This window comes from Solanum verrucosum, unplaced genomic scaffold (genome assembly GCF_900185275.1).
Source record: "Solanum verrucosum unplaced genomic scaffold, falcon-dt-bn FXZP01000207.1, whole genome shotgun sequence".
NCBI lineage: Eukaryota > Viridiplantae > Streptophyta > Magnoliopsida > Solanales > Solanaceae > Solanum > Solanum verrucosum.
The window spans coordinates 3,641,265-3,707,536 of record NW_026019996.1 but is presented as its reverse complement, the minus strand read 5'-3'; the positions used below and the strand labels follow the sequence as shown (position 1 = coordinate 3,707,536).

Genomic DNA, 66,272 nt, shown 5'->3' with positions numbered 1-66,272 from the left:
ATTTTGAAAGTATAGGTAATAATAATATATATGGTAGTGAAGTATGTCTAATTATGTAGTTTTCCTTTCAGATATGTTAAGTTGTTAATTATTGTGATCTATAACATTATTTTTAAATACATATGTTACTCCCTCTAGCCCAATTTATGTGATATTGATAGAATTTTGAGTCATCCAATTTTTTTAAATGCCTTATAATTCTAAGTTGTTAATTATTGTGATTTATATTACTTTTTACGTCATTTAATTTCCAGATAATATATGTTACTTTCTCTCTATATATGCGCACTTATATAATTTAGAGAGTCAATCATATACTTTTATGTCTTTTATATATTTTAAGCTGTTAGTTATTGTGATTTATAGTACCTTTTACGCAAGTTTCACATAATATATGCTACTTCCTCTTTTCCAATTTACGTGGTACTAATAGAATTTTGAGAGTCAATCAAATTTTCATATATCTTTTAAATATTTTAGTTGTTAATTATTGCGATTTATAATACTTTTACATAATTTTTAAATAATATAAATTACTCTCTTTGCCCTAATTTATGTGACACAAATAGAATTTCAAGATTTAATTAATTATAAAAAAAATATTTTAAGTTGTTAATTATTGTGATTTATAGTAACTTTTCACGTCGTTTTTAAATAATTCATGTTACTTCTTATGCTTTAATTTATGTCGCACTGATAAAATTTCAAGAGAAAGTATGTCTTTTAATTATTTTCATTTGTTAATTATCATAATTTATAATATCTTTTACGCGATTTTTAAATATACAAAAAAAACTTTTTTAAAAAAGACAAACAAATCAAATCGGATAAACAAAAAAAATACCAATATATATATATATATGAGAAATTTTTGGGTATAATCATCTGCTAACTGAAATTTTACGAATCCATTTTCATGCCTAAAATTCATAAATAAAGGAAAAATCATTCTCTAAGGTTTTTTTTATCATTCTCATATTTAATATTATATTAATACTTGGGTAAATAATATTTCCTTCATTTAAAATTTGTTTGTCTAATTTTAATCTCGTGCAAAATTTAAAAGAGAAAGAAAATTTATGAATCTTATAAAAGGATATGTAAAAATGTATCAAAATGTCTTAACGGAGTCTTGAACATGTGGAAAGTTAAATTATTACTTTTTACATGATAAAATCGTTACTTCTATGTAATAGCTTACAAAGGAGAGATAACTCATACTAGACAAATCTGATTCAACGAACTCGATCCATAAGGTAAATTCCTTGCTTTCGCGAGAGACTATCCAGATTAACAGTGGTCTTATTGCTGATTATGGCCATGCTCTTTTATTGTCTTTAAAATAAAAATTAAGAAACCAGCAAGTAGTGGACGGTCCACCCAAGTAGTCAGCATCGGAAATAAATAATAGAGGGCCATCATTAATTGTTTGTTTGTTAAATAATGCAGCCTTTATTTGGTGTATTATTCAACAATATAGACAAAAAAAAACAAACCATACATATGCATAATTCATTCCTTGCCGGGCCTTCAAATTTTCGTTGCTACTAACAAGGATCGTGGTGCAATGATAAGTGTTCATTCGTCTTTAATCAAATATTTTAGGTTTGAGTCTCCCTAACTGCGAAGTCGCATTTGTTAATAGCTTTTTAATCCAAATGTGGGACTTTCCAATCTTCCCTTCTATTTTCAGGAAAAAAAAATTGAGATTATGGGAAGTGTTGTTTATTTCATATTATTAATTATTAAAGATAAAATACCTTTGTACTTGCATTTTCCTATTCAAAAGCAATGAGTTCAAATTCATTAACTTAATACATGAATTATCATTTGTTTATAATGACCATGCATCTTTGATACCTTTCGTTAACTACACGATCAAAGACCTTTTTTATACTCTTCTTTTTTGTTTGGTCAAATGTTGCTCTAAAGCAATCATTTGAAGAAAATGCACTTGAGCTAGGTATTAAAAATCTAATCATTAGAAAAATGCCAAACATTACGCATAATCACGCTTCTCATCCGATCTCCAAGGAGGCAAATGACATCATTGATTTCCTTTTATTTTGCCAAGCTTTTAAGGGGTAAGTGTTTTTTCTTTTTAAAGAGTGTATATTTCAAAAAATTGAAGTGCTTGGCCCATTCCTTACTTGATCACAAATTATCTATTTTCGAACAAGGTCAAGCTATTAAATGAAGGTTGGTAGTCTCAAATCTCTGCTGTATTATCTCTTTTTTCATTTGTTACCTTTTTGGTCCAACAGAAATAAGCCGAGTTTTAATGTGTGTACCAGTTAAAAAACAATCAAAGCGAAGGAAAAAACAATACGTGCATGCACACTTTTCAAGATTCACTAAATATTAGGTTTACTTCATTGATTCTTCATGGTTCTCATTACTCTAGTTGTGTGTTTGGTTACTCATACTTGTATGTGTGAGATTAGATACTTTAATACACATCAGAATTTTGAACATGATAATCTTACATAGAGATCATTAGGGGTACATACCTGATGTGGAATACATCATCACAAAGAGAAGCGGAAGCGTTAGTCGTAAATTGGTTTCTACCTCCTTGCCCTAGCCTGCTACCACAATCTTCAGCGATGAAATTAATGTAGAGAATATGTGGTAACCCTAATGGGTGGAGGGAGGACCAATTTATAGAGGTTAAGACTTAATCTGGTACATCCATCAAATAACCAATGTACGGACGAGATCTATTATTCATTAAATATTATTTATGGTATTACTTGGGTCATAAGTAAACTTGGGCCATAAGTGAGAAATAATTCTTACATTCTCCCAATGACCATATAACATTAATATTTCATAAACATTAGTTGCGCATACAATAAATCTCTTCTATAATGTCCATCATACATACCACAATATAACAAACTACTAATGCGAGTTATGACGGTTGTACATAAATTTGAAGCTACATAATTCCTTCCATATCCTACTACATTAGCAACTTATCATACTAGTTCATAAGCTATAAAATATATAACATTACGGTCCACAATAATGTTTCATAGAGACTTATCTTGTAATATCTCAAAACAATAATGTATACACCATTATGAGAAACAAGAAATTCATTAATGTATATCAGAAACACATAATTGAGCTTAGAGTGTAAAGACATCATAAATGTATCAATCATAAGTACAACTAAGACCCATTCTTTGAACATGTTCTTTAAATGTCTTTGGTTGTAAGCCCTTTGTTAATGGATCTGCAATCATGAGATCAGTTCTAATATTTTCAAGTAACACTCTTTGTTTCTGAATTTCTTCCTTGATAGTAAAGTACTTTAATTCCATATGTTTGATACATTTGGAGTACTTATCGTTCTTGGAGAAGAATATTGTTGTAGTATTAACACAATAAATTTTCAGCGGCTTGGTAAGGGTGTTGACAACCCCAAGTCCTGAAATGAAGTTCCGCAACCATAATGCATGAATTGTGGCTGCATAACATGCCACAAACTTTCTTATAGCTTTTCAGTGATCAATTCCACGGTTACTTTGATATCTTCCTAGTATTCCGACCGCAAAACTCATATCCAGTCTTGTGCAAGTTTGAACATACATCAAACTTCCAACAATAGAAGATAAGGAATTGTTTCCATTTATTTTCATTCTACATCATTCTTTGGGCATTGCAGGAGATTAAATTTGTCCCCTTTTTGAATAGGAATTATTCCTGCTGAATAATTGTTCATGTTAAATCTCTCTAGAACTCTTTCGATATAGCTTTTTTTGAGACAGTCCCAATAATCCTTGTGATCTATCACGAAATATTTATATCCCTATCACATAGGATGCCTTACCCATATCTTTCACTTTAAAGTTCATAGAGAGGAAATCTTTCGTCTCACGCAATATGCCTAAATCATTAACATCAAGTGAAATGTCATCAACATACAGGACTAAAAAAAATATAAACTTACTCCCACTGATCTTTTGGTACATACACTGATCAACGATAATCTCCTTAAATCTAAAAGATGTTATGGTATCATTAAACTTTATATACCATTGTCATGAGGCTTGTTTGAGTCCATATATTGAATTCTTTAGCTTACACAATATTTGATCTTTTCCTTTAATTTCAAAACCCTCTGGTTGGTCCATATAAACATCCTCCTCGAGGTCTCCATTAAGAAAGACAGTGTTCACATCCATTTGATGTAACTCTAAATCATAATGAGCTACCAACGTCAAAATAATTCTTAATAAGTCTTTCTTTGAGACTGGTGAAAAGGTCTCTTTATAATCAATGTCTCTTTTTTTAGTGTATCCCTTGGCAACATGTCTGGCTTTATATCGTTCAATATTACCATTAGAATCATGTTTGGTCTTGAAGACCCATGTACACCTGACTCTTATATAACTTTATGGTAATTGAACGAGATTCCAAACTTTGTTGTATTCCATGGATTTTAACTCTTTATTCATGACATCAATCTATAAATGAAACCAGATCTTTATTAATTTCAATGCCAAATTTGACTCTTGCAAATAAACCACATAATCATCTTAAATTGATGATTTTTTTTCTCTTAAAGATTTTCTTAATGGCACTGTTTGTGTTTCATTTGCGTCAGATATTTGTGAGTTAGTTCCTTCTTAAAGTGTTTCACCCAAAATGTTGTTTAACATTATTAAAGTATTCTTCAACAAGAGGAACAACATTTGTTATTGGTGCGGAAATAGGTACATTCATGGGCAATGAAATATTTAACCTTACCTCATTAATTTCCACACTCTGTCGTTCAACGCTCCCACTAACTTCACCATTTTCAATGAATTTTATATTATCGATTTCAACAATTCTCGAACTATGATTTGGACAGTAAAATTTATACCCTTTAGATTTCTCTGGATAACCAATAAAGTAACCACTTTCCGTTTGAGAATCTAATTTCTTTTCATGTGGATTATAACTCTAGCTTCCGCTTGACAACCCCAAACATGCAGGTGTCTTAAATTAGGCTTCCTTCCAGTCCATAGTTCAAAAGGGGTCTTTGAAACTGTCTTACTAAGAATCCTGTTTAATAAATATATAACAGCTTTAAGAGCATACATCCACAATGATTTGGGTAATGAGGAATTACTCATAGGGTTGGGCATAATATGGTTAAACCCAAAAAACCGACCGAATCGATTTTTTTTAATTTCAATTTCGGTTTTTCAGTTTATTTGGTCGGTTTTGGTTTTAAATTCTAAAATTTCAATATTTCAGTTCGGTTTTCGATTTTCGATTTTAAATTTTATAATTTTGATTAACCGAAAAACCGAACTTATATATACTCTTTACAGTCTACAATATAAAAAGCCTTATAAAGATCTGATTATGTCTCAAGCCCAGTAGCTCACAACCCATATTTAATCTGGCCCAGTTTTCCCAAATCTGAAATCCCTAAATTTTTTAGTTATCATCGTTGTTGTAATGACCCGAGAGCACCCCCTAGTCGTTACCGGCGTATTCGACCTCTCAGAGGTCTTATACAAGTCCTTAGCATTCGTCATAGCATTTATCATAGAAAAATAGCGAAAAATTTAAAACTTTTTCATAATATAACACAAGACATAAAAGTCACCTCATTTAAACCTTTATTATAAAAATTGGAGTACTACGTCTCAAGGTAACCATCTTAAAAGATGACTACAACACAAGAGGGACACAACCCTTACAATACAAAAGAAACTACTATCTAGTACATAGAACTTAAGGAAACTCTTTAACATAAAGGTCCTTGAAATCTTTAAGGACACACCCGAACTTGGGAATAGTAAGCCAAGCTCATTACTTCTAGGAAAGACCCTTTAGTCACCATCACCTACACTTGGTGTAAAAAGATGAAGAAGAATGGTGTTAGTACAAGAATGCACTAAGTATGATAACCATGCAAAACATGCTCTTAAAAGGACATTTAGTTGGAAACCATGCATCATGCCTTTTTTAGAGAAACTTCATGAACATTTAGTACACAGGCACAATATAAACCACATGCATCATCATACACACGGAAATTATTCATAATAGCACATATAGCCACTTATAACATTTTAGGCACATTCAATGCATACAATACATTACCTTCATCTTTATCTTAACTCATTTCCTCAAGCAACCCTTAGGGAATACTTGGTGCAATGTATTGCCTTAAGGTTACCAAATGTGAACTTACATATAGCCTTCATCAATCCAACCACATATATTCATAGAGTCATAAGCACACCATAAGACATAGTCTTCACATAGGAACCATCACCTAAGACAACCCCCAAGTCACACTAGTGCAATGTGCAAGTAGCATCTCATAATACTACTCACACCAAGTGTTCCTAGGAAGCCACCATAGACTATACACATCATATTCAACAAGTCATAACATCTTCATTTATACATAAGACCAACATACTTCATAACATCATATAAGGACTCATTCCTTTACTACATCATTAGTCATAACCCATTTAGTTCATATCATAGGTAAACCACCCTCACAACCCCTTCACAAGCTCACTTGTGCAATGTACACATGGAGTCACATACCCTCACATATACTAAGCAAACCCATTAAGAAGTCATAAGTGTAATTCACATGCATAATCATACTTCATGTCTTGACATAAGTAAAGTCAACCTTAACACGCTTTCATATTAACATACATAGACCATAGTCTTCATTACATAAAGAGCTTAATCATAACTTCCCTTGGAGTCCATTTGTGCAATGCATAAGTAGGGTCCATAATCCTACCTACACTAAGTAACTCTTCAAGAAATCATGACTAGAGTTCATAATCTTATCTTAGTTCATTTCTTAACTTTCGGAAGACATTTCCATAATCGACATAGACCATGTGAGCTACATGAAATCCGGTGCTCTACTCCCACACCGAAAAGAGAGGGTACTACTTGCCAAAGTAGGACCTACATACATAATAGCTATCTAGTGGATCCACTAAGCTAATACCTACGGGGGCACGCAGATATGGAACAATGAGATTGCTACTAGAAAACCTTGACTTACTAAGCGTGGAGGTTTCCATCTCATGAGACAACATCTATGTTGGGAACCCGGACTTGCTAAACGTGAAGGTTCTCTTATGGGAAGCCGGACTTGCTAAACGTGAAGCCCCCACTCTCATTTTTCATGTTCACTCGGTGCTAAGCTCCAACTCCCTTTTTACACATCTTTAAGCCTTTATTTAACATTAGTTCATAAAATAGGCTTTAGGGACTTAATCCCTCATATCATATAGCTCAAAGGTTTCTAAGATGAGAATGACCTTTCATCATAGAACCTACATTATGTGAGAATGACCTTTCACATAATCATACCATATTCATAACATAGTCTAGTTTAGAGTACAATTGAGGAAACCTTTCAAGAGACTCACTTTCACTAGATTATCATAAACCTTATTCATTCATGTGTGTGTACATATGTGAGAAAGCCTTTCACATAAACACCTTTATACAACACATATTCATACCTTGCTAATCATACACTTTGCATGCATATATAATAAGATGTAAGGGTGCATCTAAGAGTTCACCTTTCAATAGACACCATAACACATCATATTCATAGCTATACATGTATAGTGTGTGTGTGCGCGCATATTGGTCCTCATAGTGACATATTAGCAACAACATTGATATTGAGTGTTCCTCCCTTGAAGGGATCACAACACATTCACAATGTCCCCAATTCATGAGCAATTCACATATAAATCCCTTAGGGATACTAGACCACACACCCACACTTCATCATAGGAGACAAGGACACATTCAACATTGAATAGGTACTCCTAACATGTATGTGATCAAACATTCATCTATGGGTCATTCCACAATAGTACCTAACATAATCAATCATGTAGACCACGTCTTATCCCTAACATTATCATTCACATTATACCCCTCACCATCAACACACTTTAACATCATGCTAGCATTGAGGATTTCATACATAACCTTCATAGCATAACTTCATAAACATATGCATCATAATCATTAATTCACTTCACATCTATTGCCTTCAAGGCCATGATCTCAACATGCATAGATAGACAAGAAGTGAACCCCTCCACCATAAGTGGATCAAACCACACAACATCAATTCTCATACTATAGACTAGAAGTTAGGTCAACTTACCAATTCTCCAAGCCATGATCACTATGGATCAATCCTCAACAATTGATAATCAATTGACATAGGTAGCAATAGGAATCAACAATGTAATTCAATATCATAAACACAATCTAAGTACAATTCTATAAACAAAGGGATCAATCCATAACTTTGCCCATAAGGCCATAATTCTCAACTCATCAATATACCAACAATTCAACATGAATAAGTATAGATAATCATAGGAAACATCAATACAATCTAATCTAAACATAATTTCACCAATAGAGATCATATTCACAAAGACCCACATCATAGGCCAATTTTTGAGAATTTGGGGATCATGGGTTCTTTAAGAATTCCTTTGAAAATTGTCTTAAAAATATTAATTCAACATTAATACATCAATAGAATGATTTAGAAAATCGTTTGACAAGGAACCCATGTTTAGATTGAAAATTGGGAATTTTGGTCTTTGAATCACTTTTGAAAATCTTTGATAGAACTCCTTGAATGAGAGGTTATTCAAGAATCAAGAGTTACCATACCTTAATTATTGAAGACCCATGAAATTGAAGAAGAAATCAGTTGAAAACCCATCTTCTAGCTTGAGCTTCATCAAGGTCTTCAATGGAGTTTTTGAGAGAATCTATTTTGAGAGGGAGTGGTCAATTTGAAGAATGGGGTCTAATTTTAGGTTTTGGGGTTTTAACCAACTTAAAATACCCTAAAATAGGTAGAATAACCGTTTATAATAATTCCCCAAAGTATCCAAACTACCTCTCACTTAGTTGGACCTTTTAAACAAGTCAAACTTGAGTTTTATTTTCGCAGATTTCGTCGGGAAACAAGTTCGCGGCGTGGAGATGTTCCCACAAGTTATTTGGAAATTAAATTCGAGACAGTAGAGTTCGCAACATGTCCGCAACGCGAACCAAACTTTTGGCCCTTGGTGGAGCTAGTCCGCGATGCGGACATACTCCCTCCAAGCACAACTTCAAGCTGCCTTGGCAGCTTGCTTGGCCAAGGTTGAGGTCTTCCTCGGGGACCATTAGGGTGGCCCCCGGGGCGTTGTATCCGAACTTTTGACCCTAAAAATATTTGTTAAGACACTAGGGTCACCTCCACTGATTTTAGACTGCAAACAACACATAAAAACATAAACAACATACTAGAACACACCAACACGTAAAAGACTAGTTTTCAAATGTCTTGGCCGTCCCTTGATGTTTGACTTCCAAACTCTTTAAAACTGACTAAAAAGGCTATTCTTCATTATTTTAACAAGTTATTAATGCATAAAACCCATGTGAGGCTCTACTTTATCCTACTTTATTTTGAGGGTCGTTACAGTTGTCTCACAAGTCTCGACTAATCAGTAACCACTGATGCCTCTCGTTGATCAACGTCGACTCGTCGTTGTCTCACTAGTCGACTCAAGTTTTAACTGACCATTGTCCACTACTGACTCTCATTGACGTCGTCATTGTCTTGCAAGTCGAAGGCTGCTGCTCAGTGTTCCTTGCTCACCAGTCAACAGTCGTCGGCTCCCAACTCTTATCAGTCATTTGAGCTTGCCGTATCTCGTTACTCATTAGTCGTCTAAGTCTGTCTCTTGTTGCTCATTAACAATGTGGCAAAACATTGTAACTTAAAGAAATTCATATTAATTTGGTATTTGAACAGGTAAAGTTATATGTCTTTTGTCATGGCCTTATGGGGCAAGTCACTACTCACTGGTCAGATTGTTGAAAAAATTGAACAAAAGTGATTGAAAATGTATCATTGGTTATTAAATTTGGTTAAATCCAAACCGAACCGAAATAAACCGAACTGAAATTATGATAATCGAACCGAATCGAATTTATTTCAATTTTATTTGGTTTCACATTTTTACCAAACCCAAAATTGAAAAACCAAACCGAAATTTACAAATTGAACCGAACCGACCGAACATCCACTCTTAATTACTTATCATACTCCTAACCATATCCATAAGGGTTCGATTACTCCTTTCTACAATACCATGTTGAGGAGTTCTTGTCATAGTATACTGAGCACATATGCCATGTTCTTCAAGAAATTTTGCAAATAGACCTGGACATTGTTTTGATTCATTATACTTTCAATAATATTCACCACCTCTATCTGACTTAATGATTTTCAGTTTCCTATCCCATTGTCTTTCAACCTCTTTAACGTATACTTTGAGAGCGTCCACTGCTTGAGATTTTTCCTTCAACAAATAGATAAATCCAAAATGTGAAAAATAATCGATAAAGGTGATAATATATTTTTCTCCACCAAAAGATAGAACATCAAATTGTCCGCAAATATTAGTGTGTATAATTTCAGGAAGCTGAGTGCTTCTTGTGACACATTTTTTGGTATGCTTGGTTTGCTTTCCTTAAATGCAATCCAAACATATATCAAGATCAATAAAATTCAGATTCGGAAGAATCTCATTCTTTACTAACCTTTTAAATCTTTTTTTAGATACATGGCCCAAACGTTTATGCCACAAATAAGTAGAACTTTTATTTAGTGAACTACGTTTAATTCCAACATTTTGATGAATAGTAAGAAGGGATTCAGAAAAATTATTATCGCGTTTCAATCTATATAAACCAGCAATAAGAACACCAGAACCATAAAAACAGTATTCTTATATAAATTGAAACAATCATGTCCAAGCTTAAAATCAAATCCAGAAACATCAAATCTTGAAAAAGAAATCAAATTCCTAGAAATTGAAAGAACATAAAGAGTCTGTAATAGATCAAGGTGATGTCCAGTATCCAATATCAAGCGATAAGTCCCTATGCCTTCAATTTTAGCCTTCATGCGTTTCTCATGAACAAGAAATCCTTATTTGGATTTGTAGTTTGGATCGTAGTGAATCCCTGCAACATAGTGGATACATGAGTGGTTGCACCATCCACTAAGTATTATTAGGAACTTCTACTAAATTTGATATGAAACATACAAAAGCACTAAATGTGCCTTTCTTTTCAAACCAAGCTTTATGTTTCTGGCAATCTTTCTGATAGTGTCCTTTCTTTCTACAGAAACGACACACATCAACCTTGAATTCCTTATGAGCATCCTATGGGACTTTAACATGTGCTTTCTTTTTCTTAAACTTGTTGGCCTTCACTTTAAGTCCTTTACTAGCTCATTGACCCATGGGGCTAATGGAATGACCTCTTTGTTTCTTAAGTCTTGACTTTTCTTGAGTAAGCATACTAGACAATTCACTAACATCCCACTTATCCTTATTAGTGTTATAGTTAATTTAGGCAATGAGTTCAGAATAAACTGAACCAAGAAGGCGTCATCCACTCATCTCCAAGATCCGAAGTTTTGATGCAATGTTAGTCATATCGATGATATGATTTTGCATACTACGCGACCCATCAAAATTTATGGTCGTGAGTTTATCCATTAGTGTATTTGACTTATCAGTAGAACGAAAATGTTCTTCCACAAACTTCAGGTATTCCCTGACACTTTCTATTTGTGGAATTGTACTCTTAATGTTATTAGAAACAGTCATTCGCATGAACATAAGACTTAATCTGTTAGAGCGCTCCCATGATTTATGAAAAGACTTCTCATCCTTACTGCCCTTATCAGTAATGACAGTAGGTTTGTCATTCAGCAGAGCCAAGTCAAGAACCATCACACCTAAGTGGAACTGGACTTGTTCATGTCATTCAGAGAAGTTCATTCCATTGAACACAGTAACAGACGAAGCATGCGAATGAATAGGAATAACTACAAAATAGATATACATGCTCACAAAATCAGAAAATAATGTGAATTCAGTAAAGCGATAAAAATATATCGTAATTCTCCTTTGGGTAGATACTATGACACATTATCATAATTTAAATGTCAATTTTATCTTTAATAAGTGATTGAATATTTTTGATCATACATATACGAAATCTTTGAATTTACAATATATATTTGACTAAATAATATTAATTTACCTCATAATTTTCACTATTCGTAGAATGATAGATTCACCTTTGAGTAAATTCTTAAGTTCTAGCAATAGTGAAAGTCAATTTATCTATTTATTTTTCAATATAGGCATTTAATTAACCTTCATAGCTAAATGACAATTTTATGAATTCATATTTTTCTTAACCATACTAGTTTGGTCACTTTGGTGACTAACAAGCTATATTAATACAAATGCACACATAATATAAATTTTTTGTGCATGTGAATAATTTTATATATTTTAGTTTGGCCACTTTGGTGACTAACAAACTATAGAAACATAATACATGCATCAAGTGATCATAAATATTATATATGTAGACATTAATTTCTCTAGTTTTGCCACTTTGGTGACTAACAAACTATATTGCACTAAGTACACACATATTATTTATTGCTTAGTATAACAACCACTTTAATTTATTGCACAATCTAAAATAAAACATAATTATTACATCATGGAAAGATTAAGATTTTCAAAATTTGTGCAATCTTAAAACAAAACATAATTATTTATTTATTTATGGGTGATGGGCAATGACTACTCTTTATTACTTTACCATGCTGATGCGGTTATATAATTTATTAAAATATCCGTTCAAACAATCCAGGCTCGGATGCCACATGTGAGATTAGATACTTTAATACACATCAAGATCTTGAACACTATAATCTTACATAGAGATCGTTAGGGGCACATACCTAATGCAAAAGACATCATCACAGAGAGAAGCGAAAGCGTTAATCGTAAATTGGTTTCTACCTCCTTGCCTTAGCTTTACGTTACCACAACCTCCAATGATGGAATTAATGTAGAGAATATGTGGTAACCCTAATGGGTGGAGGGAGAACCAATTTATAGAGGTTAAAACTTAATCTGGTATGTCCATCAAATAACCAATGTACGGACGAGATCTATTATTCATTAAATATTATTTATGGTATTACTTCGGCTACAAGTAAACTTGGGCCATAAGTAAGAAATAATTATTATAGTATGATAACAATTAATAATAATTAAATTAAGCGTAATCATTCACTTAAGATGTGTCGTGGATTTACAACACTTTTAGATGCATAAAACTTAGGATTGATGTATGTTGTTTAGCGTGTTTTAGTAGATTTGATGTGTTTTATAGTTGTTTTGCAGAAAAAACAGGATTTGGTGACTATGTGTTGAAAATCATATGTTGCAGACAAATTTTGGTCATCTATAAATCATACTACGAGCCGTGGTTTGATCCACGAGCCGTAGATGATAGTCATAGTTGAGATTTAGAAACTTAGAAAAAGACTCTAAGTTTTATGAGTGAACAATACAACCCATAAAAGTTTTTACGATCCGTAGAGCTAGGTTTGTGGTTGAGATTCAGAAAAGGATCACAAGGTTGATTTCCACGAAGGAGGAGTACGAGCCATATAAATTTTCATGGACCGTAGTTTTTGTCCGTGAAAAAAGTCTTGAGATTTTGAAGGAGCTGTCATCTACGAGAGGGGTTTACGACCCATAGAAAGGACTACTACCCATAGAAATTGCTGAGCACTATTTTCCTAATTTATTTTGGATAGATTTTTAATGTCTATAAATACTCCTCCTAGGTTTTCTTTTACAAATTATGTTTGAATTAAGTTCTCAAAACACAAGGAAACAAGTACTTTGAGTTTGTTCATAAATTTGGAGAGATTCTACACTTTGATTCTTGACTTTTGAGGTTTAAATTAATATTTTGAATTTTCATTATTCATCTTATAAGTGCATGGTTACACTTAATTTAATTGTCATTGATTGTTATCATACAAGTATGTGTAGCTAATTAACCCACATTTAGGATTGTGAGAATCATGAAGAATTAACGAAGTAAACCTATTATTTAGTAAACCTTGAAAAATGTACATGCATGTATTGTACTCGCCTTATTCTTACTTGTTGGACCAAAAGGGTAACGAATGGGAAAAGAGATTATACAACAGAGTTTGAGGTTAGGGGTGTGTATCGGTCAGTTCAGTTCGATTTCAAGTATTATTGATTCGGTTTATCGTTTTTCAGTTTTTAAATATGCTAAACTAATAACCAAATAAATAAGATATATTTGTTATCGGTTTTTGGTCTTTAACAGTTCGGTTTTTGGTTTAACCAATAAGAAAATGCTTTCAAAATAAATATATGACTTGTCTAATAATTTGACGCGAAATAAAAAAGAGAGAAATCAAATTACTCATTTAGTGCAAAAATTCTGCTTAGTGTAGTAAAAGTATAGCAAATACTCACAATTCACAACCCTAGTAGTTGCCTAACCATTAATGTCATCGTTGCAAACCCTATCCGTTGCCGTTCTTAGTTCTTTAGGTTTTGACATTGTGAACCTAAAGACTACAGTAATACAAAAACCTAAAGGGTAAATGTAGAGAACATAGTTAAGTAGTGTTAATTGTGTAGGGTCCTAATAGTTATACTTTAATATAGTGATTATATTAATATTTTTTGTTTGATATTTATGTATGACTAAAATTTAAAATAGTAAATTATTATATTCTTAATGGGTTATCGGTTAACCCAATAACCCAATATTAAAACACCAATATCGAATCGATAACCCAATAATTTTTTTTATAAAACCATTAAATAAATGTTAACCCAATAACAATAAACCAATAACCCTTTTTGCGGTTTGGTTTATCGGTCGGTTCGATTTTTGCACTCCCCTATTTGAGGCTACCAACCCTAATCTATTAGCTTGACCTTCTCCCAAAATAGCTAATTTCACTACAAAAAACTGCCAAAAAATGACAGCTAAAAGCGACGGACTACGTCGCTTTTTGGGTCAAAATCGATGAAAAAGTGACGTAGTTCAGTCCATCGCTTTTCGAAATACGACGAACCGTGTCTCCTTAAAGCAAAAGACTATGTCATTTTCCGTGAGTTTTTTAAATTTTCTTTTTGAGAAAATGATGGACTTCGTCGATTTTCTCAATTTTTATTTTTCTAAAAAAAGCATAAAAGCAATGGACAAAGCGACACAATCTATCGCTTTTCTTGATTTTTTTACTTTTTAAAAAAATGCAGAAAAGCGACGGATAAAGCGTCCTTGTCCATCCTTTTCAAGAATTTATATTTTTAAAAATGCAAAAAAATAACAGACTAAAGGACCATATTCATTGTTTTTCTGGATTTTTTATTAAAAAATAGATAAAAACAACGAACAGAACCACACTGTCCGTCGCTTTTTCTGTAATATTTTTAACTACAGAAACTAACAGTTTCTACTGCCCACCAACAAATATAATTCAATTTAGCTCATTCATATCAGACAATAAATATTATACACAAAATATATAATAACAAACTAAATTAGACATTCAATAACACTAAAAATTAGTGTGAAAATTAGTTTAAAAGTCTAAATTTTTCACATATTCAAGGGTTGCAAGCTATGGGGTGGACTCTAGGTATTCATCCTCATCAGTGTCATCGGAGTCCTCGGTAGAAAATGATGTAGCAGGCTGACAAGAGAGGTTGAACACTTGTTCTTTGATTTGGTCAATGGTGTCATTCATATTTTTTGTTCAACAATTCTTTTTTGCTCAGACTCTGTCAATACTTATGTAAGTTTTGTTATTTGATCCAACATAGAAGCTATCTGAACACTGTCAAGTGTCTCGACTTGACATGACGATCGAATACCTTCTTGTAACACCTCCAAAATTGGAAAGTTGAATTGGAAAGGAAAGGTTTGTTTTTGGCTACTGCTTCAGACATACGAAACCCATTTATGGTTCATAAGAGCATTTATGTGTCGTAGATGACACTTGTAGAAACTGAATTGAGATATGAAAAAGTCGAGTTTCTGAAGTTGGGTCTATGATTGACCAGGACGGGTCGTAGGATGATCTACGGGTAGTAGGAAGTACCCGATGATTTCATCCAGATTTGATGAAATTTTGGGCTTGAACAAGGGTTCTACGAATAGGTATCTACTAGCTGTAGAATGTTGAACGAACCGTAGGAAGGTCTTGCGGAATTAATCACAAATATTGAGTCCAAGTAAGTGATCTACGACTGACCAGTACGGTCTGTAGAAAGAAATATGGATCGTAGGTTGAAGTCATAGACCCTATCCGGTAGAATTTAATGAATGGTATTTTTGTCTTTTCCTATCTACCAAACCTCTAAAATACCTTGTTTTGGCCATATAACTACCATATAGCCGTTTTTACCCTTCAAAATAATACTCATCCCTCTCATTCACTCACAAAACCCCCCCAAAACTCCCAAGTCATCTTCTCCAAATTCTCTCAAGATCTCTTAAAGAAGGATCTTAGGGTTTCATCAAGCGTAAAGGCTTATTCTCTAAATTCGTAGGGCTTTGATTGCCAAGGTATGTGGGAATTCACAATGAATACCTTTCATCTATTGGGTCCCGAATTCACTTATGGATTTATCCATTGGGTTCAAAAAGAACTTCAATCTCCAATTCAATTAGGGTTTATTTCAATTCCCATGGGTCCTTTTGATTATGATTAAATTGATGTTATTCTATCTTATTATATACGATTTAATCTAATTACATGATTTTTAATTGATTTCATATGAACCCATGCTTTATGCTTTGATTTTCACCTGTGAACTATGATCATGAATTGATAAAAGATTTTATGCATGTTTTATGAAAGGATGAAGTTGTGATTTAAGGATGCTTTTAAGTTAAGTATCAATGGTTTGTGAAAGGTTTTCTCACAATTTGAAAGGAAATCATGATTCTAGATGCTTAGAAAGGTACGGGTCTAAATAAATGAAGTTATGAAATCATGATTTTCTAAAGGAGCTATTTTATACGACTTCATGATTTAAATTGGTGTTATGATTATTGTCTTTCCTAATATATGCTTTGATAATTGACTTTATTTATTCTGTTGGGATTAACTTAGCATCGAGAGGAATTTGAGGTGGAGGGTCTAATAAGTTAGTAACTTGTAGTAATATCTAATCCCAAACTATGTGCCTCCGTAGGATTATATTAAATGACCTAGATACTGGATGTACATAGCCTTTATCAATTCTCCAGATCCTTCAACATTTCTTATGGGCAATCCTACAACTTGTATCCAGGACCTACGACTCTTGGTACGAGTTGTGGTTACATTATCTTCCACAAAGTATCCCTTATACACCTCATAGGTATGACTCGTACAAATAAAATGTCATTTGTACCTTCTTTTGTGCCCCTTGATACTCAAAGTGCACACTCTTAGGGCTTTTCTATGGATGCCTCTTTACATCCCGTACTATAAAAGTACGGCTCGTGACTTATCATGTGAATGATGGGTCAAAAGTCAAAACCATCAAATCTTTTCTGTAACACTTCGAACTTAGAAAGACTAAATTGAGATTTCATACAAGTTACTATTCAATTGTGAATTTTTGGTCAACTTCAAACAACTATAACTTTTAGCACATAATGAGTTAGGTGGCCCATGAGGTATAAAGTTGAAGGTATTTGAGTCCTCTTTCCAACGCCACCATGTTTGCAAAATTCCGAGCTCGGATGAAAGAGATATGCCCATTTGTGTGCAACCTCTCTAGTTAAGGCATTTCATCCGTTTTAAGGAGGGATATTTTTGTCTTTTCCTTACCCCCACTAGGCCTAAACATTTTTCTCACCCTTTTAGGGGTCTAAGCTGATTGAGATCAGTTTTAGTCATTCCAAAAGAGATTAGGGTTTTTAGAGAGAAGTTCAAGAGGAGAAAAAAAAGAAAGTTTCAAGCGTTCATTCAAGGTTGGAAGATTTTTGCCAAGAACTTAGTTCTTTCGAGGTATGTAAGATTTCATAGTGTTGGATTTTTTTACCCTCATGCCAATCATGTGATTTTCATCCATAAATTCGTTCTTGAGGTTGGTTGATTTGAATTCTTGAGAAATTCTTGTGGTTTTAGCTTCATTCTTTAACAATGGAGTCTTGTTGAGTTCTTGAGGTGAGGGTCTTGCGGATGAGTGTCGTTATTGATGGATTTTTGTGTGGGTTTTTGTTGAAATGGTGTTAGGTTTATGAATCTAAAAGGAATTGGAAGAAATCATTCGATTCTAGATGAGTTATGACTTGAAATTGAGAAAGAAGTTCTCGATTTAGGGTGGGGTATCACGCTCCCAAGGCACCAGGAGGGCTGGCGCCCTGCACCTACAGTGCTCCCCAACTGACCCCCAACAATTGGAGGCCTGGTGCGGTGCCACCAAGGCTCCAGGAGAGTTAGGCCATTTTCCTCCTCCGTTCTTGTTCCGTACTTGTTCCTTTGAGCTGAGTTTCTGTTCTCTTCTTGATACTAACTATCTAAGCCCTAATTGATCACTGAGAGATCCCATATATATATATATATATATATATATATATATCCTAATTCTAACTCCTAAATCTTCATTTTAAAATTAAAGTAAAAATTAAGAGTAACGTTCGAGAAACTTTTTGAGTCATTTTGAGAAGTCTTTTACAATATTTTAAAACTTGATTGAAGACTTGAGTATACTTGAGTATGAGAATGAGGAGAGTTGAGTTTCATGTTTCACAATGAATATAAGGGAACTAAGTATTCCCAAGTGTAAACACTTTTACATTTAAAACGAGAGGAGAACCTTGATTTCTAAACGAGGTCATGAGGAGTTTTTGAGCATTATCTCTTTTAAGAGTATCTTTTGAGCAATAATATCAGGTTAAGGATGAGTTATGTTTTTAAACATATGAGCATGAGTATTGAGCACCGATATGGGGATGAGTTCAGACAACTCAAAATCCTCATAAACCATGTATGCCAACATGGGTAAAATGATCATACTTTTTAGATGATTCATTATTGCTTTTAAGCATAGCTTAGTGGATCCATATAGTTGAGGATGTTCTATACCCCTGCAAGGTATAGGATAGTTCTGCAGCGTGGGCGAGACGTTGTATCATCACGTAGCTCATAGTGATGGTTTTCGGTTAGAGAATCTCCCAAATAAGAGTAAAAGAATTATTATTGTATTTTATACATTTTGAGTTATTATCTACTGTTTTAAAAAAGATTTCTATATTGCATCTTATTATCTTTTCTTTCATATTGAGTTGAATTGAGTTGAATTGAGTTGAGTTAAGGTGAGTATGTTTTCCCTTTTTCCATTAGTTCAACTACTATATGTTATTGTTTTCCCCTTACATGCTCGTACATTTAATGTGCTGACGCCATTTGGCCTGTATCGTTTCATGATGCAGATACACGTGTTCAGGGTCATCAACAGGCGCTCCGTTGATACCACTTGCATTCTATCTAGCTTTGGTGAACCTCCCTGCTTCCGGAGTGTTCCGCTTTTAGATTTCAGTATTGTTAGGATGTATTGGGTCTTTTCCCGACTTCAATCATAATATTTAGAGGATTCATACACAGTAGTTTTGATGAGTCTTTTCCTATCTTCCTTTGTGATGTTTTGAGACTTGAAGTAAATCGTTTATGTTAAATTTTATATTTTCAGACCTCTATTGAGTTAGTCTATTATTGAGATCTTAGTTAATGCTTGTGTTTGATGTTGTCAGGTAAGTCTTCCGCTGAGTATTGAGCCAGGCCAAGGGTTCGCTTAGGGACCAACAATGGTTCTCGAGTGTCAGCCACGTCCAGGGTGTAGGCTCAAGGCATGACATTTTCCATGACTCTTTTTTCACGACCCATAATATGGATGTATAACTCGTACACTTTCGCGTGCAACATGAGCCTCAATGTTCTAGCCTCTGATCTACACTTAGTACGACTCATGACCAGCACCTGCATCCCGTACTCAGGCCTGCCCAAGTTATGTTTGGCTCATTTTTTACAATTTCTTTTCCTTTGCTTTCGAAACTTGGTTTCCAAGAAAATCACAAGATACATGGGATAGTGGCGAGCGAGATGAAAGAAAGGCAATGAAGGCGAGTGAGCTTTGCTATGTATCCCAGATACATGCGAATCCACTTGGATACAATATATCTAGAATAAATAGCACCTAAATTTGACTCCATGTATCCGAGATACATGTATGTAGAGGCACCATAATATGGTAAGATACAAAATATTGCAACCTAGAGTGTATCTAAGTAATTAGCTCCTAAAGTAGTGAGATTTATATATGTACCCCTTTATAATATACCTTTATTTATTTATCTTAGATCCTGTTTGAATTGACTTATTTTAAGTATTTTAAGCCAAATTAGCTTTTAAGCACTATCGAAATATTTGGATAAATTTAAAAAGTATTTTTAAGCACTTTGTTTCAAACGAAAATGATTAAAAAATAAGCTAAAAGTCAATCCAAACATGCTCTATCATTTTAAGGACCTATTTGACCATAGTTTTCCCAAGTAGTATTTGGGGGAAAATTTGGCAAATAGTGTTTGTCCATACAATTTGCCATTATTTGACAAATATCTCAAATCCCCAAATACTAGTTTTTTCTAGTATTTGGGCCAAATCTCATTATTTGGGATCTTTTAAAAATTGAAATTTTACACCAAACTTTTATCTTTTAAAAAACACCCTCTATATTAGTTATTTGCGTTGTATTACATAATTTTTTACAGGAACACCAAAGTAGTGATGAAATATTCAGTTAAAATGAAAGTGGTGATATGATTGTTGAATGAAAATGATGAACAATCGGCTCAGGGTAACAAAGTCGTGTGCTTTGTCTACTTCACGATGTATGAAATGATGCTTGTTGCACTCACTCCAAACTACCACATTGCTCTAGTGTCATGGACACTACTTGTTATTTGTTGCAACGAAGATCCAATTACTTGTAATACAAGCTTATGGTTAGTTTTGATAGTTTTTAAAACTTACGGGTATAAATCATATTTTTCTAAAAATGTAAAATATGTTTCCCAAATACTATGACCAAACACATGGTGAAATTTCACCCAAATAATATTTGCCAAGAATATTTGAAAATCTATGGCCAACGCTAGCTAAGCAAATTCATAGCATCAAGAAGTAGAATTTTCAATTATTATATTAAATCACCAATTTAGAGATAAAAAAATTTAAAAAGGAAACAAATGAACTAAGAAAAAAGAAAAATTCCTAATTAGTGTATCATTTTTTATCTTATGCACTATCACTTGTTTATGTCAAAAATATTATGTCTAACGAGTCAAACTATCATAACATCAAATCTAGACTAATTTCGTTAGATAGTCACCCATGTTTGAGGAATTACATAGTAATATCACGTTTATTTTAGGATTACAATATCACCAACTTTGCATATTTTCCTCAAAATATAATTCACACATAAAAAACATTATTCTCTCTCCTATTGAGATGCCATGTCACATTATTCATTTTTTAATTAAAAAAATTAACTTTTTAAAATAACTCATATGTTATATTCAGTAAAATAAAATAAAATAAAAATTCTGGATTATTTATCATTTTTAGTTTTTTACTTTAGCATATTAAGAGATAGACATTTTTTATTCTATTATTACATTTAACATTAATTATTTTTCTAAAATCATTTCTCAATTCATTCATTCATTAATTTCTTAAAGAATATGTAAAGTGCACACTTTTAATGGAATGTCGTATAATATTATTCTTTTTTTTAATACTATTTTTTTTTTTAAATTAGGAAATTTAGTTTCTACTCCTTCAGTTATTTGCATCTTTACTTGTTCAGTACTAATTTGACATATCTTTTAAAGAATAATAAAGATAATTTTACTATATCAATCTTTGAAAATAATACATTTATATTTTAAAAATTGGCAAATGACTATAATTAATAATAACAGTAAATTAGGAATTAAGTAATAAATTATCACTTGTAACAAATGAATAATTTTTTAATATGTAATGAATAAATAAAAATGGACAAAGGAAATAGTTGCTAGAAAAAAAATCCATAAAAAAAGTTACTTGATATAATACTTTTAATTTTTTTTTATGAGTACGTAAAAATTGTTCTCTAACATCACTATTTTTTTCTTTTTTTTTTCGTTCACTTTTACTCTCAAATCTGCTTTCTTTTTATTTCTAACAAATGTAACTTGCTAGAAATAGCAACATGTACAATTACAGAGCACTTAAATAGTCTGCAAAACTAGGCAAATATTGCCGGCGGCGTAGGGGTTTAAATTTTGTCCAGCATTAGCGTAAATTACTAGTTTTGTCCTTTACTTATTAACAATCTTAAAAATAATTTTCTATGACAAATTAAACTTAGATATACATCCTATCTATCACATGACATAATAAGTGGTCTCAAATCCTTGTAAGAGCATGCAATTTTTAATAAAAAATCGAGAGAAGTGTTAAAAATACTCCGAAACTTGACAAGAATTTTGGGAGTGTATTTAATTAATAATGCAAGATCAGACATGTATTTAATTCAGTTAGTTAAATAAAGAGATGTTTGTAAGAATGTCAATAGTTCAGACATGAAACTAATAATTAGTATCGAATTTAGAATGTTTTCAACACTTCTCACTTTGTTTTAAGACTTTTAGCTTTTGTGTCTTTATTAATTTTTTTTTGGAAATTGATTCCTCGCATTTTGTCTCATGTTTGTTTAAGATTTAATTTTATGTATACAACGGAATAAATTGAAATGACGAATAACTAGATCAAAATCTAAAGTCGAGAAAATCAACATACTTGCCCTATTTGGGATAGTGTAAATAGCAATATGTATTAGTAGAAATCACTAATTCTTCAACATTGTGCTTGTAGATAATATTTTCAACGAATTTTCCATCAAAAATCTCTTACTAACAAGCAAAATTGTTAGGGAATGTCCCATCGATAAAATTAGCAATTTTGTGATAGTAACTTTTATGTTCAAAGCGTGATGACATCCAAATCCCAGATGCACTTGGGAATTAGTGTTATAGATACCAAAAAAAATAAAAAAGAACCAAAAATATCATATCTGCTCTAATGCTACACAGTACACACAGATCTCCTGGTAGGAGAGCATTATTTATTTAACAAGAAAGTATACTTGTAAAAGGTGTTACATAGCAGAAACCGAAGGAGACTTCACGTAGTTTGCAGTATCGTGTACAAGCTTGCCATTGACAGCTGCGATTTCCCGAGAATAGGTGCTAGCTTCACCATTATATGAATAACTCTGTTCAGTCGTTGCTCCACCTTGTAGAACAATGCGATCTTGAACAGACATACACCCTTTGCATTTTTGTCTATTTTTCAAACTACTTGTACAAGAATGTGAATCTCTGTCACTCCACTTCTTCTCCTCATTCCATTCATTTTCTAATTCAGAATGCATAATGATTGTACCATCTTCTCTTGATGGCTTCGAAGTTTTAGTGGTTATAGTTAGAGGATATTCCCTCTTCATAGTTGTATGAGAAATCTTCATACCTGTTTCAGAGACTACACTTATTTCAATCTCTTCTTCCACTTTCTGCTCTACTTTTTTTTCAGTTCCCTTGTTATCAAACTTTATCTCATTCTTGAACTTGAGTTCTCGTGAAACTGTAGTTGTCAAATTGCCTGCTGACGAATTTACCCACCCGTGATACTGGCTCTTCCTCTTCAACTCAACTTCATACGATCCATCCAGACCCTTAAAGCTTGAAGACCGCTTCAGCTCGTAATCTGGAGTTCCATAGTCAACAACTTCACCCTGCACTTCACAATCACTTGTGCATTGTTTATCTACCCAAAGGTGCAAATTCGCATCCACAAGCCAGAAAGGGAGACTATCCAGCACTTTAAGCCCCATAAAATGGGATTTACCGTCAAGTAAATCCCCCAAAAATGGAGTTATATCGATGTCGTAAGAAGGATGATCAAAAGCCCCAATTGAAACAATTGGATCCCAGTAAAGGGGATTAATTCCACCTGGGTAAATTACAGGAAATGGAACCACAGATCCTACCAAGTTCCTGTCGATATTCAACAAAACTTCCCTGTACGATCCATGGCCTCTCTGGCTAGTCAAACTATTTTCCCTTATGTAAGAATCAGGGGGATTTGAGTACCAAAACTCATCCAAGCCATGGAATGATACGCAAATTTCCATGACAGCTTTGTAGGTGTTCTTCGGTATGATAACACTCTTCCCCTTCAATTCCGAATCGCTTTGAATTCTGAACCAAAATCCTTCACCTCCATTATTACCCGAAATCGGAATAATCAAATCTGCTGGTTTTTCATTCAAACCCAACGAACCTCTTATAGGATTATCCACAAACACATCATCTACCATTCTGACTTTCCGATTAGTACTAATAGATGATAACGGAACATTCATTTCCTCAATATAATAGTATAAGATAGTAACATTAACATAATAAACACCTGTATAAACATCGTTGACCATATTTTCCAGCATAACAGAAAGAGAAATATCCTCTTTAGCAAGGAGAGACGAGTACCTGGTAACATCCTTAGTAACAGTCCAGAAAACGCCATTTTCAGTAGGCTCCGCGGTGCTGGTACGGAAGATATCGGCACCATCAAGCCAAACGGCGGCGATACGGTCATACTGTATTCCATTGGAAGAGGCGTTGAATTGAAGAGCTACGTGGTTCCAAGAGCAATTGTCCGGCGGCGCGTAAGCGACGGAGACAGGTGGAAGACCGATAGTATCTCCGAAGTGATGAGAGAGAATGGGAAGAGTGCAGGAAGGAGTGAGATTAGCGAAGGGCAATGGACGACTTATTTCTAAGTATTTTTGTTGAATAACACCATGTTTGATGAAGTGACAAGGGTTTTCAAGGGAAGAACAAATTGGAGCATTAATAAAGCTGATTAGTATTATTATGAGGAAGAAGAATATGAGATTTGACATGATTTAGATTGAAGAGAATTAATCAATTATGAAAATTGAAATTCCATTTTCACTTTATTATAACATAAGTACTGAAAGAGACCAAGTTTGAACAAGATAAGTCGATAGAATCGAGGAGAGTTAAAAGCTAAATCGAAGCCGTCCACTCAAGCTCTTTTTTTAAAATTTTTTAGGGTAAAACAATTACAATTTACACCTGCCAATTGCCAAGTATATGACTGATCTCAGCATTCAGTCGGTTATTTTAAATATTAATCATACGAATTATTTTATTATTTTACTTGCATGACCAAGGTGTGTTTGGTACGGAGAAAAATTGAAATACTTTCTCCATTTCTATTTAATTATTGCTGTTATATGTCATAAATATAATAAATTACCGTTGAAGATGAAATGACAAAAATGAATAAAAAAGTATTCAGACTAGGTGCAGATATTCCGCTCTCTTTCAAGAAATTCAAGCTTACTGCGACATTATCTACAAATACTTGTCAAATTTTGACTTGCCACACTTATTAAGAAAAATAATAATCAGTATAGTGAGTTTATCATTTTATCTCTATTAAAGACATTAACTCAATGTTAATAAATTGAGGGTATAATAGAGAATTTTTTTTTATCTTTTCTTGATATGTCAAAAATGACAAGTAAAAAAAGAAATCAAATTAAAAAATATTTGACAACTAAATAGGGACAGATGAAGTAATTACCTCTGTTATTTATTGTTTTTAAGATGTGTGCCAAATCATTACAAATACAATATTTAAAAAAAATAATTAATACATTCTTAAACTTTGAAAAAATTATTTATTTTAAACTATAAAAAAAATATCAAAACTTTTATTTACATGGACCAGAAGAGTAACACAGTACAGTACAAAAGGCAACATGAATTATGACTTTTTTTTGAGAAAAAAATATGTACTCTTTCTGTTTCAGAACATTCTGAGATGAAAGAAGGCAAATATATACTTAGAAAAGTGAGAATAATTCAAAAATATTAGTGTAGTGAAGTAGTTGGGTACCATGACCATTTTTAATATTCTATTTATGAACGTACGGCTCTAGTAAGGACCACAATCATAATTGTTTACACATTATAATCTTTGATCATTTGTCCATCGACAAAAACTGCCATATTCAATTTTTTTTTTTAAAAATATGGCCAAGTATTTAATGCCAAAACACGTAAAATATTGAATGCTGACAGGTATTATTATTTAAAATTTGTTTGTTTACTTAATTTTTAAAAAATAATGAAATTTTTTGAATATATGATTTTAAATTAAAAATATAGTAAATATATCAAAATATCTTACATTTTAATAATATTAAACATATAAAAGATAAGTATTAAAAATGTACTTAAAATTGACGCAAATTATTAATTTCGTCTGAAAGCCTTAAAAATACCTTTTACAAACTTAAATACACTTTTACCACATGATATAACAATTGGTTTCAAATTCTTGTAGGAACATGGACTCTTAATAAAAATCAAGAGAAACGTTAAATTAAAACACCCCAAAACTTAGCAAAAATTTAGAAATATATTTTTTTCGGGTAGTAAGATTGAAGTATTTAAGTTTAATTAGTTAAATAAAAATGTATTTTTTAAGATTGTTGATAATTTTAAAATGAAATTAATAATTTATTCGGAAATTAAAAGAGATTTTTGACAATTTTTGTCAACTCGTTTTTGTTAGTCAACACTACACATGGGATCCCAGCTTTATGCGCTCACTCCCTTAAATGCATCTAAATCACCAAAGTTGAAAAAATAAATTTTAAAAAAAAATGAGTGTATCTGCTCCTCCTCTCATGGCGGTTCTCATCTTCTTCTTCATCACCATCAGCTTTATTGCCCCGTTTTCTTCTTCCTTACCTGAACACCATTTCCACTTTAACAAAAATGGTCTTCGCCACAACACTTCTTCACAGCCACAGCAATACATAGAAATTACTCGTCCATTGTCATTCACAAATCTCCCTCCTTCTTGTACTTTTCATATCCTTACTCATGATTTCGCCAATACGATGGGTCTCCCGCCGGTCTCCGCCTCTTACTCTCCTCCGGCCAATTGCTCCTGGACTCATGTGGCTCTTCAGTTCAATGTTTCTTCTAAAGGTGAGCAATACGATCGAATCGCCGCCGTTTGGCTTGATGGCGCCGAAATCCTCCGTACCAGCACCGCTGAGCCTACCAATGACGGAATTTTCTGGACTGTAACGAAGGATGTTACCAGGTACTCCTCCATCCTGGTCAACGAGAATATATCTCTTTCTGTCATGATGGAAAATATGGTCAACGATGTTTATACCGGTGTTTATCAGGTTAATATTAGTTTCCTCTACTATAATGTTAAGAAAATGGATGTTTCGTTATCGAACAGTTATAATCGGAAAATGAAGCTGGAAAATGATTTGAAAATTGAGATTGAAAACCCGGCAGATTTGATAATACCTATATCGGGAAATGGGAGTGAAGGATTTTGGTTTCGAATTCTGAATGAATCAGAGATGCATGGGCAGAGTGTTATTATTCCGAAGAATACATACAAAGCTGTGATTGAGATTTACGTATCATCACACGGTTATGATGAGTTTTGGTACACGAATCCGCCTGATTCATACATACAAATGAATAATTTAACTACCAAGAGAGGTCATGGATCCTACAGGGAAGTTTTGGTGAATATAGATAGGATTTTGGTTGGATCCGTAATTCCATTTCCTGTTATTTTCACTGGTGGAATTAATCCTATGTACTGGGAACCACTAGTTTCAATTGGGGCATTTGATCTTCCTTCGTATGACATTGATTTAACACCATATTTGGGGCTTTTACTCGACGGTCAAGCTCATTTTCTAGAGCTTGGGGTGAATGATAGTATCCCATTCTGGCTTGTGGGTGCCAATTTGCACCTTTGGGTGGATAACAATTGTGTATTGCCTTGTGAAGTGCAGGCAAAAGTTATTGATTTTGGTACCCCTAAGTTCAAGATTGAGCGATCTTCGAGTTTTCTAGGCCTGGATGGATCATTTGAGGTTGAGATTAAGAGGAAGGGTGAGATTTCTTATTGGGTGAACTCAACTGCAGGAAATTTGACTACTATAATCAAGCGAGAATTGAAGTTCAAGAACGAAATGAACTTTTATGTAAACGGAACTGAGAAAAAGATTAAGCAAAAAGTGGAGGAAGAGATTGAAGTTAGCGTATTGTCTAATAGTGGTGGCACGATCTCTAAAACCAAAGTGAAGAGGAAATTTCCTCTTACTATAACATCTAAGACTATACCATCAATGGAGAATGATACAACCTTGATGCTTTCTGATTTGGATCATGAATGGAAGGAGAAGAAGAAGTTGGATGGTGGTCCTTCAATCTCATTGACAAATCGGCAGCAATGCAATGGATGGATGGTTGTTCAAGGTCACAATGTTTTACATGGTGGGGCAACTACTCAACAAACTTATTCTTACTCCGATGAAGCTGATTGCTATTCTCGAACCATTTCAGCTGCCAATGGCAAGCTTATGAATGACACTGCAAACATTCTTTGTGCAGCAGCTCCTTTGAAGTTTGGTTCATTTTCTGCTTTGTGACACCTTGTTTGAAGAATACGTTCTTGTCCTACGAGAGCATCCCGTGCGTAACACTACAGGAATTTCTTGCCTATGTGGTTTGCCTGTACAATTTATGTTTTTGTGTCAAAGGTGCAGGCTTCCATAAGGATGTCAAGTGTTCTAGCTAGGAAATGAACTTTGTTTTTGATAATTTGCTTGATGTAATTCTTTTTTCTTGTCTTTGTGTTTGATATGAACCTGAGTTTTGAGCCTTCATCTTGCAACTCTCTTTTCATAATGAGCTTAGAATAATGGTATAAAACAAATACACCGCAGTCTCAAATAATTGGGATTGGTCATATGGATTTTCACTTCTTTATTTGAGGATCAACTCATGCCATCATCATACTAAGTAAAATTTTAAGGGGAAAATTTCTTTAGTATAAAAATAATATTAAAAATTCTCTAACAAGAATAAGTTTGCTTTAAACAGTTGGTGGATTTATCAGTTGCTGTACCATTAGCATTCTGCGATGGCGCGAGTGTTTTTTTTTTGGTTGCCAATATATGTTGCACAAAGATCTAAAATTGCATCAAAAGTACTGTCTCAAATAATCGACAAGCTTTCGAAATTTTTTGTATTCATTTCAATACTTCCTTGAGGGGAAATGAATGAATCAATAGGATAGATTCAGAAGAAAATTTGCTATAACTTGTTGAGAACTATATATATGTCTACTTTTCTTTCTCTTCACTCATAAACTGGAGATATCACTGTAAAATATACAAAACTGCTTGGACTTTCATTCCCTTGCAACGTCTTTGGGGCGCCAAAAGTCTTTCTTACCAACAAGAAATTGATGTTGATGCAGAGTTACTGACCAATGAAGTGAACGTAGAATCGAGGCTAGTTGTTTAATCATCTGTATAGTGTCTTGAACTAAAATGTATCCACCTGGTCTCACCATTCTGTCCATCTCCACAGCGACATCCACTAGATCACATCTGCAGAAGAAAAAGATACTAAAAGTTCTTCTCAAGAGACATGTGCAGACGCCTGTTAAAAGACTGACGATTCTTGTGAAAGAAAATTGAGCTAGAATTACTGCAAGCGCCATCTTGCGTAATTCAGATTAATAACAAATCAAACTAGTAATCAGGAAGTAGAGAATGAACCTTTGACTTAAATTTCCATAGAGGAAGCTGGAATGTAGAAGATCATATGTCCGAGGATAGGTATTGAAGGACTCGCACCAGTCATGGTACGTGCCAACCAAGCCCCTATCGAAGATAATAGGTAGAGTATCCGGTCCACTGATAGGAACAACATTCATTACCCACAGGGGTCGATCAATCAGTGCTGTAGCAAATCTGTTTTATCATAGGAGTATCGGTAAGACAAAGAGCAGAGAATGGAAGTAGAAAAGTTAAAAAGTAAATTTTTCTTACCCTCCATAGCCTGCATTCATGTCCATCACATTCCTCACACTTGACCAATTTATAGCAAGGCCTCCTAAGTATACATCTGATACCAATGATGCCCAGTGTCTTGTATCCTCGTTGAATGTCTCTTCAGCATCTGTTTCGAGCGATAGACTTAGAGGTTTCGTGTTGAGCCTCTGAGGCCAGGGTGCAGGCCACTTGTAGTTACTCGAGGCTAGTGGTAGAAGGCAGCTGTCCAGTGGTGTGTACCTACATATTGGATGTGAAAGTTATGATGATAAGAATGAAGATATAGATGATTATTGTCATCAAAGTGTTTCAAGCGTACCATGAACTATTCAGCCTATTCTTCTTCTGGTCACACATAGGGGGAATATTTTCTTTGCGATTCTCATAGCAGGAAGATGAATCTGATTTTTGATATATAACTAACCCGACTCTACCCCTTTTAAAGAAGGTCCTTGCCACCATCTTCCAGCACATTGCTTCAGTCAGATTAACCATAACTGCAAGAACAAGACTGAAAATTATGTGCTACCAAGCATAACAAATTACTCACTTCCAAATTATATAGAAAGTGTTAGTAAATGTTAATTCATAGAACTAAGCATCGATGAGTTGGAACCTTTCCAGACATTCTTATGTCCTTCATCCTTCTTATAAACTGGTGTTGCAGACCATATGAAGTACCCTCCAGGCCTAAGAATCCTGTTGAGCTCCATCAATGGTTTTCCTCCTGCAGTTTTCAATTAGTTACCATATCGAACAATGTAGCTGATAGAAGGACTAGAAATCTGAGAATAGTTACTCACCATCTGCATGCCAGTGAACCCTGCATCTTGCACAATGAATCATATCATATACATTATCTGGAAATGCAAGCTTTTTAGTTGCAATGACTGAGAGAGTTGCGGGGATTCCACGCTCGAGGGCAAACTGTATCTGAGCCTCATGTTCATCCTTTGGAGCAAATGACATAGTAATGACATTTTTATCCAGCAAATAACCACCAAAGCTAGCAACACCACATCCAACATCTAAAAGGACCCTTATACTCTTTCCCCATTGAATTGTTGGAAAAGTCTGAATAAAACACAAGAAGGAACTCAGATTAAACAGATCATAAGAACATTAATACTGCAGCGATGTTTATCAATATCCAGCTGAACAAACTGTTCAATTGAAAAAAGAAACTGTCGAACTACTAAAATAATCCCATGATTTAGTCAGGTCATAGATCCCAACTAAGAGAATCAACGGAAAATATGATCTACCCATTCATCAGAATGTACACATTACAAATACTTTGATTAGGCATGGAATTATGTTGGTTTGGCACGTCTAGAAGTCCTCTATTGAAAGTGTAAGATATCTATTCCTTATATCCAATAAACATGAAATCAGAGGATCTACAGCAACACAGTTCAACAGAAACGGACATACATTATACATGATCATTGTGTTGCTTGGGGTGATTGAGGAAAAGAATGCTACAAATAGACATAGTACCTCTTCAATGAATTCAATGTAGTGATTCACTCCGTCCCTGAACTGTGTTCCACCACCAGGGAAAACAAAATAATCACCAGACTTTTTCACCCAATTTTGGTCTTTCTTATATTCCACAAGCTTAGGATGAGGAACATTGTCATACCATATCTATCCGGAAGAAAAAAAAAAAAAGAGAAGAGGATTAGGCATGGCTATTTCTATTACGAGCAGAACAAAATGGTATCATAAATCGAAAACAAAATCTTACCACCAAAGAAGGGAAAATCTCACCATATCCCTACTCTTAGGCCACGGAAGGGGCAACTTATAACCTTTCGGCAATGGAATCAAACATCTGGGACTAGGAACAGGGCAATGCCTTTCCCTATGCTCCATATGCCTTCTCGATTTTATTTTTTTGATTGCCTTCCAGTTATCAAGGCATGGTATGTAATCAATCGCCAGTGGACCTGGGCATAGCTTCCAATGATAAGAGAACGTTTCCAACTCATCGCTGATGATCGTATCAGACTTCTCAGGGTTAATTGTAAGCGGAATGTTAGACGACTTAGGATCAATCCTGTCATTATTCAACGGGGACTCATGATTGATACTAGTATTATTGTTTTCATCGGATTGGTGTAAATTAGTTGAAGTTGAAGTACTAATACTGTTAGGATTAAACTCCGGGACTGATTTGATTAGAGCGGTGCGTTGAGCAAAGTCGATGGCAGCGAAAATGGGTGATTTCTGGGAGTTAGAAATGAGGAGGAGAGTTACGAACATTAGTAAAAGGAATAAAGAGAAGATGAATGGATACTTGCGTTGTTTGAACATATCTTGCATTGACGATGACGCTGATGATATAGCCATTTGGGATTCAAATTTTATTTTGTTGTTGTTAGCTCTGAATGGAAAAAAAGAGTGAAAAATGCAAAGGTGTGTAAACAGCGTAACTGATGGTCATGAATTGGGAAACTGTTGAGTTTGAAATGTGGTTAAGAGATTACAAGGATCTGGAGTGTAGTGGGGGCCACACAAAGGAGGGAAATCTGGTTAACTAATTTGGAATTATTGATTTCATTACAAGGCAGGCCAGTTTATGTAATTAGTATTAATTAATTAATAATTAATTATTAATACTAACATTTAAATACTAAACAGAGCCGTGGAGTTGCACTTTACCTTACTCTCTTACTTTTATTTCGTCATTTCTTAATATCCGAGTTCCATTTAAACAAGTGTTATTTATTTTCATAAATATACACTAAAGTAATTTTGATTGCACCAAATATGACCAAATTTTCATTTTCATTTTCATTTAAAAAGAAGAAGGGAAAACTACACAAATTGAATCCATTAGATAGTCTTACCCAAATTGGACCCAACTCACTATATTTACCCTAATTTGACTCACGATCCAAATTATTTACCTGACTGACCCCTTGTTCTATTCACTTAACCACAACAACTTTATCCTTGATACCATCAAAGTATATATACTCTGATGGTATCAAGCAGTAATTGGACAATATTTTCACTGAAACACTGTATGTTCCTCCTTGATGCCATCAAAATATATATACACTCTAATGGTATCAAGGAGTAACTGGTTCATTTTTAGGCCTCCAAGCTTGTTGAGACAACCTTGCTCTTCTGTTGACTCTGAGCCGTCAACAACCTACCTTGAATCTTAGGGACCTGCTCCATGACATTTCTAAGAAAGTTTGTATCTAATGAGTCCATCTTTGTTGTATCGAACCAACCAATTGGAGATCTACACTGCCTACCATATAACACCTCAAATGGGGTCATCTGAATATTAGAGTGATAACTGTTGTTGTAGGCAAACTCCGCTTAAGGCAATTGTTGATCCCAACTAGCACCAAAGTCAATCACACATTCTCTAAGTATGTCCCCAACACCTGAATCGTCCACTTAGACTGTTCGTCCTTCTGAGAGTGAAATGTTGTACTCATGTCTAGTCGAGTACCCAAATCATGTTGTAAGGCCTTCCAGAAATGAGAAGTGAACAATGAACCTCGATCAAGGACAATAAAAATAGGGACCCATGCAGTCAAACTATTTTCACTACCTCAATTTTAGATCTCTTTGACTGAAGATGTAAGGAATACTCTAATGATCGGTGAAGACCTCATATTGCACCCCATACAAATAGTGACTCCATAACTTAAGCACAAATACCATAGTTGCTAACCCCAATTCATGAGTAGGGTAGTTCTTTGCATGGGTCTTCAACTGCCTAAAAGCATAAGCAATCACCTTACCTTTCAACATCAAAACACCACCCATACTTACTTCTAAAGCATCACAATAAATAGTAAAGTCCACACCTTCCCGGGTAGATTCAACACAGGAGTCGAAGTCAGCAAAGTCTTGAGCTTTTGAAAGCTCTCGACACACTCATAACCCCACACTCTGTCTAGTCAATCTAGTCAATGGAGCTGCAATGGTGGAGAAACCATGCACAAACCGTCTATAATAGCCTACCAACCCCATAAACTTTGAATTTTGGTAGGAGAAATAGGTCTCGTCTGCCCCTAACTGCCTTAATCTTGGCCGGATCCACTCTAATACCCTCCTTAGAGACCACATGTCCTGGGAATTCCACATAATTAAGCCAGATCTCACACTTTGAGAACTTTGCATACAACTTCTCTTTCCTCAACCTTTGAAGCACTATTCTCAAGTGTCGAACATGGTCCTCCTCAGTCCTCAAGTACACCAAAATATCATCAATGAAGACAATCACAAAAAAATCAAAGTAAGACCTAAACATCCCGTTCATCAACTCCATGAACGTTGCAAGGGCGTTAGTCAACCCAAAGGACATCACTAAGAAATCATAATAGTCATACCGAGTCCAAACAACTGTCTTAGGGACATCTAATGCCCTAATCTTCAACTTATGATAACCGCACCTCAAATCTATCTTAGAAAACAATAATGCTCCCTGTAGCTGATCAAATAAGTCATCAATATGTGAGAGATGATACTTGTTCTTCACCGTTACCTTATTCAACTGCCTATAGTCAATACACATCATTATAGTCTTATTCTGTTCTTCACAAATAAGACTATGGCACCCACATGAGACTTACTAGGACAAATAAACCCCTTACTCAACAAGTTATGCAACTGATCCTTCAATTCCTTCAACTCAACTGGGGTCATATGATAGGGAGGAATAGAAATGAGATTAGTGCCCAACTCTAAATCAATAGAAAAATCAACATTTCTATCTAGAGGAACCCGTGGAAGAACGGTAGGGAAGACAATTGGAAACTCCTAAATCATGGGAATGGTTTCCATGGGAGGTGAATTAACACTAGTGTCCCGAATGAAGGCTAGGTAAGACAAACACCCACTCTCCACCAATCTCTGAACACGGAGGAAGGAAATGACCCTATGAGGATAGGAGCCACTAGCACCCTTCCACTCAACCCTCGGAACACCAGACATCACTAAGGTCACAATCTTAACATTACAATAAAGAATAACATGATAAAGAAGGAGTCAATCCATACCTAATATAACATCAAAGTTCAGCATTCCCAGAATAATCAAGCCTACCCAAGTGTCATACACCGCCAAAAAAGTAAGATATGATTGATACACTCGATCCACCACTAAGGGCTAACCCACGAGTGTAGAAATATGAATAGGCACAAACATTCTATCACACATCAAATCAAACCCACCAGCAAAGTAGGCAGACACATAAGAGAATGTAGATCCTAGATCAAACAATACAAATGTAGATGGTAGACTATGAAGGTACTTGTAATAAATGTATCAGAAGCCTCTACCTCGGGCCTCCCCAAAAATGTATAACACTGATCCTCTCTACCACCCCCAACCAAGGTAGTACCTCTACCCCCACTTTGATATACTGTAGCACCACTACTAGAAACCCTACCGCCTCTACCTAACTAAAATCTACCTCAACCTCTGGCTTGTGGTGCTGGTGATCTGATCTGGGATAAATGACTAGGTTGGAGCCCTCCCCGACCCCTATGCAAAGGATATTGTCATATCATGTGCCGAGATCTCTACAACTAACACAAAAGCTCTAACTCGAGGACTATTGTGATGATCCTGAAGAACCACTAACCTCACCCCGCAGATCACTGTTGTGAACCATTTTAACCTTGAACTGTACTTTAAGAACTGTGAAGCGTTTGACAACTTTTGGATGCCGGTATAGAATCATGAACTGGTCCTCGATGTTGGAAAGAACCACTACATTTATATGATCCCCTGTGTCCAAATGAGGCACCAGAAAACTGACTTGATGCATAGGCCCTTAATGGTCCCCAAACTCTTTTATCTCCATCAAATCCACCTCTTTGGTGGCACTCACAATGGACTGGAAGGAAGCCCCCTCTTGATATTCCCTAAATACAGCCGATCAGATAGAGAAAGTCAATCCCCTTATGAACCTGTGGATCCTCTCAGTCTTGTTAGGAATAATGGAAAGAGCATGCCTAGACAGATGATAGAATCAAGTCTTATACTCAGTAACTATAAGGTTATCCTGCCTCATACTTTCAAATCTCAATTGACTATCCTCTCTCACGCTTCAAGAGATGAAACGATCATAAAATGCACTGACAAATATCTTCCAAGTCACTGGCGGAGATCCAACCGACAAGGACCCTGAATAAACTGTCCACCACTCTCTCGTTGGCCCACTAATTGGAGTGTAGCATACCGGACTCCATGCGACTTAACTAATCCCATAGTGTCTAGAAACTCTCTGCAAGTGGTCAAAAACTCATGAACATCCTCGCTCTTTCCACCCTAAATTGAGGTGGATCAATCTTTTTGAACCTCTCATACCTATGTTGCTCATCCTTTGTCAGCACCAAGAAGGGAGCACCCTGAACCCTAACTGTCGGTGCAGGGCCACCCTTAACTAATGGACCCACCAATGGCTGCCCCATCGGATCCTGAACTATTGGAACCTTAATAAGGTATTCTGAAGCAATGGTGCAATGACATATTCTATAGGAACTTGGTCCTCTCTAGCATCAACCTTTGGCTCGGGAGAGACCTCTTTGTAAAATCCTCTCACTAGTGCCGCTTCATGGGCCCGAACTCTGGCTGGTGCCACTCTACGGTCACGGCCTCTAGCTCGGTCTCGACCCTACCCCTAGTTGGGGTCTCAATAACTGGCTCGGGGAGTGCTTCCCTTCTACTACCACCATTAGAAGATCTAATCCTCGCCATCTGTCAAAAGAGCACACAACAACTCAGTAGTAGTGAAGGTTACTGCACATGATAAGAATGAATGAAAAAAAGAAAGTTTCCTAACCGTCTTCATAAGATCTTGAAGATACATACAAACTTTTCCATACTAATCCTCGAAACTCTACTTAGACTTGACTTGTATACATGTGATACCTATGAACCTGGGGCTTTGATACCATTTGTCACGACCCAAAAAATGGGAGTTATGGCACTTGCCTTATCGCACCAAGATAAGTTAACCGAAAATCCAAATATTAACAGTAAATGTGGAAGTAAAACAAGAATGAAAATCAAACACAATATAATAAATCTGGTAACAAAAGCAACTTAGATAAATCTCGTACAAGCCTCTAATGTATTATAATAGAATTGAAGAAAATATAAGTATTAATGTCTTTGTTTCTAGAATAGAACAAAATCATAAATAAAGAGCAAGATGTGTCCCCCAAAGTGACAAGCAGCTACCTCACCAACTCTCCACAACAAGCTTTGAGAGTAGAAGAGATGATAGATTAATCATAAATATCTGGGCTATTAACCTATACAAGTGTAGAAGCAAGAGAGTGAGTACCAAAGAACAAGGTACTCAACAAGTAAACCACTAAACACAATGTAAGCAATATAACAAAGAAGTACTTTAATCTCATCCAACCGAACCTCCAAACTACAACATGCAATAAAATATCAGTCCAACCTAATAGTCCTCACTCAAATACAACAGAGCACTAATAAAACATTACAACTTGCACTTCAATGCATATAGTCAAGAATTCACATATTTCACAAGTTCATAATCACAATAATAGCTCAACAATCATAATCAAATGAAATGCAATGCAATGTGAAGCAATGTTATATTGGGTGATGCATGTGTAAAATCCTGCCTTAGAAAGAGCTATATTTAGAAAGCTCTAAATTGGAAATAGCTAAATTGAGAATTTTGCAAGTTATGCTTAAGTTGTGAGTTTTGGGTCAAATTTAATTGACTATAACTTTTAGTACATGATGATTTAGGCATCCCATAAGATATAAAATGAAAGTTCTTGGGATCCTCTTTCCAACGCCACCGAGTTTGCTACGTTTCGAGTTTGGATGAGAAAGATATGCCCATTTGAAACTAGGTGTCCAATTAAGGAACATTACCCAAATTAATGAGGGGTATTTTGGTCTTTTCCTTACCCTATCATCTTAAAACATTTTTAGTAAATATTTTGGGTCAAATCTAATTCTGGTCAGTTTTCATAATCCCAAATGCGCTTATGGTCTTGAGAAGAGTTCAAGAAAAGGAGAAAAGAGAAAAGGTTCAAGGCGTTCATCAAGTTTTCTTGCGAATCGAGGATTGTTTCACCAAGGTGTTATCCCTAAGAGGTATGTGAGTTCTCATAGTATTGGGTTCGTTCACCCACATTCCAATTATGCGATTTTAAATGCAATTTCATTCTTGCGTTTGAAGGATTTGAGTTCTTGATGAGTTTTCTTGAAATTTCATTCTAAATCTTGATTGTTGGGGTTTTGATGAATTCGTGAGATGAATGTTAGTGATTTGAGGGTTGTTTTGAGTAGATTTCCATGTACTTATATTGGGTATTCGAATCTAAGTGGGAAGAAACCATTCTATTCTAGGTGAATTGGGCCTAAAAATGAGAAACAAAATTCGTTGGGAAGTTCTGGGCAAGGGCTGGTGCGCCGTGCCAGCGATGCGACATAAAATTTTCTCTGAAGTTTGAGGGCTGCGCCCCCACGCCACTCAGTGTGCCAGGGTCGCCTGCCCTTATCTTGTTTTCAGTCGTTTGCTCCGTCTGAGTTCTTTAACATATACCTTTACTCCTTTTTGATTCTAACTACTCTAAACTATGTCTAAACATCGAGAGATCATCTATAATATGAATCATAACCTTGAATTCATAATTCAAATTCAAGGTAGACTTAAGAGTTAAGTCTTGAAAGTTCTTCTGAGTCTATTTAAGAAGTCTTTTAAAATATTTTAGAACTTGTTTTAAGACTTGAGTACTTGAGTATGAGGATGAGTAAAGTTGAGTTTCATTTTTCAAAATGAACATATGGAAACTAAGTATTGCCAAGAGTAAATTTTTTTACATTTAAAAAGAGGAGGAAATCTTGATTTCCAAATGGGTTATGAAGAGTTTTGAGTACTATCTCTTTTAACAGAACTATTTTGAGTAATAATCTCAAAGTTGAGGATGAGTTAATGTTTATAAACATATGAGTTAAGTTATATTTTGAGAGTAGTATTGAGCACCAATATGGGGATGAGTTCAGTTAACTCAAAGTCCTCATAAACCATGTAGGCAACGTAGGTAGAAGGGTCATACTTTTAGACGTTTCCTTATTGATTTTTAAGCATAGCTTAGTGGATCCACTTAGTGAGTAGTCATATACCTTGGCAAAGCATTGGAAAGTTCTGGCAGCGTTGGCAAGACGTTGTATCATCACATAACTCATAGTGATGGTTGTCGGTTAGAGAATCTCCCAAACAGAGTTATTTTGTATCTTTATTTACAAACTGAGTTATTATTATATTTTAAAATACATTGATTTGTTATCTACTGTTTTAAAAGCTTTCTTTATTAATGCATTTTTACTACTGCTTTATATTGAACTGAGTTGAGTAAGCTTGAGTATCCTTGAGTTGAGTTGAGGTTGAGTTGAGGTAAGTATGTTTCATTCCTCCAGTTCAAGCTTATGTTATGTTTTGTATTTCTCCTTTCATGCTCGTACATTCAATGTACTGACGCTATTTGGCCTGCATCGTTTTATGATGCAGATACAGGAGATCAAGGTCATTAACAGGCGATTCGTTAATACCATTCACAGTTCCAGAGTTGTTTGGTGAGCCTCCTTGCTTCCGGAGGATCCCTTAGTATTTCTATTATGTCATGTTATTTCAGTTTTGCTAGGATTATCAGGGGTCTTGTCCTGACATCCCTCATAGTATTAGAGGCTTTATAGATATATAGACAGTGGTAGTTAATGAGTCTCTTTCATTTCCTTTGTTAATGTTGAGACTTGAGTTGCCCTTGTAGCCAGTATGAATATTTTTAAATGTTCTAAGTTAAGTGTTTAAGACTTTTGAGTTAAAGCTTTATTTTGAGTGTATATTATTATGAGTAAGTCTTCCGCTGAGAGTTGAGCCAGGCTAAGGGTTCACTTGGGGCCATCAATGGTTCTCGAATGCCAGTCGCGTCTAGGGTGTAGGCTTGGGGAGTGAAAAACTTTGTATCAGAGCACAAAGTTCAAGAGTCCTAGGATGTCTATGAAGCCGTGTATGTAGAGTCTTAGTTATCCGTGTGAAGCGCGCCGCATCTATAATTGGGAGGCTTCAACATTTAGGAAACGATTCCCTTTTTTCATACTTTTTTTTCGTGCGATAGAGTTCAACTCTATAAAGTTTCTTTCTAATTCGGGCTTGCACGTATCTTTCATATCATGCCTCCACGAAGAGCTGTTCGAGGTCGACCTGCTAGGAGGAATGTTTATCTCTAGGATCAAGGGGTACCCAATGCACCTGAAGTGCAACCCTAAGGAGAGGTCACTAATGTTGAGTTGCGGGATACTATCCAAATGTTGAGTCAAGTTGTGATAAACCAAGTTGGGCAACAAAGAGGGAATCGACAGGATGTGGCTAATACATCTAGGATCTGTGATTTCTTAAGGATGAATCCTCCAGACTTCACTGGTTCAAATGTTACTGAGGATTCGAAAAACTTTATGGAAGAGTTACAAAAAGTATTTGAGATGATGCATGTTGCGGATGTTGAACGTGTGGAACTAGCTGCATACCAACTGAAATGTCTTGCTAGGATCTGGTACGATCAATGGAAGAAAAGTAGAGGTGAAGAGGCACCAATTGTGAGATGGGTTGTGTTCGAGAGTGCCTTATGGGGCGTTTCTTTCCCCGTGATCTATGAGTGGCAAACGTAAGAGAATTTCTCACTCTTAAGCAGGAATCCATGACTATGCATGAGTATAGCCTCAAGTTCACTAAACTATCCCGCTATGCTCCGGAGATGATTGGTGATATGAGGAGTAGGATGAGCTTGTTTGTGTTTGGTTTGTCTGATATGTCAGGCAAAGAGGGTAAGGTTGCAATGCTGATAGGGGACATGGACATAACAAGGTTGATGATCTATGTGCAGCATGTTGAGGAAGATAAGTTGAGTGAAAATAAGAGTTTTGGAACAAGAAGGCTAAGATTGAAGGTAATGAGTCCGGGCAGCAGAATGGTAATGCGAACCGGTCATCTTTTCAACAAAATCCAAATGGACCTGCTCTATCATCTTCTAGTGCACCTGCACCAAGGAATAGAGGTGAGTTTAAGAATCAAAATTCCCAGAACTTCAGAGCTAGAACTTTACAATCCCAAAGTAGTGTGGCACAAGGAGGTAATAGTACTCATGTATGTGCTAAGTGTGGTAGGAACCACCGGGGAGCATGTCGTGATGTCTCCACTGGTTGCTTCAAGTGTGGTCGAGCGGGTCACTTCATGATAGAGTGCTCGAAGAACAGGCAAGGTGGTTGTAATAGGAGCAATAGAGCCCAATCTTCTTCAACGACTCCACTAGATAGAGTTACACCTAGATGAGCTACTTCAGGGATAGGCGGAGGAGCAAATCATTTGTATGCTATCACTAGTTGCCAAGAGCAAGAGAATTTGCCAGATGTTGTCACTGGTATGATCAAAGTCTTTACTTTTGATGTATATGCATTGCTAGATCTAGGTGCGAGTCTGTCTTTTGTGACTTTATATGTTGCTATGGATTTTGATATTCTTCCTGAGCAACTTCTTGAGCCCTACAGTGTTTCCACACATATTGGTGAGTCTATTATAGCTGAGAGAGTTTATCGTGATTGTGTCATTTCTGTCAATCACCAGGACATCATGGCTGACTTAGTTAAGCTAGATATGATTGACTTTGATGTCATTGTAGGTATGGACTGGATTTATGCCTGTTATGCCTCAGTTGATTGTAAAACTCGAGTTGTAGTTCTAGTTTCCTAAGGAGCTAGTTATAGAGTGGAAGAGTAGTTCAACAGTGCCTAAGGGTCATTTTATTTCGTACCTTAAGGTGAGAAAGTTAGTTTCCAAGGGCTGTATCTATCACTTAGTCTGAGTTAATGACTCTAGTGTTGGGACACCATATATTCAGTCAGTTCCAGTTGTGAGTGAGTTCCAAGAGGTCTTTCCAGATGATCTTCTCAGAGTCCATCCTGAGAGACAAATACACTTCGGTAAGATATTCTTCTTGATACTCGACCTATCTCTATTCCATCATATAGAATGGCTTCCGCTCAGTTGAAGGAGTTAAAAGAGCAGTTGAAAGACCTTCTTAAGAAAGGTATCATTCGACCAAGTGTCTCACCTTGGGGCGCTCCGGTCTTATTTGTGAGGAAGAAAGATGGTTCTCCTAGGATGTGTATTGATTACCGCCAATTGAACAAGGCTACCATAAAAAATAAGTATCCTCTTTCGAGGATCAATGATCTTTTTGATCAACTTTAGGGTGCCACTTGTTTTTCTAAGATAGACCTCAGATCAGGCTATCATCAATTGAGAGTAAGAGAAAGTGACATCCCTAAGGCAACATTCAGGGCCCGTTATGGTCATTATGAGTTTCTTGTCATGTCATTTGGTTTGACTAATGCTCCTGCAACTTTCATGGATCTTATGAACAGGGTGTTTAAGCTCTATCTTGATATGTTTGTTATTGTATTCATTGATGACATTCTAATTTATTTGAGGAATAAGGAAGATCATGCTAGTCATCTCAGAATAGTTCTCCAAACTCTCAAGGATAGAGAGTTGCATGCTAAATTATCTAAGTGTGAGTTTTGGATTGAGTCTGTGGCATTCTTATGCCACATTTTTTCTAGTGATGGGATTCAAGTTGACACTCAGAAGATTGAGGTAGTGCAGAACTAGCCCCAGACCCACATCTCCAACTGATATTAAGAGTTTCTTGGGATTGGCTGGTTATTATAAGAGGTTTATCGAGGGGTTTTCATCTATTTCATCCCCTTTGACAAAGTTGACTCAGAAAACAACAAAGTTTCAATGGTTTGAAGCTTGTAAGAAAAGCTTTCAGGAATTGAAAAGGCGATTGACTACTGCCCTAGTGTTGACCTTACCGGAGGGTAAACAAGGCATTATTGTGTATTGTGATGCGTCCAGAGTTGGACTGGGTTGTATATTGATGCAAAATGTCAAAGTTATAACTTATGCATCGAGACAACTTAAGATTCACGGAAGGAATTACCCAACCCATGATCTAGAGTTAGTTGTTGTAGTTTTTTCTTTGAAAATATGGCGTCACTATCTCTATGGTGTTCATGTAGCTATGTTCACCGATCACAAGAGCCTTCAATATGTATTCAATTAGAAAGATCTTAATCTTAGGCAGATGAGGTAGTTAGAGTTGCTTAAGGATTATGACATGAGTATCGTCTATCACCTATGTAAGGCTAATGTTGTTATCGATGCTTTGAGCAGGTTATATATGGGTAGTACTGCTTATGTTGAGCAAGGAAAGAAGGAATTATCCAGGGATGTTCACAGACTTGAACGATTGGGAGTCCGATCAATGGATTCCAATGAAGGTGGAGTGGTGGTGATGAATGGGGCTGAATCATCACTTGTGTTTGAAGTGAAGGAAAAACAAGACCAAGACCCTATTTTTCTTGAGTTGAAGGCAAATGTTCGTAAGCAGAAAGTGATGGCTTTTGAACAAGGGGGAGATGGTGTGTTGAGATATTAAGGTAGGTTGCGTGTACCAATGGTGGATGAACTCTAAGAGAGGATCATGGAGGAAGATCATAGCTCTTGATACTCGATCCATCATAGTTCCACAAAGATGTATCGTGACTTGAGAGAAGTCTATTGGTGGAGTAGTATGAAGAGGTGTACAATGTGCATCGATTATCGCCAATTGAACAAAGTGACCATTAAGAATAAATATCCCCTTCCAAGAATTGATGACTTGTTTGATCAACTTCAAGGGGCTAGCTATTTCTCAAAAATTGATCTTCGTTCGGGTTATCACCAACTAAGGGTGTGAGGGGTTGATGTTCCCAAGATGGCCTTTAGGACCCGATATGGTCACTATGAATTTGTGGTTATGCCATTTGGTTTGACAAATGCCCCGGCGCCATTTATAGATTTAATGAATAAAGTGTTTAGGCAATACTTAGACATGTGATTGTGTTCATCGATGATATTTTGGGATCTATTCAAGAAGTGAGAATGAACATAGGGACCATTTGAGAATTGTATTGCAAGTTCTTAACGACCAACAACTTTTTACAAAGTTTAGAAAGTGTGAATTTTGGTTGAGGTCCGTAGCTTCCTTGGTCATATTGTGTCAAGCAAGGGTATTGAGGTAGATCCTAAGAAGACGGATGCGGTCAAGGTAAAGCACCAAGGGCCATGTGGTATGGCTCAGAATATAGATATTCCGAAATGGAAGTGGGAGATTATCAATATGGATTTCATCACTGGTTTGTCGCGGTCTTGCATGCAACATGATTCGATTTGGGTGATTGTAGATCAGATGACTAAATCAACTCACTTTTTACAGATAGACTACCTATGCAACAGAGGATTATGCCAGATTATATATTAAAGAGATAGCCAGACTTCATGGAGTTCTGGTGTCTATCATTTCAAATAGAGGTGAGCACTTCACCGCACAATTGTAGAAGTCTTTCCAGAAAGGTTTGGGTTCGAAGGTAAATTTGAGTACGTCTTTCCATCTTCAGACTGATGGTCAAGCAAAGTGTATGATTCAGACTTTAGAGGATATTTTGAGGGATTGTGTGATCGATTTCAAAGGTAATTGGGATGATCACCTACCTCTCATAGAGTTTTCTTACAACAATAATTATCACTCTAGCATCCAAATGACTCCTTATGAGGCTCTTTATGGGAGAAGATGTAGATTTCATATCGACTGGTTTGAGGTTGGTGAAGCTAGGTCGATAGGACCAGACTTAGTTTAACAAGTTATGGAGAAAGTGAAGATCATTCAAAAAAGGTTGAAAACAGTGCAAAGTCGTCAGAAATCCTATACTGATGTTAGGAGGGGAGACTTAGAGTTTGAGGTGGATGATTGAGTTTATTTGAAGGTTTCACCCATGAAGGGTGTTATGAGGTTTGGTAAGAAGGAGAAGCTTAGTTCCCGGTATATTTGTCCTTACAGGATATCTAAGAGGATTGGAATGTAACCTATGAGTTGGAGCTACCGCAAGAGTTAGCAGCAATCCATCCAGTGTTTTACATTTCAATGTTGAAGAAGTGTATGGGCGATCCTTTACTTATTATACGTACTAAAAATATTGGTATTAAGGACAACCTATCTTATGAGGAGGTACCCATTCAGATTCTAGATCGTCAGGTCCGCAAGTTGAGGACCAATGAGGTAGCATCAGTCAAGGTCATATGGAGGAATCAGTTTGTTGAGGAATCTACTTGGGAGGCTAAAGAGGATATGAAGAAGAGATACCCACATCTCTTTGAGTCCGGAGAAATTCCAAATCAAGGTACTAATTCTTTTCTTGGTGCTCTTTAAAATTGATGTGTTGTGCCACATATTGCATGTTGGGTGTTAGATGTTGCGACCCTTAGTTTCTACTTAGAGTGATCTCATTCGAGCACGAATGCTCCCAAGGGGGATATATTGTAACATCCCGCCTTAGAAAGAGCTAAATTTAGAAAGCGCTAAATTGGAAATAGCTAAATTGGGAATTTTGCAAGTTATGCTTAAGCTGTGAGTTTTGGGTCAACTTCAATCAACCATAACTTTTGGTACAGGATGAGTTAGGTGGCCCATAAGATATCAAATAAAAGGTATTGGAATCCTCTTTCCAACGTCACCGAGTTTGCCAAGTTTAGAGTTCGGATGAGGAAGATATGCTCGTTTGAAGTTCGCCTGCCGAGTTAAGGTTTCCGAATTAATGAGGGGTATTTTGGTCTTTTCCTTACCCCATCAACTTAAAACATTTTTAGTAAATATTTTGGGGTCAAATATGATTTTGGTAATTTTTCATAATTCCAAATACACTTAGGGTTTTGAGAGGAGTTCAAGAAAATGAGAAAAGAGAAAAGGTTCAAGGCGTTCATCAAGTTTTCTTGCGAATCGAGGATTGTTTCGCTACGGGTTTGATCTCTATGAGGTATGTGAGTTCTAATAGTATTGGGTTCGTTCACCCACATGCCAATCATGCGATTTTAAATGCAATTTCGTTCTTGAGTTTGAAGGATTTGAGTTCTTGATGAGTTTTCTTGAAATTTCATTATAAATCTTCCATTATTGAGGTTTTGATGAATTCGTGAGATGAATGTTAGTGATTTGAGGGTTTTTTAGAGTAAATTTCCATGTACTTATGTTGGGTATTTGAATCTAAGTGAGTTGGGAAGTAACCATTCGATTCTATGTGAATTAGGGCATAAAAAATAAGAAAGAAAATTCGTTGGGAAATTCTGGGCAAGGGCTGGCGCCCCGCGCCAACAGTGCGCCAAAAAATGTTCTCTGAAGTTTGAGGGCTGGCGCCCCGTGCCACTCAGTGCGCCAGGGTCGCCTGCCCCATCCTGTTTTTAGTCGTTTGCTCCGTCTGAGTTTTTTTAAAGGATACCTTCACTACTTTCTGATTGTAACTACTTGATATGCTCAAATTACACCTCCTTTCAGAAGCATAAGTGATCGTTATCAAGTAAAGAACTTAACTTGTAGGTTGGGATCGATCCCACGAGGAAAATGGTTTAGACTTTACTTTTGACCAACAATTATATTCAATTAGTCAAATTATTTCCAGAAACAGGTAATAAAAGGGGGGTTGTGCTTGTGTGAAACAAATAGTAAGAACTTAATAAGTAATCAATAATCAAACTCAACTTTGGTTGTTATCAAGATAAGAGAAATAACTAGGGTATACGTGTTCCCCACAATCTCATAACGCAGTAATCCTAGTAATAGCAATCCTTTTCTAGTGTATTATATGCAAAGTGATAAGTTAGGTATCTCTAAATCCTTGGTCCGGCATCTAGAAAATTTCACCCCACACCTTGGTCTGGCTACGTGTGTATAATTTACTAACCCTTACCTTTACCTCATATTAGACATCATAATCGATGTTTGGCTTAGTTATTACTTCGCACCAATCGACACTAGCCTATTAGATAGTATCACACTAAATCTATGTTGATAATTCTTTTCTTGTTAATTACCTCCTTGGTCCGGCAAGTAGTAACAAGGCGAGTTCTAACGTTGGCCACCGTTAAAAAGACTTCTAAACGAAAGAATTATCAATGCATGCAAAATACTAGTCAAGAATTGCTTATATACTATTCATACTTTGTTAATCGATCATGGTTCCCACAACCCTAGTTGTGGATTTAGTTACTCATATTGGCAAGAACACAATTCATAATTGTAGATGAGGAAACCATGAACTTACGTAGAGAGAATAATAAACCAAGAAATTTTACTTGAATTGCAAAGCCAAAATCTTCAAAACGAACTTGGGAAATCAATAATTGCTAGAGTTGCAAATTAATCTCCAAAGTTACAAAGCAAAAATAGAATAATAGTGTCTAACCCCCAAAAACGAGGTTTACATGTCCTATTTATAGAAAACAAATCCTAAATAAAAAAGGAAACAAATTAAGGAAAGTTTTGTTCAGGTACGCGTCTTCAATCCACGAGACCAACTTACGGACCGTCGATGGATCTACGGTCCGTAAGTCTCTTCCGTCACTCGAGACTTAGAAAATATTTCAGCTTCCAAAAATCAGCTTCTCTGAATCAAACGACGGACCAGCAGTACGGACCTTGGATCGACCTATGGTCCGTCAATCCCCTCCGTAGCTCCATACTTAGAATCTTCAAAAATCAGGTACTGGAACCCTCGCAGTCTCACTCTACTGATCAACAGTACGGTCCGTAGATCAATCTACGGACCATAAATGGGCACCGTGGTTCCACACTTGGTCAGACTTCCCTGATTTGTCCTCAATAGCATGCCTGCTGATCTACAGTCATAAACTACGGACCGTGGATGGATCTACGGTCCGTTGATCACCTCCGTAGATGTCTTTTGTCTGCATTTCCTTCAGTTGTCTCTAAACTTTCGCGCCTGAACACCTTTCCTGCAAAACATGATAAAAACCATAAAAACCAATATAAAAAGGCCCTAGACACACACAACTTGTAAGTGAAATGTATTAGAAATACCGTAAACTCACGGTATATCAACACTTTCAACTTAAATTCGTTGTTTGTCCTCAAGCGACGCACTAGAACTCTAAACGACACTTGTATAGAACCAAGCATTTCTAAACTCAAGCAATCACATGGCTCTCTACCTCCTCATTGTTCGGGTGCACATTCGTTCTCTTAGACTCGACAAGCCAACTCATGTGGATCTCATCATGACACAGACCAACTAACTGACACACAACATACACCTTCTCACTGTCACCAGGTACCAACTTTCCGACGATGTAACTAGTGCCCTTACTTCAAACGAAATCCTCTTTTCGCAAAAAATTAAATTTCATTCATGGTACAAGGATTTATTCAACACTCACGCTCATAAGTAATTTCAAATACAGTTAGTGCTTACTGCCATAAGCTTGCCCTTATTTTCACTGCTTAGACTCTCCAAACTAGACTCTAGGATCAGTATAGGACTTTATTGGCTTGTAACGTAGGCTCAGGGTTAGGTGTGGTACATTTGGGTACTGCTTAGTGACTTTCTGCCCTCCTTGTCATTACACTAGGCTTTTAACCTCTTTTTGCCCTATTTTTTTTTCATATTATTGCTTTACCTTCTTTCCCTTGATTTTCTTCAACCACGGATGTGACTTTAGACTTTGTAGCTCATTTTCCTTTTATTTTATTGTTCCTTTCACTTTTAACAGGTCACATCCTTTCCTCACGTTTTGCCCTTCTTTTTTTTTTCATTTTTTTATATTTTTCCACTCTTTTCATACCCATTTTTCTTTCAGTTTCCTCTTTCATAGCCACCCTCAACTTATGGATTTTCCGTTAGTTGAGGTGCACAATACCCGATGTCGGGTCAGGGCCAAGATTGAAGTTACTTTTTACATTAGCCACCCTCAACTTAGGCTTTTGGCCTAAGTCAAAGTGCACATGTCCAAGGAGGGACCGGGGCCAACATAGTAGATTATGGGAAAGTGAGTTCGGGGTTTTAGAAAGAAATGGTTTATTTTCAGGCTCAAAGTTGGATCAAAGGGAGCAGTTATTTCATTTGGTTGAATCCTTCTAGGCAATTTGTGGATTTTTCAGAACAATGACCTATGATCACTTCCTATCCTCAGACTTCACCCTATCACTCACAATCCATTTACCCCATCCCAAACAAAAGTAGATGCAATTGTCCACAATGCTTACATAAACAGTAAAAGAAAATAGATTTGGGTGAAGCAAACCTGTGGCGCAAAGCGCCGGCGAATCATCAACAAGCAGGGGGGTCCGGTTTCCCGGAGCCCTCTGGAACATCAGTGGGGGCACCCTCAGTAGTGCCCTCCTCAGCAATCCTAGCACCCTCAATAGTGCTCTCTATAAAACGCTCCGTACTATCAGTGGTGCTCGCAACGCCCCTCAAAATAGGCTGAACCTCTGCAACTGGGGCAAAGCTCGATGCCCCTGCAGCTCTCTCACGCACCCTCTGCTGGCGCAACTCTTTGTCTGCAATCGACGCCCTCTTAGCCTCCTTCTCCTGCCGACACTGTCTTTTCTGAGCTTTCTCTTCCTCCGTGCGATGAGAGCGAAGCCTCTTGCCCTTGGCATGTGTCGGTGCAGGCCCCTTCTCGGCGATGCCACTGAATAGAGCATCTAGCACTGTATCATCAGCCAGCGCAGTAGGGGCAGCTTGAGTCTCAACTGAAGGTGCAGCAAGAATGACATCAACGTCGGTCCGGAGCATGGCTATGTCAGCCTGCAAAGCAGAAAAGTCTGTGGACGGCGCTGATCGCTCGAGGACTCGTAACTCAAAGGCATGAAGTTGCTTATTAACAGCCAGGACCTTACGGTCCATCATCCCCTCCATCCTGCGCTCCATTCTGGCCTCTGATTCGGCGATGGACTTTAGCATCCACGGCTGGATGTGATGCAGCAGGGTGGCTATTTGAGATTCTAATTTCTGGACTCTGGCCAAAGGGACCACAGTAGCTCCTAACTGCGGTGTGGACCGGGAAGAGCTAGGAGCCATACTAGCTGCCTGAGATAAGGTGTCGTGAACGGTGTCAGTGTGATCGGGGATGCTTAGTTCATCACCATGTGCCTGCCCCAATGTGTCTGCAAGATCGGCACCCAAAGGAGGTACCTCAACCTGAGCCTCTCTGCGAGGTGCTGCCACATTTGCGTCATCCCGAATAAGGCCGATATCCAATGCCCCTGTAGGGTGGATTAGCCTGTCACAATGCCAGATCGTCACTCCAGAGTCCCTGCACAAGTGAAAGATCAGACATGGGAATGGGTAAGTAGTGGAGGTCCTGAAAGCTCTCTCGTGAATCTCTGCCAGCAGCATGCGGGCAAAGTCGATCTCTACTCCTGCCACCAATGTTGCAACCATCACCGCTCTGTCCCAAGTGACTTGATTGTCAGCTTTTGTAGGAGATACTCTGTTACGCACCAGCAGCCAGAAGAACTTGGCCACAAAATTTAACGTGGCCTTCCGGATACCCAACCGTGGAGCAGCGACCCATTCCGTTCGCTCGCCATCCGCGCAGTAATGTACCTGGACAACCATAATATCACAGCCTCTCGCTGCTTAGCATTCCTCTGGAAAGCGCCACTCCGCACGATGTCCCAGCGGTAATCAAACTCTGAAGTGTTAGGAGACCAAAAGTGGCCCGTGGTAGGACCATAGAGAAAACGGCTAATGGTGGCGGGTGATATGTCCACCGGACACCCTCAAACCAAGGTGGAAGTGAGCGTAGCCTGAGCTAGTGGCTTTGACCGCTTGGAAATGGACCCACGGAGAGTGGCAGCATAGGAAGCATAGAACTCCCGGACAATCTCCTCGCTATACGTCCCTGGGTCTCGAGCCATCCAGTCACACTTGTGAAGTTTGAACAGCCGGTGAATATCTGGAACAGTATGCAAGCTCCCCGTGAGGACTCTGCGCTCCTCTTGAATTAATCGGGCCATCTTTTGTTTGTTATTGACCATCTTTGCATCCCGATAGATTTGCCATTGACCCTCTACACACCACCTATTCAGCTCCCCTGCTACAGGAGCGGGTTCATCATTCCTTGGTGCAGGCATGGACTCTGAACTAGTTGCCTCATCAGCCGAGGCTGCTTGGTCATTCTCTCCAGACCCTGTGGATGATTTGGCGTTGGACCCTGTAGCATGGATAGACTCTGATTGTGAAGAGTGGGCAGACTGGAATCCTGAGGCATGGGTAGACTCGGATCCGGACATAGGTCCCTCTGAACTGGAAGCAGCCCCAGTTGGTGACCCGATCAGTGTGTGCTCCTCATCAGACTGGGAGACAGTGACTACGTCGGGGATCACCTTCCGGGGGGTGCTTCTGGGTGCAGCGTGAGAAGCCCTAGGGTTGAGAGGCATATATGCTGGGTCAGAGTCGTTCTCGGTGTCCTCATCAATCAACCGGAAACTAGGGGCAACCCATTTGGACTTGCCCTGTTTCGAGTAGGTAACCATCTTCTTGGGTGCCATTGTACATGCGGGAACGATATTAGTGCCAAAACTAACCATATGCAGCAAAAGAAACTTTTTAGAATTGGTAACGACCCTAAACTAAGTCCACAAAAAATTTGACAGATGCTACAGTGTCATCCACGGAGGAGACCTATGGTCCGTAGACTGATTTACGGTCCGTGAATCTCTTTCGTGGATCAGGGGGCCTGGCATATAGGTCGCAGATGGAAACCACGGGAGTGCAGAACGGTCCGTAGATGGATCTACCGACCGTAGTCCACCGCCGTGGTTTTACACTTGGTGAAAATTTGTAGGTGCATCCAATGACGAACCCCAACTACGATCCGTAGACGGGGTATCGTGGAAGCCATCAGTGCCAGGTATCATACATTTTTGGCTTTTATTTTCAACACTAACACAACCTCCTCATGCATTTACAAACTTAAAATATGCTAGTTCGTCATTCTTAAGATTCCGACCGATTATTATTCCCAACAATTTAGACTAGATGTGGAACCCTAAGTCGAAACTAGCATATAGTATTTACGATCACATAAATTACACCAATGCTATACAATCACTATCTATCGTTCCAAGGGCATTGTAGTATTCAAGTTTATCATGCAATTTCATGTAACAGTTACCCAAGGTCAAGACCCAACTCCCGACCCTCTATATTCAATCTATGAATCGAAATTCAAAGTGAAGAGAAAGTCTATTACCTTACAAGCAACAAGGAGTGGGGTGATTGCGTGATGGTACTATGCTTAGCAAGACCAAGGAGTCACCTTTTCGTTACTGACCAAACACCGGACCCCTTTGGTAGATTATGGGATGGGTTGAGTTTGGTATGGAAGGAATTTTGGGAATTTATGGAAGGGAGGATATTATGTGGTGGTTATGGAGTGATTTGGGGAGTTTAAAGAGTGGGTGATACAGTTTTGGGAGTAATGGAGGGAAGGGAAATGATTTGAAACATGGGGGCTTTTAAGTAATGGGGGTCCGGGTCGGGTCAGATAACTTTAGGGTTTGGACCCACGAGACCCCGTCTACGGTCCGTGAGTCGATCTACGATCCGTAGATCGGGATCGTAGATCACTATTATACTTGGACAAATTTAGGGACTTACCTGGGATCTACGGATACCATTGATGGTCCGTGGATCAATCAACGGACCGTCGATGGAGTCCGTAGACCTCTGCACTAGACCATTTTCTGTAGATTTCTTGCGTGGTGTACCTGCACATGTAGCAACAAATAGGCTATTTTTTTTACATTTTCTGGACACTTTTTAGACACGGACCCTATATTACTTCTAGCCAACACTAAGAACTAAAATACTGAAACCCCTACCTACATTGATACAAAGACGCAAGTAATCAAAGAAAGCTAAACTACGTAATGGAAAACAAAACCCTATCGTTGGCTAGAATGTACATCTTGGGTTGCCTCCCAAGCAACGCTTGATTTAACGTCGCGGCACGACGCATGTATCTTGATTACTCAGACTTCATCAAGATTGCAGGCCTCAATCACTTCTTGCACAGTTTCAGCATTTCCCAGATAGATCTTGATCCTTTGCCCGTTCACCACAAACCTTGTTCCATCCTTATTTTCAAGCTCAACCGCTCCATGCGAGAGCACTTTTGTGAGCAAAAATGGCCCGGTCCACTTGGACTTGAGTTTGCCTGGAAATAGGCGCAACCTAGAGTTGAATAGCAGCACACGATCACCAACCACAAATTCTCGCTTTTCAATTCTTTGATCATGATACCTCTTTATCTTCTCTTTGTATAAGGCTGAACTTTCATAAGCTTTTAGGCGAAACTTATCAAGCACGTTCAAGTCATTCATCCTTTGATTAGATGCAGTGCCCCAATCCAAATTTAACTTCTTCATTGCCCACATAGCCTTGTGCTCTAGCTCTACTGGTAAATGACAAGACTTCCCATATACAAGTTGGTAAGGCGACATACCTATGGGGGTCTTGTATGCAGTGCGATATGTCCATAGAGCATCATCAAGCTTCCTTGACCAATCCGTTCGATTGGCGTTCACAGTCTTCGCCAATATCTGCTTTATTTCTCTGTTGGACACTTCAACTTGATCGCTAGTCTGTGGATGATAAGGAGTGGCTACATTGTGACGGACACCATATTTCTCAAGTAGTGTCTTAAACAACTTATTACAAAAGTGAGAGCCTCCATCGCTAATAATAGCCCTCGGTGTACCAAATCTGGAGAAGATATTCTTTTTCAAAAATGCGGTGACACTTTTACCTTCGTTGTTGGAGAGCGCTACTGCTTCCACCCACTTCGATACATAATCAACCGCAACAAGAATATACTTCATCCCAGATGAACTCACAAATGGACCCATGAAATCAATGCCCCATACATCAAACAATTCGATCACCAGTATAGGATTCATAGGGAGCTCTTGCCTCTTTGAAATCCCTCCATCTCTTTGGCAACGATCACAAGACTTGGCGAAATCATGAGCATCTTGGTGGATGGTAGGCCAATAGTAACCACACTGCAAAATCTTATGTGCAGTCCGAATACCACTATGATGCCCACCAACGGGCGATGAATGGCATGCTTCAAGTACACTCAACATTTCAACCTCAGGCACACAGCGACGAATAATCCCATCAGCGCAACTACGATACAAATAAGGCTCATCCCAAAAGAATTTCTTCACATCATGCATAAACTTTCTTCTTTGGTGAAAAGACAAATCGGGTGGCACAATGTCGCTTGCCAAATAATTAGCAAAGTCTGCGAACCAAGGAATCAAATCATTAGAAGCAGCCAATACCTGTTCATCTGGAAAAGCATCATTAATTTCAGCCCTGTCTCCAAGCTTTAGCATGGCCTCTTCCTCTAATCTGGACAAGTGGTTGGCAACTTGATTTTCGGTTCCCTTTCTATCTTTTACCACAAAATCAAACTCTTGCAGCAACAATAACCATCTAATCAATCGTGATTTTGCATCCTTTTTCGCCATCAAATACCTCAATGCAGAATGGTCAGTATGCACGATGACCTTAGTACCAAGCAAGTAGGAAAGAAATTTTTTGAATGCAAAAACCACCGCAAGAAGTTCTTGTTCGGTCACAGTATAATTCTTCTGGGCCACATTTAGAGCTTTGCTAGCATAGTAAATAGGGTGAAGAATTTTCTCACGCCTTTGACCCAATACTACACCAAGCGCCACTCCACTCGCATCACACATTACCTCAAACGGTTGTCCCCAATCCGGTGAAATAATGATAGGTGCTGTAACCAACTTTTCCTTCAACTCTCCAAATGCTCTAAGACAAGCATCATCAAAATAGAACTTACTCTCCTTCTCGAGCAGTTTGCACAAGGGATGTGCAATTTTTGAGAAATCTTTGATGAATCTCCTATAAAAACCTGCATGCCCAAGAAAACTTCTAACACCTTTTACAGAGATGGGTGGTGGAAGCTTTTCTATTATCTCAACTTTAGCTCTATCAACCTCAATACCTTTCTCTGAAATTCGATGACCCAACACAATACCTTCTTTTACCATGAAATGACATTTCTCCCAATTCAGCACCAAATTGCAGTCTTCACATCATTTGAGCACCTCGGCCAGATGTTCTAGACAATGATCAAACGAATCACCTACAACTGAAAAATCATCCATGAACACTTCAATAGTGTCCTCCACCATTTCAGAAAATATCGACATCATACATCTCTAGAAGGTCGTTGGAGCATTGCACAATCTGAATGGCATCCGTTTGAAAGCAAAAGTCCCATATGGGCAAGTGAAGGTGGTCTTCTCTTGGTCTTCTGGAGCTATAGAAATTTGATTGTAGCCCGAATACCCATCAAGAAAATAATACCAACCCTTGCCTGCAAGTCTATCCAACATCTGGTCCATGAATGGCATAGAAAAGTGGTCTTTTTCTGTCCACGCATTCAACTTCCGGCAATCCATACAAACTCTCCATCCAGTGACAGGCCTCATTGGAACAAGCTCATTTCTTTCATTTGGAACCACAGTCATACCACCTTTTTTTGGTACACACTGCACAAGACATACCCAATTACTATATGAGATGGGATAAATAACTCCCGCATCCAGCCACTTGATGATCTCCTTTTTGACTACCTCTTGCATATGTGGATTTAATCTTCTCTGGTGCTCAACACTGGGCTTATGATCTGGCATGAGTTGGATTTTGTGAGAACAGATACCGGGGGGATCCCAACAATATCTGCAATAGTCCACCCAATCGCTCGCTTGAACCTCTTAATACAGTCACCAAACACTCTACTTGCCTTGCATTCAAATCTGCTGCAATGATGACCGGCAAAGTATTCTCTTCGCTTAAATATACATACCTCAAGTGCGGTGGTAGAGCTTTAAGCTCCAATTTCGGTGCCTCCACAATAGATGGTCTTGTGGGTGGGGACTCGCGATTCATGTCTAGCTCATACTTCTTTGGTTTGGACCAGTATTCACACTTATCAAGTGCGGCTACCAACTCATCATACTCTTCAATACCATCACTACAAAATTCATCATGACTGCTGCTAGTGCCTCAACACCTAATCGCTCTTCAATTTGCACTTCTGACCCATTCTCCACTCTGTAAGTTATAGCAGATATTGTTTGTAGCTCACCATTCTGCTTCATGGATCTACAGATATTGAGAGTTGTTTCTTCATTGTTCAGTCTGAACTTCATCTGTCCCTTTTCCATACCAACCAACGCACGCCCTGTGGCAAGAAATGGTCTCCCAAGGATGATGGGAACCTCAAAATCAACCTCACAGTCAAGGATCACAAAATCCGCCGGAAAGATGAAAGACTCTACTTTCACTAGCACATCATGGAGCACACCTATGGGCCTCTTCACAGTCCGATCAACCATCAGTAACCGCATTGCAGTGAGCTTTGGATCCCCTAGACCCAACTTCTTGTAAATAGATAAAGGCATGAGGTTGATGCTAGCACCAAGATCACACAATGCCTTAGCAAAGTGTAATAACCCTATAGTACATGGGATCGTGAAAGCACCAGGGTCTTCCTTCTTCTGCACCAGAGATCTTGTAGCAATAGCACTACAATGCTGCAATCTATCATCATCTTCGAAACTCACAGACCTTTTCTTTGTCACCATATCTTTCATGAATTTTGCATATCCAGGCATTTGCTCCAAGGCTTCTATCAAAAGGACATTGATAGAAAGCTGCTTCAACATAGTGATAAACCTGCGATATTTACCATCTTCAGTCTTCTTCACTAACCTCTGTGGAAAAGGTGGTGGAGGTCTAGGTATGGGAACCACTTTCTGAGGTATCTCCACTTCTTGTTTTGTCACAACCTCTGACTCATCTCTAACTTCCACCACATCATCTTCTTTTCTATTCTCAACTTCCACCACAGACGGCATAGGTGGATCTATGGTTTCTTACCTCCTCGAGTAGTAATTGCCATACAATGTCCATCATTCTTTGGATTCTGGATGGTGTTGCTTGGAAAAGTGCCACGTTGACGCGGGTTCACTGTAGTAGACAACTGCGTCATCTGCTGCTCTAGATGCTTTATTGACACTACATGGGCGTCAACCTTTTGACCAATACCAGATAAGTCGTTTCTCATCTCTTTCACATTCTCATTAGTCGCATCAAACCTTCTCATCATCTTATGCAGCATATCTTCGATACGCGTCATATTACCTCCAGCTTCCCTAGCACCAGATTCCCGATTTTGAGGGGGAACATAAGGTCCAACCCGATCGTTTCTGTTGCCATAGCTGTTCCTGTTGTAGTTGTTGTCGTGATTGAAGTTCCCATCTCGGACATAGTGACCCTCTCGATTGTAATTTCCATAGTTCCGACCTTGGTTCCCTTGACCTTGGCGCCAATTTTCCGTGTTGGATCCTTGGGCATTTGGTCGAAAACCCCCCGTTTGATCGTTCACCGTATAAGTGTCCTCTTCATAGTAACACTCCTCGATTGGTGGTGGAGTTCTAGTTAAGTAGTTTACATCATTTACCTTTTCTGCTCCTCAACTCACATGCTTCAATACCAACCCCAACTCTATCCTCATCTGAGCCATCTCCTCACGAATATCATCTGCAGAGTTAACAGTAGCATTATGAACAGCAAATGTGTTTCTCCCAGTATCTGACCTCCTAGTGCTCCACGCTTTATTGTTGCGAGAGATCCTCTCCAATTTTTCAGCAATCTGTGCGTATGTACAATCACCATATGAACCTCCAGCAATAGTGTCAAGTACTGCTTTATTGTTATCATCCTGTCCTCGATAGAAATATTCCTTCAGTGACTCATCGTCAATACAGTGATTTGGGACACTTCTTACGAAAGCAGTGAATCTGTCCCAAGAGCTACTCACAAACTCTCCAGGTAATGCCACAAAATTGTTGACCCTATCTTTGTGATTGAGCTTCTTAGACACTGGATAGTACTTTGCTTTAAACACCTCTGCTAGTTGGTCCCATGTGAAAATTGAGTTATAAGGAAGTTCAGTGAACCATACTGCAGCATCGACTGTCAGTGACAGAGGGAACACTCGTAATCCAATGACATTCATATCCAAGTCTGGTCTACCTACACAACTTTTGCAAACCACCCTTAGCTTGGCCAAGTGAGCATGTGGATCCTCTGATGGCGATCCTGAAAATAAGCCTCTTGCTGTAAGCATCTGCATCAAACTACCAGTCACCACAAATGTGTGCCCTGGAGGTAGAGGAGGTAGGACGATGGGTCCATCAGAGTTTGCTATGTCGATGTTGCCCCGATAATTGTCATGGTGTTGTGGGCCTGGTGGACCATGCACTCTCACTACATCTCCCAATTGATTTTCAGCTAGACCCCGGTTTTCCCCACCAACTACTCTTGGCTGCTGTAACTCAACTGCTTCATCTAGATTTCCTCCGATAGGATGAACTGGAAGTCCTTGATTGTTCATTCTTCGCAAAGTTCAGTTCAACTCTGGATCGTACGAAGTAAGTGGTTCGCCTTGGCTCCGTGTACTTGGCATACACTAGAGTCAGAACCTGAGAGAGACAAAAACAAAGAAAAAAAAGTAAAATTAGGAAATATTTGACTAACGTTCAATATTGTAGTTAAAACTAAATCTAGAAGCCAGATTCCCCGGCAGCGGCGCCAAAATTTGATACGCTCAAATTCCACCTCCTTTCAGAAGCATAAGCGATCGTTATCAAGTAAAGAACCCAACTTGTAGGTTGGGATCGATCCCACGAGGAAAATGGTTTAGACTTTACTTTTAACCAATAATTATATTCAATTAGTCAAATTATTTCCAGAAACAGGTAATAAAAGGGGGGTTGTGCTTGTGTGAAACAAATAGTAAGAACTTAATAAGTAATCAATAATCAAACTCAACTTTGGTTGTTATCAAGATAAGAGAAATAACTAGGGTATACGTGTTCCCCACAATCTCATAACGCAGTAATCCTAGTAATAGCAATCTTTTTCTAGTGTATTACATGCAATGTGATAAGTTAGGTATCTCTAAATCCTTGGTCCGGCATCTAGAGAATTTCACCCCACACCTTGGTCCGGCTACGTGTGTATAATTTACTAACCCTTACCTTTACCTCATATTAGACATCATAATCGATGTTTGACTTAGTTATTACTTCGCACCAATCGACACTAGCCTATTAGATAGTATCACACTAAATCTATGTTGATAATTCTTTTCTTGTTAATTACCTCCTTGGTCCGGCAAGTAGTAACAAGGCGAGTTCTAACGTTGGCCACCGTTAAAAAGACTTCTAAACGAAAGAATTATCAATGCATGCAAAATACTAGTCAAGAATTGCTTATATACTATTCATACTTTGTTAATCGATCATGGTTCCCACAACCCTAGTTGTGGATTTAGTTACTCATATTGGCAAGAACACAATTCATAATTGTAGATGAGGAAATCATGAACTTACGCAGAGAGAATAATAAACCCAGAAATTTTACTTGAATTGCAAAGCCAAAATCTTCAAAACGAACTTGGGAAATCAATAATTGCTAGAGTTGCAAATTAATCTCCAAAGTTACAATGCAAAAATAGAATAATAGTATCTAACCCCCAAAAACGAGGTTTACATGTCCTATTTATAGAAAACAAATCCTAAATAAAAAAAGAAACAAATTAAGGAAAGTTTTGTTCAGGTACGCGTCTTCAATCCACGAGACCGACTTACGGACCGTCGATGGATCTACGGTTCGTAAGTCCCTTCCGTCACTCGAGACTTAGAAAATATTTCAGCTTCCAAAAATCAGCTTCTCTGAAGTAAATGACGGACCAGCAATACGGATCGTAGATCGACCTACGGTCCGTCAATCCCCTCCGTTGCTCCATACTTAGAATCTTCAAAAATCAGGTACTGGAACCCTCGCAGTCTCACTCTACGGATCAACAGTACGGTCTATAGATCAATCTACGGACCGTAAATGGGCACCGTGGTTCCACACTTGGTCAGACTTCCCTGATTTGTCTTCAATAGCATGCCTGCTGATCTACAGTCATAACCTACGGACCGTGGATGGATCTACAGTTCGTAGATGCCTTTTGGCTGCATTTCCTTCAGCTGTCTCTAAACTTTCGCGCCTGAACACCTTTCCTGCAAAACATGATAAAAACCATAAAAACCAATATTAAAAGTCCCTAGACACACACAACTTGTAAGTGAAATGTATTAGAAATACCGTAAACTCATGGTATATCACTACTCTAAACTACATCTAAACATCGAGAGATCATACATAACATGAATTATATCCTTGAATTCATAATTCAAATTCAAGGTAGAGTTAAGAGTTAAGTCTTGAGAGTTCTTTTGAGTTGTTTTGAGAAGTCTTTTAGAATATTTTAAAACTTGTTTTAAGACTTGAGTAATTGAGTATAAGAATGTGTAAAGTTGAGTTTCATTTTTCAAAATGAATATATGGGAACTAACTATTACCAAGAGTAAATGTTTTTACATTTGAAAAGAGGAGGAAACCTTGATTTCCAAATGAGTTATGTGGAGTTTTGAGTACTATCTCTTTTAAGAGAACTATTTTGAGTAAAAATCTCAAAGTTGAGGATGAGTAAATGTTTTTAAACATATGAGCTAAGTTATATTTTGGGAGTAGTATTGAGAATCGATATGGGGACGAGTTCAGATAACTCAAAGTCCTCATAAACCATGTAGCCAACGTGGGTAGAAGGGTCATACTTTTTAGATGATTCTTTATTGCTTTTTTAAACATAGCTTAGTGGATCCACTTAGTGAGTAGTCCTATAGCTCGACAAAGTATAGGACAGTTCTGGCAGCTTGGGCGAGACGCTGTATCATCACATAACTCATAGTGATCGTTGTCCGTTAGAGAATCTCCCAAACAGAGTTATTTTGTATCTTTATATACAAACTGAGTTATTATTGTATTTTTAAATACATTGAGTTGTTATCTACTTTTTTAAAAGCTTTCTTTATTAATGCATTTTTACTACTGCTTTATATTGAACTGAGTTGAGTAAGTTTGAGTATCCTTGAGTTGAGTTGAGGTTGAGTTGAGGTAAGTATGTTTCATTTCTCTTAGTTCAATCTTACGTTATGTTTTAGATTTCCCCTTGCATGGTCGTACATTCAATGTACTAACGCCATTTGTCCTATATCATTTTATGATGCAAATATAGGAGATCAGGGTCATCAACAGATGATTCGTTGATACCATTTGCAGTTCCAAAGTTGTTTGGTGAGCCTCCTTGCTTTCGGAGGATCCCTTAGTATTTCTATTATGTCATGTTATTTCAGTTTTGTTAGGATGATCCCGACATCCCTCATAGTATTAGAGGCTTCATAGATAGATAGATAGTGGTAGTTCATGAGTGTCTTTCATTTCCTTTGTTAATGTTGAGACTTGAGTTGCCCTTGTGGCGAGTTTGAATATTTTTAAATGTTCTAAGCTAAATGTTTAATACTTTTGAGTTGAGGCTTTTTTTTGAGTTTATATTACTATGAGTAAGTCTTCCGCTGAGAGTTGAGCAGACCAAGGGCTCGCTTGGGGCCAACAATGGTTCTCGAGTGCTAGTCGCGTCCAGGGTGTAGGCTCGGGGCATGACAACATGTTTGTCCTAACAGTACACACTTGTTGTCTCTTAGTTCGGGATCCATAAGAGACTTATTAGTCTATCCATCCGTCGCGGTGTGTGACACGACCCTCAAATCATAATATCTATCATGGAGTGCGATATATCCCTCGAAATGATACATCCTCTTTGGTTTCTTATTCTTCCTTAAACCACATGACACTTATCATAACAGTGCTTCTGAACCAACGCAAATAACTACGTTCTCACATACAAAGAGGAGATGACAATTTCCATATCAATACACAATTCACAATAGCAGAATCATGATACATCATCCAGGTTCAATATAACCTTTCAAGTCATTCATATCACATCACACATCAATATATCATCAAGTTACCTTTTTATTACCCCTTTTTATCATTAGGATAATTCAATATGAACAAGTAAAACCCATTACCAAGTCTCATTACTCCCAAACACATATAATAAAGTAATACAAAATTATATATACTCAACAAAGGCCAATATGTCCATTTGCCTCAATTAATCAAATAATCACTCTGGAACATGAACTTTTGCTTTTAGTTGAATCTCTAATTCAACATAATATAATCAAATAAGTAATCACAATAAGAATTTGAAACTAGTAACACCCATATAAGAGCATTTTGGAAAACGAGGCCAAATTGACCTAAAAGACCCAATCAAAAAATGAGGTTTAAATCTATAAATTTATACAAACTTGCATTGTCCAAAGAATTTGGAATCCACCGGTGAAAAACATTTCAAAAATGGAGTTGAAATCTACACAAATCACCATTTCCCTCAAAACTCATGTTATTGAAAATCTCCCTAAGTTTGAATCCAAAATAACAATTTAGATGATAAGATCGTGCAACAATTAATGAATAATAACGAGTGGGAGTTGAAATCCGTTACCCGATCGAAGTTTTTTGAAAAAAGCCTTTCAAAATCATCTCTACGAGCTCTAGGGTTCAAAAAGGGGAGAAATTTGAAGAAATCCCAATTTTGTAAAATAAGTCACTGCTAGGAGTATTCCGTGACTGCGGACCAGTGACATAAAAATTCTACGTGAACGCGAGAGTCCCTTTGTGAATGCGGAGACCAAACCTCAAACCTCTGTGAACGCGGAGGTCTAACCTCTCACACCCCCATGAACACGAAGACCAGACCTCCAACCTTCCGCGAGCGCATGAGCTTCTTTGTGAACGCGGAAGTCTGACCTCTGACGCTTCATGAACGCAGGGGTCATTAGACACCAACAACTCAACAACACACAAGGCATAAAAAATCAACGAATAGACCCTCAGGATTCGTTTGTAACCCCGTACACACAACCCAAATAAGTTACCCAACTAAACCTGACGTTCTAGACTTAATTGAACCATTGATACAAGAATTTGAGGCCTCCTTGAATCGAGATCCGTAAAAGTCACAACAAACTAACTTAACGCTAAAAAATACAAAATTGCCCTTGGAATCTCCAAAAAATCAACCAAGACCTCACCTAGGCCTAAATCATCACCCTGAATCCAATAGAACCATCAGAAATCCAATCTGAGCGTCCAAACTCTGAATATTGACCAAAGTCAATTCTAGGCCTAAATTCACTGAAACCTCCAACTAAAGGCCTCTAATCTATGAAATAACCCTGAATCTGAAATTGATGACCCCCTAGACTAAATTCCATATTTCAGAATTGACGGAATTCCATTTAGTGACCCGCAACTTTGATTGTTACCAAAAATCACTTTAAGCCTTTAAAAATTCAAAACTTCGAAAGATCACATCTTTTCAATCAAATTTCAAAACCAACTTCATAAACTGATCAGAAATGACTCTGAGTAATTTTTAAGAGGGGTAAGATGGTAATTTTATGAAAATTTCCAAAAATGACCTTTCAGGTCGTTTCAATTACCCATATTGGACCCAACCCAATATATTTACCCTAATTGTACTGACGAACCAAACTATTTACCCAGCATAGCTATAGGTTCATTTGTTATAGGTATTTTTGTTTGGATAATTTTCTTGTCAATATACAAGCATGGTAAGTATATACAAATTTTATATTTATACATTTCAGAATTGTTTAGAACTTATACAAATCAAATGTATCAACATGATATTTATATACACGCTAGGGTAAGCATATACAAATTTTGAATTTATACAATTAGGAACCTAATTATATAAATTCTGGATTTATACAATTTGGAGTCGAATTATAATTGTTGGTTCTTTTTTTATACGTCAAAAATATAATATTGTACATATAATATCAGTATTGAATTCTAGTCAATTTAAATCCTTCCTCGGGGGTATCAACTGAGTTATTTATCCAAATATCAAGAAACTTAATTCAACAGCAAAATAGTTAAAAGATTAATCAGAGCATTATATATGTTCAAATCCTAAGAACAATCCTCCCCAAGTCTCAACTTTACTTATCAATGTGGGGGAGGTCTCAACTCTTCCCCGGCATCAAATAATTGTTAAGAGATTTACAAACATTATCAACTACATTACTTTTTTTTTGGTTATGAGAAAGTTAACAATAGTACTATTTGTTTGTGCTAAAATCTCACAATTCTAAATATAACCTTGATTCATCTATTTATATGTCAACTATCCCAATTGTCAATATAAATGTTTCTCACAGTTACGAAGAAGAAAATTCCATGGCAATGATTAGAAAAAATAGTTTTAATGAACAAAATTCTCACATCTACTAGACCTGGTCATCCCATGAAAGGCAACCATTTCATTCAATCACAAACATCTCTTGAATAGGAACTTATTTTAACACCAAAGCAACAACTTGTTGAGGTTTCATAATCATAGATTCCGGTTTTTCGTTTATACACAATGAAGCTACAACCTTTTCAAGACTATCTTGATTGAATGAGACTATTGCCTTAGACACACACAAGTCTTCTTCCGTCTTGATCATATTGATAGTGATCCCCTCATGATTCGGTAAATGATTACTATTGACATTGTTAGTGGTGGTATGAAGAGTAACAACCTTGTGATCAATCAGGTCTTGGATCTTATGCTTCAAATTGATACAAGTCCTCGATATCATGCCCAATATTATTTGAATGATATGCACATATTCGATCGACTCTAAAGCATCTAGAGCTCGTGTTGACAGGTTTAGGCTCAATAGGATGTAATTGTCAATCTTTCAAACAACTTTGTGCAACATTCAACAAGAGGGGAAAATTCTAGGGGGTTTCGTTTCAAAGTTTAAAAAATGTGGGTAAAAGTTATTTTGTGGAGGTGGCGGTAGTTTGTGGTAATTTGGAATGTTTTGGCGAAGAGGTGTTAGTGTTTGGAACCTTGAATATGGTTGAGTTTGATAGTTTGGATGTGGAGCTGGATAGTTTGGAGGGGTACTCCGGTAATGTGGCGCTGGATAATTAAGAGGTGGAGTTTGGTAATTAGGTGATGAATCTTGGTATTTTGTAAGGGGTATTTTGGTAATGATGAGGTGGAGTTTGACAAATGAGAAGTGGAGTTTGGTAACTAGGAGATGGAGTTTGATAACTTTGTTGGGTATAATAAATTGGGTATGAATTTTGAGGTACTTGAGGACATGCTCTGAAGGGCAAGGATTTTTTGGGATTAAAACTGAAGTGTCTCTTTCCATTAGACGTAGAGGAAATGGACGACACATCTTCTCTTTTTTTCTTTGATAATCTTGAAGATCTTTTTAGGGCGGCCACATGTGCAATCTTTCTAGTCTTAAGCTCATCTTCAATAATCTAACCCACTTTGGCTATCTCGGCAAACTTCGCTCCAATGAGCAATATTATTCTATCATAATATTCTGGCTCTTGAATGCATACGAATACTTCAATGATCTCTTTCTCACCATGTAAGGTTAGACTATGGCTTCCTCTTTCCTCCACCTACAAGCATACCCGCGGTAGCTTTCGGTGGCTTCTACTTAATTTTATCCAAGGAATAGTGACAGACACGATCTCTACATTGTAAGCACACCTCTCGATAAAGTCTTTAGCCAACATATTCCAACAAGACTATTGCTTCATTTCTTGAGAGGTGAACTAAGGCCTCATTGTCACACCCTTAGCCTACACCCTGGGGGGACTGGCAATCGAGAACCATTGATGGCCCCAATCGAACCCTTGGCCTAGTTTACTTACTCAATAGAAGACTTAAATCATGAAGAAAATACTTTTAAAAGTAAGTTGAACTGCTCAATAAACACTTAGAATGTATCAAGATAACATTCACTGGCCAAAAGTGGAAACTCAAGTCTCAATCATTAAAACAGGAAATAGGAAACTCAAGAACTAACATCTGACTGTCTATCTATAAAGCCTCCAAACAACTGGATCAACGATGGATGTTGAGACAGGCCCACGACATCCTAATGAACTAACTCATAAGACTGTAAGCAATAAAAGGGATCCTCCGGAAGCAAAGAGGCTCACCACAATACTCTGAGTGCTCAACTGGATCAACGATGCGCTGGATGTTGATCCTAGTTACCTGTGTTTGCATCATAAGAAATTGCATACCAACTGGCATTAGTACATTGAATGTACGAGTATGCAAGTTGGAAAGCTAAACATAACTTAAGCTTGAAGGGAACTAAAGAACTTACCTGGCTCAACTCAGCTCAACATAATTGAACTTATTTCAATATAAAG

At 37.1% G+C, this 66,272-nt stretch overlaps 3 protein-coding genes across 3 annotated transcripts; 1 reads left to right on the top strand and 2 right to left on the bottom strand.

Annotated features, from left to right (window-relative positions):
• Positions 1–23,065: 23,065 nt before the first annotated feature.
• On the bottom strand, positions 23,066–25,012 carry LOC125819251 (peptide-N4-(N-acetyl-beta-glucosaminyl)asparagine amidase A-like). Its single transcript, XM_049498719.1, has one exon. The coding sequence runs from the start codon at positions 24,981–24,983 to the stop codon at positions 23,178–23,180; it is 1,806 nt and encodes a 601-aa protein (XP_049354676.1). The 5' UTR covers positions 24,984–25,012; the 3' UTR covers positions 23,066–23,177.
• A 1,779-nt stretch (positions 25,013–26,791) lies between these two features.
• LOC125819252 (peptide-N4-(N-acetyl-beta-glucosaminyl)asparagine amidase A-like) lies at positions 26,792–28,783 on the top strand. The gene has a single exon (XM_049498720.1). The coding sequence runs from the start codon at positions 26,805–26,807 to the stop codon at positions 28,587–28,589; it is 1,785 nt and encodes a 594-aa protein (XP_049354677.1). The 5' UTR covers positions 26,792–26,804; the 3' UTR covers positions 28,590–28,783.
• A 408-nt stretch (positions 28,784–29,191) lies between these two features.
• LOC125819250 (probable methyltransferase PMT22) lies at positions 29,192–32,357 on the bottom strand. Its single transcript, XM_049498718.1, has 8 exons — positions 31,776–32,357; positions 31,503–31,652; positions 30,806–31,076; positions 30,619–30,729; positions 30,322–30,499; positions 30,000–30,242; positions 29,727–29,921; positions 29,192–29,555 (listed from the first exon to the last, which is right to left on the bottom strand). The coding sequence occupies exons 1-8, from the start codon at positions 32,355–32,357 to the stop codon at positions 29,354–29,356; spliced, it is 1,932 nt and encodes a 643-aa protein (XP_049354675.1). The 3' UTR covers positions 29,192–29,353.
• Between the last annotated feature and the right edge of the window lie 33,915 nt (positions 32,358–66,272).

Bases quoted from the DNA above. Each gene is read 5' to 3' on its own strand.
- LOC125819252 (XM_049498720.1), top strand. From the start codon at position 26,805: ATGGCGGTTCTCATCTTCTTCTTCATCACCATCAGCTTTATTGCCCCG.
- LOC125819251 (XM_049498719.1), bottom strand. From the start codon at position 24,983: ATGTCAAATCTCATATTCTTCTTCCTCATAATAATACTAATCAGCTTT.
- LOC125819250 (XM_049498718.1), bottom strand. From the start codon at position 32,357: ATGGCTATATCATCAGCGTCATCGTCAATGCAAGATATGTTCAAACAA. The intron at 30,500-30,618 runs GTTCCAACTCAT...TTGTTCTTGCAG, and splicing joins ACATAAGAATGTCTGGAAAG to TTATGGTTAATCTGACTGAA. The intron at 30,243-30,321 runs GTACGCTTGAAA...TCCAATATGTAG, and splicing joins AATAGGCTGAATAGTTCATG to GTACACACCACTGGACAGCT.